The 70884-nt window shown below is 42.4% G+C and overlaps 4 protein-coding genes and 1 long non-coding RNA gene across 6 annotated transcripts; 1 reads left to right on the top strand and 4 right to left on the bottom strand.

Annotated features, from left to right (window-relative positions):
• Positions 1 to 5955: 5955 nt before the first annotated feature.
• Positions 5956 to 10273, bottom strand: dph3 (diphthamide biosynthesis 3). The gene is made up of 3 exons (XM_063466591.1): positions 10088 to 10273; positions 7222 to 7296; positions 5956 to 6756 (listed from the first exon to the last, which is right to left on the bottom strand). The coding sequence occupies exons 1-3, from the start codon at positions 10193 to 10195 to the stop codon at positions 6688 to 6690; spliced, it is 252 nt and encodes an 83-aa protein (XP_063322661.1). The 5' UTR covers positions 10196 to 10273; the 3' UTR covers positions 5956 to 6687.
• Positions 10274 to 19460: 9187 nt separating this feature from the next.
• On the bottom strand, positions 19461 to 27855 carry LOC134621238 (adhesion G-protein coupled receptor G7). The gene is made up of 15 exons (XM_065469771.1): positions 27696 to 27855; positions 27329 to 27433; positions 27124 to 27233; positions 26809 to 26949; positions 26644 to 26732; positions 26107 to 26255; positions 24873 to 24986; positions 24597 to 24787; positions 23863 to 23979; positions 23011 to 23163; positions 22775 to 22887; positions 21231 to 21565; positions 21056 to 21137; positions 20474 to 20762; positions 19461 to 19672 (listed from the first exon to the last, which is right to left on the bottom strand). Exons 1-15 carry the CDS (start codon positions 27850 to 27852, stop codon positions 19508 to 19510), a joined length of 2310 nt encoding a protein of 769 aa, XP_065325843.1. The 5' UTR covers positions 27853 to 27855; the 3' UTR covers positions 19461 to 19507.
• Positions 27856 to 38542: 10687 nt separating this feature from the next.
• Positions 38543 to 50455, bottom strand: LOC134620310 (uncharacterized). The gene is made up of 6 exons (XM_063466399.1): positions 44185 to 50455; positions 42212 to 43776; positions 41936 to 42109; positions 41589 to 41762; positions 40095 to 40141; positions 38543 to 39931 (listed from the first exon to the last, which is right to left on the bottom strand). Exon 1 carries the CDS (start codon positions 50451 to 50453, stop codon positions 44421 to 44423), a length of 6033 nt encoding a protein of 2010 aa, XP_063322469.1. The 5' UTR covers positions 50454 to 50455; the 3' UTR covers positions 38543 to 39931; positions 40095 to 40141; positions 41589 to 41762; positions 41936 to 42109; positions 42212 to 43776; positions 44185 to 44420.
• Positions 50456 to 50604: 149 nt separating this feature from the next.
• On the bottom strand, positions 50605 to 54615 carry LOC134620413 (NACHT, LRR and PYD domains-containing protein 3-like). The gene is made up of 4 exons (XM_063466579.2): positions 54589 to 54615; positions 51934 to 52153; positions 51122 to 51767; positions 50605 to 50713 (listed from the first exon to the last, which is right to left on the bottom strand). The coding sequence occupies exons 1-3, from the start codon at positions 54613 to 54615 to the stop codon at positions 51307 to 51309; spliced, it is 708 nt and encodes a 235-aa protein (XP_063322649.2). The 3' UTR covers positions 50605 to 50713; positions 51122 to 51306.
• A 187-nt stretch (positions 54616 to 54802) lies between these two features.
• On the top strand, positions 54803 to 59790 carry LOC134620429 (uncharacterized). Of its 2 annotated transcripts, none has more exons than XR_010092112.1 (7): positions 54803 to 55161; positions 57021 to 57202; positions 57301 to 57414; positions 57570 to 57775; positions 58486 to 58670; positions 58775 to 58876; positions 59019 to 59790. It is a non-coding gene; the product is annotated as an uncharacterized LOC134620429 (long non-coding RNA). The 2 variants fall into 2 exon arrangements; XR_010092111.1 differs by having other exon boundaries at positions 58481 to 58670.
• The last annotated feature ends 11094 nt before the right edge of the window (positions 59791 to 70884 follow it).

The following is a 70884-nucleotide window of genomic DNA, read 5'->3' as shown; positions in this document are numbered from 1 at the left end:
CAAGCTCTTGTAGGCGTCTTGGTGAGATGAGCTGAAGTGACATTACCTCGAAGTCGCGCCCCTCTTCCTTTAGAGGTTGATCACTGGCTTGTGCATGTCATAGTATTGAAGTACTGGTGGGCTGGTGAGGCACGCTTTAAGTTTGTTGAAAGCATCCTGCTGATGTTGAGTCCAGCTCCACACCACATCCTTGTGAAGCAGCTGACGAAGTGGTGCTGACAGTTCACTTAAGTTTGGGGTGAACTTGCCCAGGTAACTGATCATTCCCAGGAAACGTTGGAGAGACGTCTTGTCCTCTGGTGGTGGCATTTCATTGATCGCGGAGATTTTAGTTGGATCTGCTTTTAGTCCTTCGTCAGTGAATATGTGTCCCACGTAGCTCACTTCTTTAAGTCTGAACTTGCACTTTTTTGGATTCAGTTTGAGTTTTACTTGTCTGGCCCGCTCCAGAACTTTTTTCAAATTTCTGTCATGCTCCTCTATTCCTTTGCCTCCCACTAGGATGTCGTCCACAATCACTGCGCATGGATATCCCATGAATATCTGTTCCATGGCTCTCTGGAAGACTTCAGAAGCGGTGTTGATGCCAAAGGGCATCCTCAGGAATTTGAATCTGCCGAAAGGTGTTGCAAATGTGGTGAGAAGAGATGAGGCAGGATCTAGTTTGATTTGCCAGAAAGAGCTCTTTGCGTCCAGAACTGAGAAGATGGTTGCTCCAGACATCTGAGCAGCTACTTCCTCCACAGTTCGCATGGGATGGTGAGGTCGCATTAGTGCCTTGTTCAGATCCCTTGGATCAATGCAGATACGAACATCATCGGTATTCTTTTTGTGTGTTGCGACCATGTTGGATACCCATTCTGTGGGCTCCTCCACTGGTTCAATTACTCCCAAGGCCTGCATTCTTTGGAGTTCCTCTTTAACTCTTTTCTGCATGGGAACAGGAACGCGCCTTGGAGGGTTGACGACAGGTGACACGTTTGGAGTGAGTTTCATTGAGTAGGTTACAGGTAAGTCACCAACTTCATCTTTAAAAAGGTCTGCATATTCGTGAAACACTTTCTGTGCCAGTGTTCCGTCCTGATCTGTGTCAATATGGTAGACTTCCTTGCTGAAACTAACCAGTTTCATTCGCACGCTGTCCTTTAATCCGATGATGGGTTGCACATCGTGTTTTACAACTTGGAATTGCAGGTCATATAACTGTCCAGCTAGCTTGCACTTGAGAGTAACTGTGCCTGTGGACTTGATCTTCGTGCCTCCGAAAGCAACGAGATTTACCTGTTTTTGTGACTTGGGTAGGGTTTCGTTGTTGCCGATGTTTCTGTAAGTGTCTAGTGAGATTACGTTGCACTTTGCCCCAGTGTCTACTTTTAGTTTGAGGGCCTTATCAAAAACTTTGACTGTGCAGTATCCTTCTTTGTTGTGATTGTTCTTGCCCTCCATTGTTAGGTGCTCAATGCAAAATGTCTCATCACTGTCTGGGTCAGCATCCTCTGAAATTTGATTCACTTGTTTGCCTCTTTGACGTGGTTTTGCTGATCTGCAATGTTTTTTGTAATGATTGTATTTTTTGCAGACGTGACACTGTTGTCCGAAAGCAGGACATTGCTCCTGTTTGGCTGGATGCGAACCGCCACAGTTTCTGCAATCTTGAATGTTCGTTAGAGGTTTATTTGTTTTCCTTTTGAACTTGCCATGTTTAATCTGTACAGTGTCCACACTAGCAGATGTAATATGCTTTGGTGTAGAGAGGGCTTTGCTATGTTGATCTGTGAGCTCGCTTATTTGGCATATACGCACCGCCTTGGCAAGAGTGAGTTCCGTCTCTTTAAGCAGGGAACGTCTAACGCTGTCACTGGTTATGCCACATACTAATCTGTCTCTGATTAACTCGTCTTGTAGTGCACCAAAGCTGCAGGTTCTGGCCATGTTCTTTAACGTGCTCACATATGCTTCAATGGTTTCACCGGGTTTCTGTTGTCTTTTGTTAAAGTTATGCCTCTCCATTATGACATTGGTCTCTGGGTTGCAGATCTCCCTGAACTTTCTCTTTAGACATGCGGGGTCTTCCCTCGATTCCGCGGCGACTTCTACTATGCCTTCAGCTGATATGACTGCGGGGGCATACGTGAATGATTGCTCTCTTTCGATGGCCTCTGATCCCGTCAGATTGAGGAGTATATAGGCCTTAGTCATTTTTGTCACTGTGGGCAGCGGCGATAAAGATATCATATTCGCGCTCGAACTTACGCCAGTTTTCAGCGACATTGCCGTCAAAGATGAGAGGATCTGGGCGCCGGAATCCGTCCGCCATGTTGTGCGGAGATTGCTTTTTTCGTTGTCCTTACCGGCTCCCTTTTTCTTCTTGGACTGTGCAGGCTTTGTAGTAAATCCCACTTCTGACTCCATGTAGGTTCACTTGCAATAACCAGTCCACTGTAACTGTATGCCAGGCGTTTATTAACAGCCAACATGAACGCTCGTACATTCATAAAAGGAAGTACACATAACCAAGAGAGCACCACAGCGACACCTGCTGGAACTCTCCGTAACAGCAGCAACAGCAGGCAGTATGGACAAACATAACATTGCTGTTATCTACAATAATAAATTAATTAAAGCAACAAAACAACCTGAAGAGTCGGTTGGGAGCCGAAAGAGCTGGCTCTTTTTAGTGAGCCGAGCCGAAAGAGCCGGTTCTCTAAAAAGAGCCGGAATTCCCATCACTAATAATTCAAAAGAGTTCGGGGATTATTAGAATTGTTCTCAATAGTGTTTGTGAGAAACTTAGATTTTTCAGCTTTCACGATGTCCTGATATCTATATAGACTCTCTCTCAGCAGCAGAAAAGAAACTTGTAACCTGTCTTTTTTTCCATTTTCGTTCAGTCTTCCTGCACTGTCGTCTAGCTGATCGGGTCGTCTCGTTTATCCACGGGTCAGATTTAGTTGTCGGTCGCGCAAGTTTAAACGGGACAATCTCATCAAGAATAGCCTTGCATTTACTAGTGAAGTTCGATTCGATCTGCTCGGTGCCGTCGCCAAGGGAAGAACCCGGCCATTTTTGAAAGGCAATGGAGAACTGTTCTATAGCCGATGGTTTAAAAACGCGATAACGGCGTGTTTGGGATTGATTTAAAATGGCAGTGGAATAAAAGTATGTTAAACACTAATGGACAATGGTCAGAGAAAATTGCATCACATATTTCCAAGTTAGAAATAGGTAATCCAGAAGACAACACAAGGTCCAACGTATGGCCCTGTACATGTGTTGGATCCAATACATGCTGGGTGAGGCTGAAAGAGTCTATCACATTTAAAAAGTCTTTAGCCAGCAGCTTAGAGGAGCAGCATACATGGATATGAAAAATCCCCTACGATTAAGATTTGATCATAACTTGGGATGAGGTTTAGGTTTTGAATTAGTTGTCTTCTTTCTTTCTCATACTGAAAGTGTAATATAGCATGCTCTACTGTCTCATCATCCCCACAGTGCTCACATTTCCCATTACAGTCTTTCCTTTAAAATGAACTGTGTGCTGTTTAGACCAGTGTGCCCAAATCTGAGACGTAAAATGATTGTTTCTTCTCTCTTCCTCCTCCTGTCTCCTTTTCATTTCTCCAGTTTTCCTTTGGATTTTATAAAACTATTGTTTTTTTCTTTCTTTCTCCCATTGTTTTTGCCATCTTTCCTTCACTTTCTGTTTTAATATTTTATTTCTGTTTTACTAAAGCTGATCCTTAGCTCCACTAATCTTTTTCCAGGGGCCTCCTTTGCAGACTTATCTGCCATTTTCCCTTAACACCGTAATATGCTGGTACCCATAAAAAGTTAACCATTAGGCTACGTCCACGCTAGCCTGGATAGATTTGAAAACGGCGTTTTCATCTGAAAACGCTCCGCGTCCACACTATCGTTTTCAGTCGTTTTCACAGAGTTGTGCGTCCACATTGAAACAGCCGAAAACGCTTACGTTCCAGTACTGCACATGCGTGAAACACAAGAAGATTCGACCTGCCGCTTATTTACTTTCTGGCTCTTTGAAACATTGCGGCAAAATGTTGAGGAAAAGCACAGAGTTTTCTCAATGGACTAACAATGAGGTGGAGTTGTTGCTGCGAGTAACACAAAAGTACAAAGTTGCAAAAGCGAGTGAGAATTAAAGAATTTGAAGAAAAGCTATCTGGAGCATGTACAAACTGATATTAATCTTTAATAGGGCTGTCAAAATTGAGAGCAAACAAAACAACTGCTGTATAATGCCCTCCGCTATCTTAGTTTAATTGGTCACTTGACTGCATCATATGACTAAAATGTGTCATCGTTTTCAAAAAGTCTCAGTTTTCGCTGTCCACACTGCGACGTGAAAGCACCGTTTTCAAATGTATGTGTTTTCGAGAGCGTTTTCCTTCTGCGAAAACGCCGTCAGTGTGGACGGGAGGCCAAAACGGAGAGAAAACGATGCATTTTCAAATGAAAATGCATTACTGTGGAAGTAGCCTTAGTCCTAACCCTAACCCTAACTCCCATCATGTTTAGTCTGTATAGTGTTTGTTGCACAAACAAAAATTTTTGCAGCAGAAACGTTTGACATTACTTTTGTTGGATTTAAAGAAGGCGGGTCAGGGGGCAACTTCACTGTTAATTACCATGCTTCTCCCACATTCCCATGCCTTGTCAGGTTACTTACTGTTAATTTTTTGTGGTGTATGTCCTTGAGTTTTCCTGCGTTCCCTGGGAGCTATTATGTTGTTTGGCCTCCCATACTCCTCAGCAGATGTGGCACCAGGATTCGCATGCTGGATTGGACCACAGTAATTCGGACTGGGCCTTAAATTACTGACTTCATTTTTTAATACAATTGCTTCTATTTCTTAGAAGCAAGGGCACAGACAGTGTCTCGCTGTTATTGTTGCTGTGGATTGTGAAGACCAATATAGGCTATCCATCCATTTAAACATGGAGATTCAAAGAGCACTTAAATAAATGTTGGCCTATTCTTTGATGATTATAGACAAGAGAGAAACAGGCTGCTGGGTGTGCTACACTGACTCATATCAGCAGAGAGAGAACAGCCTTTGCGTTGTAAAAAGTTCAGCTCTAAATCCTGTCCCTTCTCTTTCTTTTTGCTACTTTCAACAGAAAATGCTATTTGCTGTATTAAATGACTCTATGCTCACTCTAACCTGTGATTTTGTGCTGGTATTTCATGTAGCCAGAAAATTCCAAGAAAACTTTGGAGGCAAGAATAAAAATGCGAAATAACCTGCATCCATTTTTACAGGTGACCTATTTGTTAACAACTCTCACAACAGATTAGCGTGCAAATGGAGATGGCTGTCAGATTATCTCAGAAACCTCGATGCAATTCCAACACAAATATTTAAAAATTTTCAGTGTCTCACACAGCCTCGTTTTGAGCATCACAACCTTTAGGGAACTTTGATGGAACGTTCCTTCATGGTTCCCTGAAGGTCACTGAATGCTGGGTTATGTAAATAAAACAGAGAGCTTAGATGTACTAGGAGCAGCTAATTGTTAGGGATTCTCTGCTCATGCTAGGAAGACAGAGAGCTGAAGTGTTGCTGCCCTCTGCTGGACTGTGTATTGTATTCAACAGTCTAAAAGTGTTTTCATTTTAAAGGGTGTGAAGAGTAAAAACGGTGTCTACTGATGCTGAAACAGCTTCCTGCTGTGAAAAGAACAACTCAGTCTCCGGGCAAGAAGACGTTTGACTCCAAGCTTACTGAAATCAAATTAAATTGATGAAATCAATAACTGAAATATCAATATAATTAATATTAACTTACTTTTATATTGTCTTTAAAAAAATAAAAAATAAAAGTCAGACCATCCTATCACAGATGTAATAAGAAAAGACCCAAGAATAGTTTTCATAAAAAATCTGGAGTTTGAAAATTTGAACGTTGCTTTTAATCAAACTCTCACCTGACGGAGGGGGGCGGGGCTTTATGGAAGATGCACACATGCTTTTTCTCTCAAAGTTTTCATGTTGTCGACTACAGAGTGAAACTTTTATTGTGCTAACAGAGACCTTTTAACTCTGGGTTCAAAGGTCATATTATCCATAAACAGACAAAGTTTAAGTAAAAACTTTATTGAAAACACAGACGCCATGGAGCCAATCAGCACACGTCAGCTGATCGATGGAAATATTACTGATTCAGTAATTGTGTCATCACACAGTTTGTCCTACAGAGGGTGCCTGGGCTCTCTGTATGTGGAGGTTTTGTATAAATATATATTAAAATATCTGAAAACTACAAAATAAAAGCTCTAAAGAAACCTGCCAGTCCTAACATGGAGCTTCCTTCGTCTTCCTGAGCTTTAAAGTGGAAGACTGAATGTGCATTAAGAGCGGCGAGGTCGAGGCAGGAACCAATGCTTTGTTTTCAAGCACAACCTTCATCTGTTCACAGCGAATGCCTCGGCTCCACGCTTGTCCTCCCACATAATCCGCAGGAAGTCCATCAAACACATGAACGCCGCAACCTCGCGTCTTCTGAAAGAGTTCATCTGGATCAAGTGTGATTTCATTCAAGATAAATCTGGAGGATATACAGGAGGCAGTGAAAGTCTGACGTTTCCCAGCACCACCTGAACACAGCGTGGAGACGGGAAATGGTTAAACCGGGGTCTCTGTGAGATCAAAGTTGAGAGGGTTCAGGATTGAGCGACCTCCAGTTTGGCGTGTGACGGCGCTTCGATGATTTCTCCAACCTGGAAAAGATCCTGAAACACACAAAAAAAAGCCTGTCATTCATTGACAGGCAGCGACGCCCCGTACTATCCGTCTGTCTGAAATTAAAAGTTGTACTTTTTACATGAACAATTCACCCATGATTTTCAGAATAAAAGCATGCCGGTTTAATGTCCCCAACACAAAAAAGTAATTACTTTTCAGAGGTTTTTGTGATGCTGCTTTGCATCTTTTCTTTTCTATCATCTTTTTTATTTTTAAGTTTTAACTGATCGATTTGAGACTGTGTCCTGATCAAATAATGAGAAATATTCTGGTGTTATCACAGGAAACATTTTAGATCAAATAAACACTGAAGGTACTTTAAATAAAACAAAGTGATTTCCAGCTTCTCTAAATTGAGAATTTGCTGCTTTTCGTCATTTTACAAGAAACCTTTTCAATAACGGATCGTTGAGGCCTTTATGGATGAATTTATAAGAGGAAGTCACAGATACCTTATCATAGATGACTTTAACGATGAGCGAGCAGCTCGGACACGTCGCCACCTCCTCCCCGTTCTCCAGGTCCTCCTTCAAAATAAAAACAAATAAAAATCTTCAGGTTTCTGTCAGCGTTTGAATGTTTTTGTCGTTTATTCTTCCTGCACCAAAACCTCTGTGGATGCTATAAAAGTTCAACATGAACAATACTTTAAATAAATAAATAAATGAATAAATAAAGTCAGGAAACCTGTCCAGACCTTGGACGTCGTCGCCATGGACTATTCTGATTTTATTACAAGTTGTTTTTGATTTTTGTTTTTAAAGTCGAGCTGACCAGAAAACCTGAAAGACAACCGAAACTTCCTCAAATATTTTCTACTCAAGTTGTACATGAATGATGGAGAAGTGAAGACTTAGAACACTTTTTAAACCAATTTTGGTGTCAAATCCTGATCACCCAAGTGACTGCAGGTGGAAAACATAGAGAGAAATAGCGAGCGAAACAGCGAAATGCTTGATAAAAACTTGAGATGTGCTGTAAACGGACGCATCACCTGATAAGAGCTCTGAAAGCTGACTTCAAACTAAAAGAAAAAAAAAAAGAAAGACATGTGCTTTGCGAGGTGGTAGCAGTATTGGAAACCTGATTAATCATCCGTCAGCTAAACAAATCCAAATCTGAGGTCCTTTTGTTCAGCCCTCAAACCGTGACCTGAAATCTGTGCACCTGTCACATAAAAGAAATCATCAAGATTGTACGGTCACTCTTTCTCCATTTACGACACGTTGCCATTTGTTTTCTGACACTTATCTGGGGCTGGGTCATGGGGGCAGCAGCCCTCTCTCAGCCACCTCCAATAGTTCTGGGTTCTCCCAGTAGGTCGTGATCTTAACACCTCAGCTGCCTCTTTCTAATGTGCAGGAGTAACATCTTTACCTGACACCCTCCAAACTGACTGGCCTTCTCACCCCATCTCTGAGGGAAAGGCCAGCCACCCTTTGGAGAAAACGCATTACCTGATCAAACAATTGCAGGATTAAAAGTACCACAGGCCACACAACACAAATGCTGCTGGGCGCCTTTAAGAACAAACTCTCCCCTGAGAGCACCACAGCAAAGCCGCCAGGTCTGAGGAACAGAGTTCATGCTGTTTCACGAGACAAAGTGTAGGCACAGTGAAAAAACAGCAATCCACTAACTGCGGTCAAAAGTTTGGGATTGTCAGAGTAAATTGTTAAATGTTGTCATTGTTGTACTTAAATTTGTAAACCGTGCCTTAAACTGCATGGTTAGATATTCTTCTGTTCCTCCCCTACACATCTATGATGCTGGGGGAAGTAATTAGCTGTAGCTGTTTAACTGCAGGCACATTCCATGTGAGATTCTGGTTTCCTTATCTTCTGAGGGATGTTCACCCCTGGCCATTTAGGGGCTCGCCTATGCTTGCATATGGTGAACCATTAAAGTTAAGCCGTAAACGGGTGTGGGGAGATGACCTTTGGATAACTAGGAAATGTGGTTAAACAGTTGTAAGCATATATTGTGTGGCAGGAAGTCATGTATACACACACACAGTGTTTTAACCCTTTGTGACCATATGGGTGTTACAATGGGCGGTGCTTGTATTCACTGAAGGCTGCAAGGAAGGCTGTTTATTTGAAGTTGGCTAGGAAACAGGTGAGGAGCGTTCAGCTCCAAGAGCCTGGTTCCGGCCAGCGTTCCCTTGCTAGCAAGTAAAAAAACGGTTAAGTTGTTGTCTTGCTTTCTTAGCGGGCCTGCTGAAGCGCAGACCCAACAGGGATCCTTCGTGAATCACAAATAAAGAACTCGTCATGAAGTCGGACTTTCCTGGATGAATCTTTGGATGGTACTGAGCAGGCAAACACTGTTAAAACTGATAAAGTCTGAGTTTCTTCTTATTCTGAGTATCCGTTCCAGTTCTAGAGTGTTCAGGTATGCCAGATGCATCCATGCGTGCATTTCTTCAAAACTGTTTTTTTGTTTCCAAAAGAAAAAAGAAAAAGAAACAGAGATCATCTCCATCAGTATATGACATATCACTAAAAACACCCAAACTCCATTAAAAAAAGTCCCTCCTGTACACCAGTGTATTCTACCTGCAAAGAAATGAGATATCCTTCAAATGTCAGATCTCAACACAGAAAGCCAACTCTTAGTCACTGAAGGCAGAGAGCCACAAATAAGCTGCAACTCACTGCAGTTTTAGGATTTCTTCAGCCCGCTAACATAAAGGAAGTCTAAATCTACTTACAATATCGTCTTTTCTACCTTAAACCGTGTAAAACAAAGTTTCATGATGTCACAAGAAATGACTGATAATTAGTCAGTAGGCTTTGATTTGTTTAAACGTTTTTACTCTCTTAAATTTGAAGGCTTTTAAACGGAGTATGGTTCCGTTCACTGATGTAGTTTCACTGCTGAGAATAAAGTACAGTGCTGGTTTATTATTTTCTATTCTTTTGTTTTTCTTAATTTTTGCTGCTCTTAACTTTGTACTGTCCACTTTTTGTCGTGACCAAACAAATTTCCCACGTGTGGGACTAATAAAGGTTTATCTTATCTTATCATATCTTATCTTAACACCAAACCAAACTTTAGTCAAATAATGAGAGATTTTACGTCCCACTTCTGCGGCAACTCCGACAGGAAGGTTGAAATACTTTTTAAAAAACTGACATATATCCACGTGCCATCAATAAATCCCTGCCGAATCCACCAGAAGACTGTATCGATGAAGGGAGGGGGGTTAAACTCTGTTCTGTCCTCCGTGTAAATCACCCATTATATGAAGATGTAAAAACAGGAGATTTTAAACTGGAGTTTGGTTTGTAGCTGTTAGCCGTGAGCTGAACTTACTTTGGTGATGGCGAAGCGGTCTCCGCAGGGACACGGGAAGTAATACGTCTCCGTATCCTCGTCGTATTCAAAGTCCTCGATCTCCACTTCGTCGTGAAACACCGACATTTTCCCCTAAACACACGCAAAGTCCACACAGAACAGCGCCAGATCAGCACCGGCAAAGCGTGCCCGCAGCGCGGTATGATGACGTACACAACCTCTGACTCAACGCTGTGACGCAACTCTCAAAACAATAACACAAACCAGTGTAAAATAAGGAAAACTGAAAAATAACAGCAGTAAAAGAACAACAGGATAAGTTATAGTGAAAATATTGAGTTTTAAAGAGCGAGAAATTTTTTTTATTGTGTTTTTGCCATCTTTTAACTACGACTGTAGCTTGTAGTTCCCACTCATGTCCACTATAAGGAGCCAATTAATCAGAAAACCCAGCTAATATAAGTTCAACCATTGTACCTTTATATTCATAATAAATACTAAATAAATAAATATGTAAAGGATTAATTAATACAACAAGTCAACCAGACAAATAATAATTATATTGTAACGGACTGGGTTACAAGTTAGTTGACTTTTGTGTTATCAGTGTTTTGTGTTCAGAATTACCAGTTACTTATGGCATAGTTGGACCACACCCGCAGCATGGTGATTTACTTAGTGTCCTTGAATGTGCAGTAGTCTAGAGGCCGGTTGGCCTGTCAATCAGATCAGCTACCAATGACAGAGAGTCTGGAGGAGAGCATGTGTGTGGTTGGCTGAGAGTGTTCGGGGGGCGGGGGTTAGAGAAGTGTGTGTGTGTGGTGGCGGAAAAAGGGGGAGGGAGGGGGATTGTTTTTGTTGCTGGAGAGCGCGCTTTTTTCTCTCTGTTGTTTTGGCGTTGGCTACGGCCCACAGTAGCCCGTGTTACTATTCTGAATAAACACCAGTAACCGGAACGCCGATCGTCTGTGTCTTCTGTCAGAAGTGAAAGTGAAGCTTCGCCTCCGGAGTTATCAGCGCTCGTGCCGCCCCGACTCACGGCATCGGCTGTGGACGCTGGAGATTTTTGCGGGACTTTGCGGAATGCTTCCGATGGATTACTCCAAGATCAAGCGGGAACCTACAGCAGAAGCTCACGGACACGACTACTCCGCCGGGGACCGGAGGTTCGCGGAACACAGAGAGCGGGTGAGACAAACGACCGCAGATATGGCGAGAGAAGCCGGCTTTGCATCCTCTCACCGTTCGGGTGGTCGACGGAGCTATTTGGGGACTTCTGCAGCGGCTGGGAGTGTGGAGAGAGACACGCCGACGCATAGAGGCACTTTCCACGCTTCCATGAAGACCCCCAGGTATGATGGCAAGGCTGACTGGGAAGCTTTTCATGCACAATTTGAACTGTTGGCCAGGGCTGGTGGGTGGTCTGCTGAAGAGAAATCCCTGCAGCTAGCTATGTGCCTTACTGGCGATGCCCTGTCTAGCTTGCTGCTTTTGAGCCCAGAGGGCAGGGGGGATTATGATGCTTTGGTCGGGGCTCTGAAGAGGCGGTTTGGTTCTTGCTCTGCTCCGAGCCTGCTGAGCTCCGAACTGTGCAGCCGCCGCCGCCGACCAGGAGAATCCATTAGGGACCTAGCTAATGACATTGAGGGGCTGGTCCACCGCACCTATGCCCACATGCCCCCCACCATCCAGAGCGAATTAGCTTGTGACCACTTCCTCCAGGCCCTGCTTCCTGATGGGCTGCGGATCCAGACACTGTTAGCTCACCCTAAATCCCTTCAGGAGGCCCTGGAGCTGGCTACGGAGAGAGAGTTACTGTGCGCTGGGGCTGCTAAACCCCTGACTGAGCTGACCAGGCCACCGCAGACGGGGGCTATAGGAGGGACTGCACCGGGCGCCACAGAACCCGCATGGGCGGAGGGATTGACCCAATTGGTGAGAGCTGTCACGCTACGTGGGGAACAAAGGCCGAGAAGAGGGCCGAGGGTCTGCTGGGGATGTGGACGGCCGGGTCACCTAGCCTGAGACTGTCCCCACGCCCACACGGATCAGGGAAACGACATGGGGTCTGCATAACCGGGACGATGCAGGACCCTGGGGCTGTGTCCCGACCTCCTGTTCCGGGAGGAACAACCCAGCTCAGGGCACACGTGGGTGCACAGCGGCCCTGCGGAGCTGTGGATGGACAGGTGGAGCGGCTTTGTTTTGTTGGGCAGGACTTGGGTTGGCAGCTGCTGGTATGCCCCATTAGTTGTGAATGGACTATGCTGCTCAGCCCTGGTGGATACCGGGTCTTCAGCGACAGTTTTAAGACCTGATGTGGTGGGAAGGGGGGATCGCATCCTCCCTACCATGGTGAAGCTGCAGACTGTGACGGGAGAGCGGGCCCCCATGCTAGGGGAAGCACTGCTCACCCTGAGTGTGGGGAGGAAGTCAGTCCGCTGCTCTGTATGGGTTGCAGACCTGGAAGACTGTATACTGGGGCTGGATGTACTCAGGGCACTGGACTGCGTTATTGACACAAGGGGGGGGACGCTCTCGTTCCCTGACGGTGGTGTTGTTCGGATGTTGAGGCGGCCACCCCAACCTGATCACCCTGCATCCCATGCCCTTTCTGAGCGGGCAGCCAACTCCTCCCCAGACCTGACTGGTAGTCCGGCTGCCCCCAAGGACCCACTTACACTGACCTCAACTGCACCCCATGCTGCTTCATGCCCTCCCCTTCTCCCTAAGGAACCGCCGGACAAGGGCGGGAGAGTTTCAGCTGTGAGGAGGGTGTGGAAGGAGAACTGCGATGGACTGACTGCTAGCGAGCAGGGCCTGCTCTGGCAGCTGCTGCTGGACTTCAAGGACTGCTTCTCCTTCTCAGAGGATGATATGGGCCGCACTGACCTCATCCAACATGACATCGATACTGGAGATGCACAGCCCATTCGGATGAGGCCTAGACGCCTCCCCCTGGCCAGACAGGCTGCAGCGGAGAGGGCTCTGCGAGAGATGCAGCGTGCTGGACTCATTGAACCATCCACCAGAAGGTGGATGGTTCAAAGTCTTCTTTGGATGGTTCCAAAGAAGGTGAAGGATGAATGGCGGTTCTGCGTAGATTTCTGGCCTCTGAATAAGGTGACAAAGAAGGACCCATATCCTTTACCGCGTGTAGATGAGACCCTTGACACTGTGGCGGGATCCTCATGGTTCTACGCAGCGGGTACTGGCAGGTACCCCTCGCACCAGATGCCAGACCAAAGACTGCATTTATTACCAGCGGAGGCTTATGGCAATTTAAAGTTCTTCCTTTCGGCCTCTGCAATGCCCCTGCCACATTTGAGAGACTCATGGATAAGGTGCTCACTGGTATTCCCCGCGGAGAATGTACGACATCTTGGTCCATGGTGCTTCTTTCCACGCTGCCCTTGGGGCCCTCAGACGGGTCCTGGAGAGGGTATTGGCTGCAGGGTTAAAACTCAACCCAAGGAAATGCTGCTTAATGCGACGTGAGGTTGCTTTCTTGGGCCACCGACTGGGGGCCGGGGGGGTTGGCACCATGGATGATAAGATCCAAGCTGTGAAGGACTGGCCCACCCCAAGATCTGTGCAGGAGTTAAAGAGCTTCCTGGGCTTGGCGTCGTACTACAGACGGTTTGTAAGGGATTTCTCCTGCATAGCCGCACCACTGTTCCACCTGCTCCAAAAGGGTGTGACCTTCCAGTGGACAGCAGGCTGCCAGGTAGCTTTCACCTCACTACAGGAAGCCCTAGTTGGGGCCCCAGTGCTCTCTCCGCCTGACCCCACTCTGCCCTTTGTCCTTGACACAGATGCCAGCAGTGTCGGATCTGGTGCAGTGCTAGCCCAGGTGACACCCGGCGGGGAGAAAGTGGTGGCATACCATAGTCGGGCCTTCAACAAAGCTGAACGCCGCTATTGTGTCACAAGGCGGGAGCTGCTCGCAGTGGTATGTGCCATACGCCACTTCAAGTACTACCTCGGGGGCCTCCACTTTACGGTCAGAATGGACCATACTGCCTTGCAGTGGCTCATGTCTTTTAAGGAGCCAGAGGGGCAGCTAGCATGCTGGATTGAGGAGCTGCAGGCTTATGATTTCGAGGTTGTGCACAGACCTGGGGCCCAGCACAGGAACGCAGATGCACTTTCCCGCAGACCCTGTGCCCAGGACGGATGCCACTACTGTGAGAGGAAGGAAGCTCGGGAGGAGGACCAATTGGTGCCCGATGTAAAGTGTGCTGTGACGGGGGTGGAGGAACGGCCATCCTGTCAGAGGCTGGTTGCTGTGGATGCAACGGAGTGGAGACATCAACAGGAGGAGGATGCTGACATCAAGCCAGTGCTTGGGTGGATATATACCAAGATGGGCTTATAAAATGGGGCCATTATAGAACCCGCGGACAATCCCACTTAAAACCCACTTTTTAGCCTTTGTGGTACCCACATGGTACCCACAAAAACTTGAAAGATGGGGCCCGGGTGGGTTTCTGTGTACTTTGCCCAGTTGGGGCCCATTTAGTTCCCAGATTTTACCAATATAACACCGAGATGGGCATATAAAATGGGGCCATTATGGAACCCGCGGACAATCCCACTTAAAACCCACTTTTTAACCTTTGTGGTACCCACATGGTACCCACAAAAACTTGAAAGATGGGGCCCGGGTGGGTTTCTGTGTACTTTGCCCAGTTGGGGCCCATTTAGTTCCCAGATTTTACCAATATAACACCTATATGGGCATTTAATATGGGGCCATTATGGAACCCGCGGACAATCCTATATGGGGCCCATTTTTCAGCCCATTTCCAAACCATATGGGCCCCACATATAAATGTTGGCTGGGATTGAGGAACAACGACAACCCCAATGGGAGGAAATTGCCATGTTGTCACGGGCCACAAAGGGACTCTGGTCCATGTTTAATGCCTTGCGGTGGCACGATGGAGTGCTGCAAAGGGGCTGGAAGGAACCGGCTACGGGCGAGATGAGGTGGCAGTTGGTTGTCCCGCGGGCCCTGCAGGAGATGGTGCTTCACGCAGTGCATGGGGCCCCAGGGTCTGGCCATTTTGGTGTCACCAAAACACTCCGCCGCCTCCGGCAGGGGTTCTATTGGGGCCGACATAGACGGGACGTAGAGGACTTTTGCCGCCGCTGTGACGGCTGTACAGCACGGAAGGGACCCACAGTCAAATCCCATGCCCAACTGCAACAGTTTCCGTCAGGGTACCCTATGGAGAGGGTGGGGATGGACATCCTGGGTCCTTTTCCCCGCACAGAAAGGGGAAACCGCTATATCCTCACAGCTATGGATTATTTCACAAAGTGGCCAGAGGCATACACTTTACCTGACCAAGAGGCCGAGACAATTGTGGATGCTCTGGTGGAGGGGATGTTCAGCAGATTTGGGGTGCCTGAAGTAATCCACACGGACCAGGGCAGGAACTTTGAGTCTCGTGTGTTCGCGGCCATGTGCGAGAAACTAGGCTCCCATAAGACCCGTACAACACCCCTCCACCCACAGAGTGATGGACTCGTTGAGAGATTTAACCGTACACTGGCAGAGCAACTGGCGCTAGTGACGGCTAAACACCAACGTGACTGGGACAATCATGTTCCCCTGGTCCTCATGGCATATCGTTCGGCGGTCCAAGACTCCACTTCGTGCTCCCCTGCCCTCTTGATGTTGGCCAGGGAGATCAGGACTCCAGCGGAGATGATGATGGGCCGACCCCCCGATGCTGATGGGGACCAACCAGGTCCTGACTATGTGAGGAAGCTCCAGGATCGCATGGAGTCTGCTCATGACTTTGCTAGGAGGAAGCTGGCAAGTGCGGGGGCGCGGCAGAAGAGGAACTACGACGTCCATTCCAGAGGCCGACATTTTAACGTGGGGGAACTGGTCTGGGTGTACAACCCCCAGAGGAAAAAGGGCAGATGCCCTAAGCTGAGCAGTGACTGGGTTGGACCCTGTAAGGTTCTGAAACGTCTGGGGGAAGTGGTGTATAGGGTACAACTGCCCCCAAGGGGACGGAGGGTCGCCCTGCACCGGGACAGACTGGCCCCCTATCGGGGTGCGGCCACTGCACTGACACAACAGGGTGGACCGCAGACAGACCTGGACTCCACCCCTGCAGACGCTGCCACCACCATTGTGACAGCCCCTACTGTGAGCCCTGGGCCCACAGCCACTTCGGACGTGGCCCCTCCCCCACCTCCATCCGGGCGCCTTCGCCCAAAGAGGCACCAGAGACCACCAGGCCATCTGAGAGACTTCATCCGCCCTCGTGGGCGAGGGACTTTGAGGGGTCGGGGTAGTGTAACGGACTGGGTTACAAGTTAGTTGACTTTTGTGTTATCAGTGTTTTGTGTTCAGAATTACCAGTTACTTATGGCATAGTTGGACCACACCCGCAGCATGGTGATTTACTTAGTGTCCTTGAATGTGCAGTAGTCTAGAGGCCGGTTGGCCTGTCAATCAGATCAGCTACCAATGACAGAGAGTCTGGAGGAGAGCATGTGTGTGGTTGGCTGAGAGTGTTCGGGGGGCGGGGGTTAGAGAAGTGTGTGTGTGGTGGCGGAAAAAGGGGGAGGGAGGGGGATTGTTTTTGTTGCTGGAGAGCACGCTTTTTTTCTCTGTTGTTTTGGCGTTGGCTACGGCCCACAGTAGCCCGTGTTACTATTCTGAATAAACACCAGTAACCGGAACGCCGATCGTCTGTGTCTTCTGTCGGAGGGACGCTACAGTATATATAAGAAGATGAAGAAGAAGAAAACGAAGACATTTAGATGATGTCAAGGATCAGTTTTAAAGGGCAAACTCAGGAAGCTTTTAGACTGTTTTTCAGTGGAGTTTGGTGTTGTGTGTGCTGGTGAGGCTCACCATCCAAAAATTGTTAAAATTTGAGTCCAACAGAAACTCTGCTGACATGATTTCAGTGTGATTTAAGACCAAGGCTGAGATTGTCAAGGCTAGGCTGTGTGGCGGGTCCAAACTCAGTTTTCATTGATGGTAATTCGCAGCAAACAAAGAAAAACGTACACGGAGCAGAGCAGGAGGAAAACAAACACACAACCTGAAAATCAACAGAACTCTGAGCAGCGTGACATGATGGATTGAAATGACCTGAAGATGATTTCTTAAAAATATTTTCATACTTTCTGGTGACACAGCTCAAGGTAGAAACACTGTCGACAAAATTCATTTTAATAAAGATTTTTTTTATTAAAAACATGAAAATAAAAGCCAACAAATAAAATGAAACCTCTCATATCATCACTGAAATCTTCTAACTGTTGCAAAATTAAATACAAAGGAAGATATTTTATATGTTTGGATCAGTGAAAAGTTATTAAAATGACATTTTCCCCCAAAGGCCTCAAACAGACTCAGAATCAGCCCTGATAACACCAAAGGCCCAGCCTACAGCCTGACGGTCCACAGGAAGCTCTCACTTCCTCCAATCACAAACAAGCTGAGTGCTGAAACTTTCTCTGCACATGCTCAGTAGAGGCGTGGCAGCAGAAGTTTGAACATAGAGCTGATATTACAGGTATGAAAGTTGGAAGATATTCAGATTTTTTCTTCTCCTGTTTATAAAGTTTAAAAGACTGAAAATTCAGACTGACATCAATTTAATCTGCAGGTTTTGTTTAAAATATTTTTTTGTGATTTCTTGTTTTTATTTTTTTAATCTTTTGATTTCTGTGTTTGTTGAATTTTTGGATTCTTGTTTTGATTTGTTTTGTTTAGCTCTTGTGATGATGACTCTTTGATTATTGTTCTTGGTTCTTGTAGTGATGACTTTCAGGTTTTCCATCCTGTGTTTCTGGTTTCAGGGTCTTGGATATTTTTATTAGTGGTAGGAGTTTTAGCTCCCGCTGTCTCTGTCCTCATGTGACAGGATGTGTTGATAAAAGCTACCCTGAAGACCTGTGATGGGAGTTTGTTTGAGATGGTTTTTAATCTGAGCAAATCGTTATGTTTGGAGCAGACAACCTACATGTATGGAGCCAGAGTCAATACATTAAACATTATTATAATATAAAAGGTAACATTCACATTTATTCATATAAATTAAGGCTGTTTTAAGCCAGACATTATTGCGCCTGTGTTGGAGGAAGGTGACACAGAGCACAACAAAAACCTGTTTTAAGGAAAAAACAACCTTTAAAGACGCGTAATGTCAAATTAAACACATTTTCAATCAAAACAAGTATTGAATTTAAATGAGTTAATATCATATTGAAACTTGCCAACTTGACAAGTTTTATTTTTGCTTTTTTCAGAAACTTTCTTAGATTACACAGTTTAAGATTTTATTTAATGTACTGAATCCGCCATCTGTAAGATGACATCAACCAAAGCAGCTGACAAAGGATTAAAAACAAAAACTTGTCAGATAATTAACAATTATTCCAGACCATTAAACAATTTTAATTAGAGCACAGACCATAAAATTTGTGTTTTTTGTAAATAATCATAATTTACTAAGAGTAAATTATTCCATTAAGCAATTTGATATTACTGACCATTTAAAACCAGTTTGTGCCTTTGAAAGACCAGTTCAGACCATTTAGACAAAATTTAGACCTAAAAATTCTGTTTTGTTTTTTGTTTTGTTTTTTGTGCTTTTTCTTCATATTATCGATACATAGCATAAAATCTCAGTTCAAAGTGTTATAAACATTTGATCTAAAATGACACAGCTGTCATCCTAAACACAAAGTAGCCTTTGGAACCATTATATTGACTCTGTTAGGAGTTCTTATCAGGCTCAGAAAAGCATTATTTTTAATGTTTTTACACATTTATTTGCACACACACACACACATACACATACAAATAACGGACCTGCTGAACTCGAGTCTGATGTCAGACCAGAATGTTCAGGAAGCAGGAATAGTTACTGGGTCACCTTTCTTTGTTACAAGGCCATTGTAGACACTTTTACCATCATGAATCACTTCAGACTGATACAAGATGCTACTTGGAGAGCAATGCTGATGCTTAAAATAACAATAAAAATCAGTCTTCAACCTGCAGTCTGTTCCTGAACACGTGACTGTCCTAGTGTTTGGTTTCTGTCCGGTCAAAGAAAGTCTGCCTGCAGCAAAGCAGCCCAAACATGCTGGAGGATCCTCTGTGCATCCTGGGAAATTGAGCTCCTTTAGCAGATCTGCTTTTCGTCCCTACCCAGAAGTATTTCAGGGAAAACTTGTTCATGAACAAAACAAACAAAATAGTCTAATTCTGCTTGTTCCACAGATTTGAATGAGTTTGAGGAGATTTCTGGAGGTTTATTGTTGATGTGATTATGACTGTGATTTTTGATTGACTGTGATGCAGTTATTTAGTTTATGTTCATTTTAAAAATAATTGAATGCAGACGCTTTTAAAATCATCCCCAAGTCATGGGTCAGCTGCTTGTTATGACCTCATCTTTCTTGGTATTTCTCTGAGTGGTTCTTGTGCCAGTTCTTCCACAGACGGTACTTCACATTGTTAAACGAGATGCTGACTGAGGAAAGGTACTGCACTGATCGGGACATGGCGGCTCTGAAGGTCGGCATTGTGGCTGTGATGATAAAAATCTGAAGACCCTGAAAACATGCAGGAAAATAAAAGTTCTTCACTTCATTTTACTTCCTTATTCTGACCGACAGAATTAACCTCAATGTTAGGAGTTCTTATACATATATATATATATATATATATATATATATGTATATATATATATATATATATATATATATATATATATATATATATATATATATATATACACCCAGCACGCCCCTACGGGCGGTTTATCCTTCAAGCTCGGGTCCTCTACCAGAGGCCTGGGAGCTTGAGGGTCCTGCGCAGTATCTTAGCTGTTCCCAGGACTGCGCTCTTCTGGACAGAGATCTCCGATGTTGTTCCCGGGATCTGCTGGAGCCACTCGCCTAGCTTGGGAGTCACCGCACCTAGTGCTCCGATTACCACGGGGACCACCGTTACCTTCACCCTCCACATCCTCCTTGGTATTTCTCCAGCTTCTCGTGTTCCATCTTCCTGATATTGCTGTCATTCGGAACCGCTACATCGATCACTACGGCCGATCGATGTATATATATATATATATATATATATATATATATATATATATATATATATATAACATGATTAAAATCAAGAATTTTCCTTGGAGTTGAAGCAAAACACAAACACATTCAGTGGACATAAAAAGTGCACACACCCCTGTAAAAATGCCGTGCTTTTGTGTTGTTAAAAATAAATCACTCCAAAACTTTTAATGTGATAAATAACAATAATAAAATAATACGATAAGCTGATTGTATAACCCCTGAAGAACCTTTTGATTTAATCTCTGAGTTGAAGTAGAGTAGGTAGAGTCTTACCTGTGTGGTTGTGCAGAGGCAGAACAAAATGCTGAAGACCAGGTTCATGGTTCCTGAAGTGACGAGGACCAGATACCCAAAAACCCAGGACACACCCAGTAACACAGCCAGAGTGAAGCATTCAAGGAAACTCTTCCTGAAGCAGGACTTCCTGGTTGCTTTAATGGAGACATAAACCAGCAGGACGATGTTGTAGATCAAGATCAGGCCGACTGGAAGGAGGAAACCCCAAAACAAAGGTTTCTCAAAGCTGAAGTGTTTGTTCTTATCCAGCGCTGCAAGCCAACAACTTCAGTGACATGAAAAAAAATGATACAAATAATATGAATAAATAACTTTGTCTAAACTTTGATCAAAACTAAGAAGAATTATAATAAAGTTTGTAAAGATAAAAAAATAAATTACAAAAGCTGTATAGGCGCATCAAAAAGAATAGTTGTATCAAACTGAATCTCTGTGAGTAGCATCATACAACAACAACAACAACAACAACACTGTAATATTGGTAAAAATGTGACTTTTGTTCATTTTGAAGTACAGGCCAGTCTAAAGTAGATAAATGTGGTTTGTGTGATTACCCACAATTCCTCCTGTCTGTATCCCAGAGGATTGTCCACCCTGTAGGTCACCCCCAGTGTGATGCCCATGAACAAGGCTGGCACTCCTAACACAATAATTCATTAATTGGGATGGATTGAAGGGGTTTCAAGCATAAACAGCTTGTCAGATTTCAGTCCTGACTTTATAAATGTCTTACCCCATCCCAGAGCCATGCTCAGCAGAGTCCAGTGAGGCGGTAGACTGCGGCGTATTTTCTGAATCAGGATCTGAGTACCGTTCACGCTGTTCCACATGAAGGTGGCCATCAGGAGGAAGTGCAGCAGAGCCGCTACAGCCGTACATGAGCCGCGGTCCGGTTCTACATGTTCATCTGAGACCAGGAGGTTGTTGGTCCGATCATCAGTCTGCACCTCAATGTCAATTTGTCTGCTGGAGTTTTGGACTCCAGAGACAAAGGTGATGATGAAGGCCAGCAGGCTGAGGTAGATGCACAGCCGAGATATCAGGTTTTTCTTCTGTTCATTCTGAAAACTACAGATGAAAATGAAAAAGTGACACATTATAATATGAAGTCTTACAGGAAAACTGTAAAAGAATAGAAATACACGTGAATGAAATTTTAAATATGAGATAAAAAAAAATTAATCAATTAATAAAAGGCTGAAAACAAGATTGTGATGTTGCAAAAATTAATTGCTATTTTTGTCATACAAAGCAAAAACTTTTCTCAAAACAATAAATTGCATTCATGTTATTTCTTTAATAAATGTTGTTGTTATTATTATTATTATTATTATTATTATTATTATTATTATAATTATTATTATTATTATTATTATTATTACCTTTTTTCTGTGTTTTCTTTCATTCCAAAATATCAAAATATTAATAAATATCTTTTTTTAAATTTGTTTTTATTTTATATATAATTCAGACCTCCTCCGTTTTGTTTGTTCGCACTTTTGGCGGCAGTTACAGTCTTGAGCTTGTTGGTTTAATTATGATGCCACAAGCTTTGCTCACGCGACTGAGAGATTTTCTGACATTCTTCTTTGCAAATACTCTCAAACTCACTCAGGGTTTTTTTTCCTTCTTAGATTTAAGTTAAAGAGGAGATATAATCCAAAGACATTTGGTCAGACCTTGGGTATCCTCTGGAACCTAGTGGTGATTGAATGATGGTGTTATTTTCCAATTATTTTTCACAGGGCAACAAACTGTGTTTGTTTCACACAGACGAGAACCCAGGAGCAATTTGTCCTTCTGTTTAACTTCAGCATCCAGACCAGAAATCTAATTTATCTACTTTGAGAAGGTAAGATTGGAAGATGCACACACGATCATTAGGGTGGTAGTGGAAGGATCTGAAAACTATTAAAATATTACATTGTAAAAATGTGGAGAAAAGTTCTAGAAATAATTTAAAAATATTAAGAACTAAAGGATTCATTTTCTGGATAAAAGCAAGAGGGTAATTACAATTTTCTCAATTGCAACAGAATTAAATAAAGTAAACAAAGCACTGAGAGAAGAGTAGGGAAGTCATTGAAATATCTGGATTTATGGCTCAGTTTTTGTCATACCAATTTTTTTGACCAATTTTGACTCTGTAGCTAACACTTCAGTTTCTAACATGTTTGCTGCATGTTAGTTGCAGTCAAATACATTTTAACCTGTTAGATAACTACACCTTTTTGTCAAATGACACATAAAAATGGAGGTGGGGTGGTCTAGTCTTACATTTCTTTAATGTTATAAATGATCGTCACAATCAAACCCAGAAAAGAAAGAGAGAGTCCCACGATGGAGATCGCACCCAGAGCTTCTGCATACTCGTAGTTCTCTCTGAATGACTGAAACACAGACATGATCAAAAGTCTCACTAAATATCTGTGATTTGCAATTGTTGATGACACAAGCCCAAGAATCAACAAGCTGTTGCTTCATCTTTCAGTCTGCAGTGTTGTGATACTCACCCAGAGGGCAGCAAAGTTGGTGGTGTGGTTACAGAAACATCTCATGAGTCCATCTGAAGTGTTTCCTTTAGAGCAGCCGCTGGTGCTCCAGTCCTTCTGACTGTAGTTCCAGAAAACGCAGGAGAAGTCGTACAGAGACGTCCCATTGATCAGCTGAAACAGCAGCGCACAGACAGCCCTTTAATTTAGATAATTTAGACTTAACACATATTTTTAGTGCAGTTTGTTTGCTTTTCTTTTGTTTTGTTAACACTATTGATATTTTTCTTACAGTATTTGTATTTGCTTTGAATCAATTTTGATATTGCATATTTGATATTAACATGACATCATTGTATTTTAACATACAGATTGTAAAAGGTAACACATCTACAACATATTGTTTTATAATAATATCCTGGCAAAGATTCTTCCACTTGATACAGAACTACAGCATAACATGCAAACTTTTTCTGCAGTACCTACAACTTAAAGCATTTCAGATTCAGAATCGGAATCAGAATACTTTATTGATCCCTAGGGGAAATTATTTTTTGTTACAGTGCTCCATTATAAACAAACATTAACAAAGACAGACAATACACTAACTAAGAATAGCACAATATATACAGGCATATATATATATACATAAAAGTCACTATATATACATAAAAGTCACTATACATAAAAGTCACTATTAATAAATAGCTGAAAAAGAACATGTGCAAGAAGGGTGTAGCTGTTGCAGTAAACAGTGTGTTAAGTGGATGAGTTGTACAGGGAGATTGCCACAGACAGAAATGATTTCCTGTGTCGTTCAGTGGTGCTTTTCGGTAATCTCAGTCTTTCACTGAACGTGCTCCTGTGACTGACCAGCATGTCATGGAGTGGGTGGGAGGTGTTATCCAACATTGTCTTTATCTTGGACAAGATCCGCCTCTCCAACACCACCTTGAGGGAGTCCAGCTCCATCCCCACAACATTACTGGCCTTACGGATCAGTTTATCGAGTCTGTTGGCATCTGCGACCCTCAGCCTGCTCCCCCAGCATGCAACAGCATAGAGGATCGCACTGGCCACAACAGACTCGTAGAAAATCCTGAGCATTTTCTGGCAGATGTTGAAGGACCTCAGTCGCCTCAAAAAATAGAGACGACTCTGGCCCTTTCTGTAAATTGCTGTGGTGTTTTTAGCCTAGTCCAGTTTATTGTCAATGTATACTCCAAGGTATTTATAGTCCTCCACAATGTCAACACTGACCCCTTGGATTGAAACAGGGGTCAAGTGTTTCCTGGTCTTCCTGAAGTCCACGATCAGTTCCTTGGTCTTTGCCACGTTGAGCTGCAGATGATTCTGCTCACACCACGTGACAAAGGAGTCGACCACAGCCCGGTAAATTTAAATCCATTCCTCACACGCAAACAAGAAAACAAAACCCATTCTCAAAAATATACAGAACAATAGAGTGACTGGACAAGTTAGCTTTTGTGACCAATTTTACCCCATTAGCAGCAGGAGGAACTGCAGCTGTGCTACAGATATTAAATTATAACCAGCAGACATCAGTCATTAGATTTATATATGAATGAAGATATTGGATTTCTTACTCTTGGTCTGAACATCATCTCCACATGTTGTGGGACCTTGTTGGGTTCCTGCCCTCTGACGCTTGCTGACAGGACCCTGATGGTGGCCCGTCGCCTCATGTAGAGTTTTGAACGAAAGAAACGATCGTTCTGATAGAGAACGAAACCCAGAGAGACGTTCAAGTCTGTCTGACGACTTCTGGCATCTTCGCCTAACATGAGAGAAAAGAATCTACTGCTATGAGTAAGAACTTGTTAAAATTAGAGGATTTTTCAGCTTTAAAAAGACTGACTCACCTGGCGGGAATCGTATGTAAATGAGGGCATCAGCTATGAAACTGTTTTCCATCACGACCTGTGTTGCATTTGTGTTCAGATGAATTCTGTTGGGCAAAAAATTCCCAGAAATCCCTGTAGTGACAAGATGACTGCATGTTAGTGAACACATCAAAAATGTACAAATTTACTGTCGGTTCTTCAATTTTAAAGTTAAAGTTCAAATTAAAATTAAAGTTAAGAACAAATTTAAGATAATTACTTTATAACACCATTTTTTGAAAACAAGATCATTTCATTTTATTTTATCTGACTGGAGAAAGTAACTTGCTTCTAGTATCTTTTTCTAACTTTGAAATAGTCTCGAAGAATTGAACTTCTAATCCTGATATTTGAAATGTTGAGCACTACTTTTAAATCTTGATGAATTTGACAATTTTATTGCTTTTTTTATTTTTCAGCAGAGCAATAAAGAACCACCAGCCAAGGACTTCAGCCATAAAAATATTCTTGGGAGCTGTCCCACGGAAGAGTTCAGACCATATTTATTCAATGGCAAATTAACTGGATCAAAGTGATACTAGTTGACAAAAGCAGACAGAATCTCAGGTAGATTCTTAACTTCATCTTTAGTTTCTGAGGACTTTATCAAGTTTTTTTTTTATTGTTGTTTTCTGTGTTTTGAGTCTGAAAAACTACATTATTACATGCAAATTTAGAGAGTGAGACCAAGTTATTCACATCATTAAGTTGAGTTCAGGTTTATTATCCTCCCACAAGTTTTGAGGTCTTAAAACTATTTTGTGTTTTCAGTCACGATAAACATGAGTCTATCACACATGTTGAAAATACAGCAGTAAAAAGACTTAACAGTGAACAGGACACAGAGCACAACAACAGCAGTCAGTTTCAATGGTAAAACCATCAAAGGACACAAACAAACTTGCTTTATACAGAAGATAAGGAATCACCACAGCTGGACTTTAGAGCCGTCAAATGGGCCAACTTGTCAACCTTGAGAGTTCACTCAAGAGTTCAACTGCTGAAAGCTTAAGTGAAGTAGAAATCATAACTTGGTTAATAAACTACAAAGTAGAAGCCAACATGTTCTCTCCGGTGTTCAAATCTTTGCTTTTAGATCTGTCAGTTACAATATTTGATTAAACCTGCAGGTATCTGCTTTAGAATGATTTATAATTTAATAAAAACCAGTCCACGGGATGATCACTGCTGTTCGACACAGTTTCTTACTGACCTCTGAGAGAGGTGAACTGGACTCCGTGAGTGTCTGCAGCAGGGATCTGTGCCGACTGGACCACCAGGTTCGGCTGAACCACTTGAGATTGAGATGTATTTTGACTGAGGCTGAGGTTCACTGAGAGCTGGTCCAGAGTCACCGTCAGCCTAGACATAAAAACAAACAAACAAACAAACAAACAAACAAAAAAACCCAAAACAAATAAAACAAACAAACATTGTTTGTCTTAATCATATTTGTAGTTTCTAATATTCAGCTGTACCAGTCCATTTTCGGCTTCAAATGAATTATCACTGAATATGAGTTAAATCTGGTTCACAGAACTTTAGGAGCATAGGTACAGCTGGTGTTAGCACTTTGGTCAAAGCTCCTTTGTATTTCAGTTTAACCTCATAGCACTGCAAGCATGGCTGTAGTTTCATGATGAATATTTTAATGATCTTTCCCATAGTGCCACCTTTACAGCAGTTTTAACAGTCTTAGCTTCACTGCTTATTTAGCTTATTTATTTGTTTATTTACATATTTAGTTTACCCCAGAGTTGCGTTGTTTTCCTTGGTGTCATCTGGCACAGTGGCGTTCAGCAGCTGACTGACTGTTGCTACTGCTGACACTCTGACACTCTGCACAGACACAAATATGAACTGAGATTAACATCTTACTTTCTTTTTTTTCTTAAGATTTGCTGAATGTTTGTACCTCTGTGGCATTTGCAGACAGCAGCAGTGTGTTGACTATCTCAGCCGCTGCTGTAACATTTTCAGCCGTCAGCTCTTCTGCTTTTGATGTCAGAATCTGAGTGCTGGTTGCTAGTGTCTCTAAATCAGCTGAACTTGTAAGCTGAGAGAAGAGAGACATGATTCATTCATCTGGTTCTTTACTGAATCTGGAATTCTCTGCATGGGACCTCAGAGCTTCATTTCTACAGGATCACCTCAAAGAGAAATACTCAAACTTCAGCCATATGACACTTTCAATCTTTCTTCAGAAGAAAAAAAAAACTGCTGTTCTTACATTTTTTTGTATGTCGCTGAGCAACAGGTTACACTGGAGGATCTGTGGAGGGCTGAAACCTGGTGATCCATTCACAGACAAACATCTGGTTGAAGCCCGAGGTTTACCAGCTGAGTGGAAATGGTGACAGAAACATAAACATTAATACACCAGAGTCTACCTGATGGAGTGATGTTGGACTGAGGGGAAGATGTGGATGACTTACCACCACTCATTCCTTCTTCACATTTTTCCTCAGAATACGCAAACCAGCCGATGGGTGTACGAGGGAACCTGAAGCCTCCTAGCTGCTGCTCTTCGCAGAAGTTTTCTAGGAAAAGTTTGTTAAAAAAGAAACATTGTTTTTATTTGTTTTTTTAGAATACTAGGAATTTTATTTATTTTTTTAATCACAAAAGAAAAAAAGACTTTTAAATAATGCATGCTGAACTTGATTTCAGGTTGTAAAAATCCTTACAGCTGGTACATTAGACGTTTTGAGCAAACTATGGTTTTTGGTCTCTGGCATTCTCTTATTCTCTCTAATCTGAATGTTTTTGACCCATCAGACTCTAGTCGGTAAACCTTCTTACCTTCTGAGCATGTTACTCCAGTCCATTCATCAGGACAGATGCAGACACCGTTCTCTGGCTCCCCTCCGTTATCACATTTCAGGACAGTGGTGGCAGGAGGGGTAACCGTAGTTGGGGATATAGTGGTGGTAGTAGTATTAGCAGTAGTAATAGGCATAGTAGTTGAATTATAATGAGTAGTGTTTGCTGAAGGAATTGTTGTAGGATTAGGAGGTAAAGTACTGTTAGTGTATGGGCTCGTAGCATTAGTGGCAATTGTAGTAGGAGTACTGTAAGTAGTAATATTTGCACCAGTAGTTGGGTAGAAAGTAGCAGTAGTGTTTGTGTAAGGAGTAGTTGTATTAGTATCACTTGTAATAGTAGTCATAGGAGAATAGTGAGCAGTACTCATTTGATCAGTCATAGGGTAGGAGGTAGTATCAGTTACAGTGGCTTGCAAAAGTATTCGGCCCCCTTGAACTTTTCCACATTTTGTCACATTACAGCCACAAACATGAATCAATTTTATTGGAATTCCACGTGAAAGACCAAAACAAAGTGGTGTACACGTGAGAAGTGGAACGAAAATCATACATGATTCCAAACATTTTTTACAAATAAATAACTGCAAAGTGGGGTGTGCGTAATTATTCAGCCCCCTTAATCAATACTTTGTAGAACCACCTTTTGCTGCAATTACAGCTGCCAGTCTTTTAGGGTATGTCTCTACCAGCTTTGCACATCTACAGACTGAAATTCTTGCCCATTCTTCTTTGCAAAACAGCTCCAGCTCAGTCAGATTAGATGGACAGCATTTGTGAACAGCAGTTTTCAGATCTTGCCACAGATTCTCGATTGGATTTAGATCTGGACTTTGACTGGGCCATTCTAACACATGGATATGTTTTGTTTTAAACCATTCCATTGTTGCCCTGGCTTTATGTTTAGGGTCGTTGTCCTGCTGGAAGGTGAACCTCCACCCCAGTCTCAAGTCTCTTGCAGACTCCAAGAGGTTTTCTTCCAAGATTGCCCTGTATTTGGCTCCATCCATCTTCCCATCAACTCTGACCAGCTTCCCTGTCCCTGCTGAAGAGAAGCACCCCCAGAGCATGATGCTGCCACCACCATATTTGACAGTGGGGATGGTGTGTTCAGAGTGATGTGCAGTGTTAGTTTTCCGCCACACACAGCGTTTTGCATTTTGGCCAAAAAGTTCCATTTTGGTCTCATCTGACCAGAGCACCTTCTTCCACATGTTTGCTGTGTCCCCCACATGGCTTGTGGCAAACTGCAAACGGGACTTCTTATGGTTTTCTGTTAACAATGGCTTTCTTCTTGCCACTCTTCCATAAAGGCCAACTTTGTGCAGTGCACGACTAATAGTTGTCCTATGGACAGATTTCCCCACCTGAGCTGTAGATCTCTGCAGCTCGTCCAGAGTCACCATGGGCCTCTTGGCTGCATTTCTGATCAGCGCTCTCCTTGTTCGGCCTGTGAGTTTAGGTGGACAGCCTTGTCTTGGTAGGTTTACAGTTGTGCCATACTCCTTCCATTTGTGAATGATCGCTTGAACAGTGCTCCGTGGGATGTTCAAGGCTTGGGAAATCTTTTGGTAGCCTAAGCCTGCTTTAAATTTCTCAATAACTTTATCCCTGACCTGTCTGGTGTGTTCTTTGGACTTCATGGTGTTGTTGCTCCCAATATTCTCTTAGACAACCTCTGAGGCCGTCACAGGGCAGGAGCTGTTTTGCAAAGAATGGGCAAGGATTTCAGTCTGTAGATGTGCAAAGCTGGTAGAGACATACCCTGAAAGACTGGCAGCTGTAATTGCAGCAAAAGGTGGTTCTACAAAGTATTGACTCAGGGGGCTGAATAATTACGCACACCCCACTTTGCAGTTATTTATTTGTAAAAAATGTTTGGAATCATGTATGATTTTCGTTCCACTTCTCACATGTACACCACTTTGTATTGGTCTTTCACGTGGAATTCCAATAAAATTGATTCATGTTTGTGGCTGTAATGTGACAAAATGTGGAACAGTTCAAGGGGGCCGAATACTTTTGCAAGCCACTGTATCTGACTAACAGTCGTATCAGGCCTGGTAAAATCTGTGGTTGTAAGAACAGGACTGGCACTAGTAGGAGGAGTTTCTGGATAATATGGTGTTTCCGGGTTAGTGGTTGGAACTGTATCTTGTGTTGTGGTACTCAAATTAGAAGTATTAGATGAAGTGGTATTGTTAGGAACTGTTGTTATAGTAGTGATATCCCCTGGAGTTACAGTAGTAATGCTTTGTTCAGTAGTTATATTTTCTGCAGTAGTAGAATCATCAGGAACATCAGTAGGAAGGAGTGCAGTAGCTCCAGTATCAGGGATGTCTGTTGTTGTAGTTAACTCTGCTCCAGCTGTGAAGGAGGCTAAAGGAACAGCTGTGGGAAACACATAAGAATGGCAATGATCCATTAGTTCATTAAAAGCACTATGAATGCTGATACTTAGCACGTATGGTTTTTATTATACCTGATCTTAGTATGTCATCATTAGTGTTGGGAAGGTTACTTTTAAAATGTATACCACTACAGATTACAGAATACATGCCCCAAAATGTATTTTGTAACATATTCCGTTACGTTACTCAATGAGAGTAACGTATTCTGAATACTTTGGAATACTTAATATATTGTCATGCTTTTTACAACTACATGAATGTACTATTGTTGTGTGATTTATTACTAATATTGAAGGTTACTCACCATACCAATACCGACTACATTTTTAAATCTTAACCTCCTAGGACCTGGTGTCCACATATGTGGACATCACATTTTCAGTTGTCTAGACCAAAATACAAAATTTTGCTCTACAAGGCCCGATATCCACTTACAAGGACATTATACTGCCACTGTTCTATCGAAATTTAAAACAAATGTCCTCATATGTGGATCTCATTTTTCTCAGAAACAAAAATCATGTAAAGAAAGGAAGAAAGAAAGAAAGAAAGAAAGAAAGAAAGAAAAAAGAAATCTGGAAATTCTTTGTTTTTACATTCATCAGGTCCCAATCAGCCCAAAAAGCAAAGAGAAATTAAAAATGCATGCCATGAAAGAGTTCGGGTCTTAGGAGGGTTAATATAAGGTGGACATTAGGTAAGGCTGTACTTTCTGCAGTGATCTCATATAGAAATCTATTCCATGCGTATATAAAACAGGTCCGTGGCTCCGAACCGTAGTAAAGGGACCTCTGGCTAATACGTCGGGTTCCGTGTTGGACTCGTAGCCGAAAACTAGCTTTACTTTGTTGCCTGGGTCAACTTTGCTAGCGAGAGACAGAGAGAGGCGTTGAAAGGCTGCTCCAACGAACTTACTGTTTCAGAGGAAAACACGAACACAGCTTACAGTCGAGTCTTAATATCTTACTTACAACTGGGCTCGTCAGGCACTCTTCTTGGCTGCAGTGGTTATTATTATGTTCACATGCTTCATACATGCTATGCCTGTAACACTCTGCCTATTGCCTTCATATTAAATAATTTTTTGAATAATAATTTTTAAAAATATTTCTTCACATCATTATGCGGCTGAAAGTAGGGGTGACGTGGGCCGCGAGATTGAGACCCAGGCATTAGAGCCTCTTATTGCGTGTTTTGTTTGGGTTTCCACCGGCGTGGAATTACCAAAAATAGAGAGGGCATAGCCTAACATATGAAACAGGAAAAGACCGCCGTCTAATCCTTTAATTTTAACAAACTAACCATATTCTAAATACCACCTTTTTAAACGGTAACTGTAACGGAATACAGTTACTCATATTTTGTATTTTAAATACGTAACGCCAGTACATGTATTCCGTTACTCCCCAACATTGGTCATCATAAGTATTAAACACAAACCCCAGATCCAGATAGTATCTAAGGTACTGTTGATAAAGATGTACATCGGAACCCTGTTATCACAATCCATCCAACCAGTTTTGAAAAAAAAAAAAAAATTCCAACAAACTATGAACAAAATGACTGATACTGTGATACTGTGGAAAAATACACTGACATAAGAGGAAAGCAATTATTACACAATACTGAAAGCCTCAAGATGCACCTATAGCATCAATTTAAAAATCCTAGGTGATATATTTCTACAGTTGCTATGTTCACAAACTTTCCTGGTCGCCCAGTGGGATTACGACAACATCCCATCACAACCATTATGACATATTAATGATAATAACAATCCGCAGCAGCAGCTGTGGCTGTCAGGCACAAACCTCCTCACCTGCAGCTGGAATAAAGCCTTCTCACTGAGTTCAGCTGAGACAGACTATAGAATAGTTATGACTGCAACCTTGTGATAATGCAGCTGTGACTCTGACTTTACAGTTACGTCTGTGACAGTAACAGTGCCTACTACAGCTGGACACACTGAACACACACAGTATAAGCTGATGTCCATACACTGACCACAGCTTCAAGAACAGCAGCTGTCAGAGGTCAATATTATTTCTGTATTACAGAAACAATAACAACACAGTAAAACGTCTCCAGACAGGAAGACAGTATCAGCAATGTGTGGACAGAGTTTACTGTTCACGTGGATCAGAAGAAATGTAAAATCAAAAAACAAAAAAATGAATAAATACCTGACCTTTCAGGGGCTCCGTATATTCTAACTAGTTTATAATACTCATTAATTTTGTATTCACAATGAACTTAGACATAACACATTATCAGTATTATTCTTTTACTTATTCTTATATGAAATCGATGCTTGTATTATGTCTGAGAAGAGCAACAAAAAGCAATGATAACTTTCATCCTAAGCTGTCTGTGTAACTTAATGGATCATACATATAAACTTTATTTGAACAGTCAAAATGACAGAGTTATTATGCAATTATGACCTCCTCACTCAACACACTAACGGCTCTGGAAGTGTCAGAAACCGAGAAGCTCAGTTTTTCTTACCCAGAGTGAAAACAAGCCAAACCCAGCCGTCCATGATGATGAGCAGCTGCAGATGAGGTTGACTGAGTCTTTACAGTCCAGTTTGTTAAAGGTTTTAACAATCCTGTTGCTGTGGGAGTCTGTGTGAAAACACTCAGTTTCAGTGCTTCAAAAAGAGCCACCGATAAAATAATAATGAACATCAAAGCAGCTCAAAGGTTCATTTTAACTGTTGTAGGCACCTTTCCAATGCCAAAGTTTATGGTTTCTTTGTTTTATCTGATGTTTATTTCAGTTTATATTCCTTGTTGGTTGCATTGTCTTTTTATTAATGACTCACTTGTAAAAGTTGGACTTTGAACTGCACTCAGCAGAAGAGCGCAGAGTTTTAACTGGAATGCTGAAAACACTGATGTGGTCTTATCAGCAGGACAATAGGATTCTTCTCTTAGTGCTCGGTGGAGCCCACAGTAGTCATGTCTGATACTTGGAGGTTGTAACTCAAGTTGTGAAACAACTTTAGCTTTCAGTCTTTGGATCAAAATGTTGCACATGTCTAGCTACAAGCTCAAGCACTTAAGAGTGTGAACTCCCTTCTGGAACAGGCAAGAATAAGCTGGGACTATTGGCATGTGAATCAAATACACAACTGTGTAATGACAGATACATAGATAAAGCATACAGAGAGTCAGAATCTGAGAGTCTGTGATTGAGAAAGCAAGTAAGAGGAAAGTTTCTTCCAGAAACTAGGATCAGCAAGCTGTAGCAGTGGATGGATGTAAGCAGATGGAAAAACAACCCCCCCCCCCCCCCCCCACAAAACAGGCGTGAAATTATTTCACAAGGAGTTACCCACTAAACTAGACTTGTTACCACAGTATCAGTTGTAACAGTTTGGCAACAGGTGAGTGGAGAACTGGTTCTCATACTCCAGGAGGTGATGAGTGGATGTTAAAACAGATGCGTCCACCTGCCCCTTGACACACATGAAGAAGACATACCTCCAGGCTAACCCATTAGGAAGTTTGCCTGCCATTTAAACTCACATGTACAAACCGGATTCCAAAAAAGTTGGGACACTAAACAAATTGTGAATAAAAACTGAATGCAATGATGTGGAGATAGCAAATGTCAATATTTTATTCAGAATAGAACATAAATCACGGAACAAAAGTTGAAACTGAGAAAATTTATCATCTGAAGGGAAAAATATGGTGATTCAAAATGTCATGGTGTCAACAAATCCCAAAAAAGTTGGGACAAGGTCATTTTCACCACTGTGTGGCATCTCCCCTTCTTCTTACAACACTCAACAGACGTCTGGGGACCGAGGAGACCAGTTTCTCAAGTTTAGCAATAGGAATGCTCTCCCATTCGTGTCTAATACAGGCCTTTAACTGTTCAATCGTCTTGGGCCTTCTTTGTCGCACCTTCCTCTTTATGATGCGCCAAATGTTCTCTATAGGTGAAAGATCTGGACTGCAGACTGGCCATTTCAGTACCCGGATCCTTCTCCTACGCAGCCATGATGTTGTGATTGATGCAGAATGTGGTCTGGCATTATCTTGTTGAAAAATGCAGGGTCTTCCCTGAAAGAGATGACGTCTGGATGGGAGCATATGTTGTTCTAGAACCTGAATATATTTTTCTGCATTGATGGTGCCTTTCCAGACATGCAAGCTGCCCATGCCACACGCACTCATGCAACCCCATACCATCAGAGACGCAGACTTCTGAACTGAGCGTTGATAACAACTTGGGTTGTCCTTGTCCTCTTTGGTCCGGATGACATGGTGTCCCACATTTCCAAAAAGAACTTCGAATCGTGACTCGTCTGACCACAGAACAGTCTTCCATTTTGCCACACTCCATTTTACATGATCCCTGGCCCAGTGAAAACGCCTGAACTTGTGGATCTTGCTTAGAAATGGCTTCTTCTTTGCACTGTAGAGTTTCAGCTGGCAACAGCGGATGGCACGGTGGATTGTGTTCACTGACAATGATTTCTGGAAGTATTCCTGAGCCCATTCTGTGATTTCCTTTACAGTAGCATTCCTGTTTGTGGTGCAGTGTCATTTAAGGGCCCGGAGATCACGGGCATCCAGTATGGGTTTACGCTTTTGACCCTTACGCACAGAGATTGTTCCAGATTCTCTGAATCTTCGGATGATGTTATGCACAGTTGATGGTGATAACTGCAAAGTCTTTGCAATTTTACGCTGGGTAACACCTTTCTGATATTGCTCCACTATCTTTCTGCGCAACATTGTGGGAATTGGTGATCCTCTACCCATCTTGGCTTCTGAGAGACACTGCCACTCTGAGAAGCTCTTTTTATACCCAGTCATGTTGCCAATTAACCTAATTAGTGTTAATTGGTCTTCCAGCTCTTGGTTATGCTCAAATTTACTTTTTCCAGCCTCTTATTGCTACTTGTCCCAACTTTTATGGGATTTGTTGACACCGTGAAATTTTGAATCAACATATTTTTCCTTTAAAATGATACATTTTCTCGGATTAAACTTTTGATCTGTCATCTACATTCTATTCTGAATGGAATATTGACATTTGCCATCTCCACATCATTGCATTCAGTTTTTATTCACAATTTGTTTAGTGTCCCAACTTTTTTGGAATCCGGTTTGTACAAGAAGAAAGGGAAAGAGGGACTGGATTACTGAGGCTATAACAATCACATTTATAGTGGTGTAGAGAGGAGGCTGAACAGTTCTGGAATCTTTTACGTCCCCTTTACAAGGACGAGCATGGATAACAATGCCACATGACTGACAGATAAGAAAACATGGTAGACGATCTGTTAAAAGACAAAAGACATCTCTCCTCAATGTGTGGCTCAGCAAGATGGGGAGTCATAGAGCTGTTGTCTCTGTCTATGTAGGTCAAGGAGCTAAGATTATACCACAGGAGTGGTCTTCAACTGTATCCATCTTCCCAGTGTAGAGAGAGAGTTTAATGTTTCACTAATGAGGGGTTGAGACGAGAGATCTAACTCCGCCTCCTGCAGGAGAGAACTAGCTATAGCATGGCATAGAGGCTGTAGTGATAAATTTGCTCAGCACACACTGAGATGCTCAAACTGGAACATGTTGTCTGGCTTGATTTCTCTAGTTTGGACAGAGATGCTGGAATGCTGTGCTGTTGTTGTTGTTGTTTTTAAGTAAAGGAGGACTTGAAATCAAAGTCTGACAGCTAGTCTATATTGCATTGAACACATGGCATTCATGTGTCAAACTAAAATTCCTTACAATTCCTGATTTGGTTCCCCTGATGAGTTAGCAGCAATAGCAGGCTTTTAAATACGACACTCAGAGTGCCTAAACACACAGTTACAACTAAAGTCTATCTGGTCACGTGTTCCTGCAGCAGATTAGTGGTGTTGATTTGTTTAAAAAGATTTTTTACCAATTTTCTGCAGAATTTACTAATGCACATTAATGAATGACTGCCAACATAGCCATCCTAACATAGCAGTTTCAATATAAATCTCAATATTATAAAGTAATGTTGCATTAATATGAAAATTGCCATTAAAGATGGAAGAATGATCCAATCATATTTAATCTCAGACTCAGGTTTTAAGCTCTGCTGTTCTGCCCTTTCATTTGCGTGAACCTTAAAATCAGCTGTCTGCTATATTGTACAGCATGATCCAGCAGCCAACACAGTGGGGTCGTTATTAGCACTGTTGCCTCACCGCAAGAAGGTCCTGAGTTTGATTCCACCTCTTAACCTCCTCCTTTCTGTGTGGAGTTTGCATGTTCTCTCTGGGTACTTCAGATTCCTCCAACAGTCCAAAGACATGCAGTTAGTGGGGTTAGGTTAACTGGTGATTGCCCATACTGCCCAAAGGACTGCCCATAGGTGTTAATGTTAATGGTTGTCTGTCTCTATGTGTTAGTCCTGTGACAAACTGGCAACCTCACCCTGACCTTTACTACAGAGCCCTCTCCCCACTCTCCTACCTCCTTCGCTTCCCCCCCTTCCTGACACTATGACACCCCCCTCCTCCAACCCCTCTCTCAACAGCAGGACATGAGCTGAATGACTTCCGACCGGTGGCACTGACGTCACATCTTATGAAGACTCTAGAGCGGCTCTTCCTCAACCTCCTCCGACCACAGGTACAACATGCCCAGGACCCACTACAGTTCGCATACAAGGCGGATGTCGGACTGGAGGATGCCATCCTGTACCTCCTACATAGAGCCCACTCACACCTGGACAAGGGAAAAGGCACGGTCAGGATCCTGTTTCTTGACTTTTCCAGTGCCTTTAATACCATCCGGCCCTGTATGCTCCAGGAAAAACTGAACAGGATGCAGGTGGACCCCTGCCTGGTCGCTTGGATCTCCGACTACCTCACTGACAGACCACAGTACGTCAGGCTGAAGGACATCATGTCTGACACTGTGGTCAGCAGCACAGGAGCACCACAGGGAACTGTGCTGTCCCCTCTTCTCTTCACCCTGTACACCTCTGACTTCTGCTACAACTCTGAATTATGCCATATTCAGAAGTTTGCAGATGACACAGCCATCATGGGGTGTATTTGGTATAATCAGGAAGAGGAGTACAGAAGTCTGGTGAGGAACTTTGTCACATGGAGTCACACAAACCACCTGCAACTCAACACCTCAAAGACTAAGCAACTGGTTGTGGACTTCGGGAGGTCCAGAGAAGGTCCACTGCCGGTTCAGATAGAGGGGGAGGAGGTGGTCAACAAGTACAAGTACCTCGGGCTGTGGGTGGACAACAAACTGGACTGGTCATGCAACACAGAGCACCTGTATAAAAAAGCCCAAAGCCCACTGTACTTCCTCAGGAGGCTGAGGTCTTTCAACATCTGCAGGAAGCTCCTGAGGATGTTTTACCAGTCGGTGGTTGCTGGAGTACTTTTCTATGCTGTGGTGTGCTGGGGGAGCAGCACAGCGAAGAAGGACTCATCCAGGCTGGAAAAACTGATCAGGAAGGCTGGCTCTGTGGTCGGCATGAAGCTGGACACTCTGGTGTCAGTGGCAGAGAAAAGGACACTGTCTTCTCCCAAAGACAAGAACCAACAGACTTAAAAACTCCTTTGTCCCACACGCCATCAAACTGTTTAACTCCTCTCTGGAGGGGAAACAGGAGGACAAAGGAGGGGGGAACAAATAAACTGTAGTGCCTCTTCACTTCACTGTGCAATACTTTTTGTGCAATACTTTTTGTTAATAGTCAACAGTGCAATAGACTTCAATACTTGAAATGTGCAATTCCCTTGTATTCTTATTCCTATTTATACTATTTATTTATCCCCTTCGTATATTTTATTTATATATGTCTCTGTATTTATATGTGTGTATATATATAATATTCTGCTCACGTTCTGTAACTTCTGTCGGTGCTGTGCTTTTGGAAACCGAATTTCCCAGAGGAACCCACCCGAGGGATTAATAAAGTTTTATCTTATCTTATCTCTTATCTTATCTCTTACCTGTCCAGGGTGTACCCCACCTTTCACCCTATGGTAGTTGGGATAGACTCCTGACAAGGATTGGAGAAAGAGAATGGATGGATGATCCAGCAGATACCCTGGATGCTCTTTATGTTCTCCAAAACCTTGACAGAACTGCTTCTAGCTCCACTGCACTGATGAAACGGACCAATTATGAGCTTCCTTCAAGCTGGAAGCCATCAGTTACCGATGTGTGAATGTTGGCACCCTCTGCTGTTCAGAGCAGAGACTGCAACACCATCTCTCCTCAAATGACGAGACAAAAAGTGACCTTCAGACCTTTTCTTCATTAAGAGTTTCCTCTGCACAGCTTTGTACCAAGCTGCTCACTCTTTAACAAAGCTGTTGCAGTTTTTGCCATTTACCTCTTGGAGAGTTAAAGATTAACTTCAGATTAAAACATTAGAACCATGTCAATGTAATTTAATTAGAGTTACTTTCATTTCAAAAAGTAATCTAGTAAAATGTTCTTGTTAGCAGGGACAGAGCGGACTTTCTGACAGGTACTACAAGTTGTCTGTAAGATGAAATGCTGAGCTTTTATTTTAGATTATATACACAGTTTTCTCAGCACAAAATCAAGTAACTGAACGTAAAATATAATTAAAACCATGCAAAAAAAGATTATTTTACACAATTATGAACAAAGTTAAAACAATAGAAGGTGCCCTGGCATTTAAAACTCAGAAATTAAATGATGAAATATTAAATTAGCTTTCAGATTGCGAAAGAATTTTTAATAACTTTCATTTGGTTTCTCCACGACCCTCTCACTGATGTTAAAGTGCTGGCTATGTTTGAGATTACACTGCAGGTCCTGAATCCAATGTGTTAAAATGACTATAAAAACCAATTAAGCAAGCTAACCCAGGGTCTGAACAATGTAACTGTTGGTATATTGTGCAATTATTTATAAGTTAGAAGATTACATACGTCAGAGTGGATCCAGGAGATGTCTGCAGTGTCAGCTTTAGTAAAAGTTGGCAACAAGACTGACAAAATATAACTATAGATTATTTTGATAGTGAGAAAGTCTAGTAGTCATTGTTGAGAGAATGATTACTGATTAAATAGTATATAATCGATACTGGAGGAAGGTTCAGGAGATCATACAGACAATCTGAATTAAATTTAAAAATGGTATACCTGTACAGCGTGACCTATAATGTAGTCCCTGAAGGGAACCTCTAATAACAAACAGCCTGTCTAAAAATACTGAAAACCTGACTTCTGAAGTGTTTCTCTAACAGGAGGACATTCTTTAGACTCAGCACAGAAAGACTGAAGAATTGGACCCAAAAACAAATCCTGGATAAAGAGGTTCAGTGAATGTGGTGTTGAAGGTGTGGAGGTGGATCAAAGTGTAAGAGGAGACTCTGTAGAAGGACAGAGTGCCAGCAGGACAGTCCACATACACTGCTACTCTGTTAGAGACAGAGGAAGAGGAGTAGGAGGAGGAGGAGATGGATGTTCTTGTCTTATTGTGCCAAACAGAATAAGGACCATGATCAAAGCAGCTCAGACTCCATGAATGTTCGTTAAATCCAAGTTCACAGTAATATCTGTCTCCTTTCCTCCTGATTCTTCTGTAAGTCACTGATATATCAACCATTCCTCTCCACTTGACCTCCCAGTAACAGCGACCAGTCAGACCATTTCTACACAGCAGCTGAGGATACTGATCAAATCTATCTGGATGATCAGGATATGACTGAACCTCCTCCACATGTGTCACCTTCCTGTTGTTTTCAGACAGTTTGAGGTTTCTGTTTATTGTGTTTGTGTCGACTGTGAGTTGACAGGAATCTGATGGAGAGAACAAACACAATCCAGTTGCAGTTATTGATCATTGATTGAAACTTTGATGATGTCTCCTGACATCAGAGATGTGAATGAGTGATGTGACAGTTTGAAGATGGTTGAATGTGTGCTGCTTTGTTTTCATGAATCACATTAAAAACACACTTACACTTCCTCAGACCTGGTCTCAACCATCGGACTCCAGCAGGCTCCACCCTGAAAGGAGGAGGGGGGGTCAGACCAGCACAGTCTCTTTCAGCATGCACACATGGACATTACATCGCTCTCATACACATAATGTTAGATACTGATAAAGGAACAGTCCAACATTTGTATTTATTATCTTCACTGATTTTTGCTACAAGAATAACAATAGAAAGACATGATTCAAAGGTCCCTCTACCAGACATCTTACAAACAGGACTCAGGAATCGTTATTATCAATATTTCTTTGGTTTTCAGAAAGTTTTCAGTATTCTCTACAGCGATCAACATCTGGAATGTGCTTTAGGTGATGTATTTCTGCAGCTATTTCTGTACTTTGGCTTTCTTCAGTACTCAGATTTATGCCCTCCAGAAAACTTCACATTTAAAAGGGTTGGACTAACATTTGTTTTGCAGCTTGTTACACTTCGAATATTTCCGTTTGCCTTCAGACATGCTAGCTGACAGGAAGAATGCATTTACAAAGTAAATATTTTCACATTACATATAGCAGCTAGCTTGAGTCAGCTTCCTTACTTGGTCTTATAATAATGAATTCCAAAGATGCAGCTTTAATTAAGCTGGAATAATCAACATGTATATAGGGCTTGTGTACTGCTCTCACTGAAAACACATTAAATAACCTGTCTCATGCTACATTTAGCTTCCATTGCTGTTACCATGACTGGTCAGTGTAAAAACGGAGTTACTTCTGCATCTGCTCCACTGTTCTGTTGTGTTTTCTGACAACGGAAAATGATTTTTAAAAAAATGTACTAGAGAACAGAGTTCTTGTAAATTTGGCTCTATTTAAATCTAGTATATAGGTTTGCAGACATGTGACCCCTTACCATGTGACAATAACAGTTTGGCCATTGTGGATGTGTAAACATAGTGAAAAACCTACTAAACATGATGTAGATGAGATAAACTATGGCAACTATGCGTAAACCAACAAGCATATGTAATCTCTCTGCCTCCCATTCCACTTTTAAATATCCTGGGAACCACAAGTAAGCCAGCCGTCTGAGAGGGAAGTGTTCCATTAAGGTGATATGGTACTATGACCATGTCACCCCAATAATAATAAATAATTTAATAAATAAAAACTTAAAGTGGAATGTGCTGCTTTGCAACAATCCTGGCAGTAAATTAAGTGTGCTGAGAATATTGCAGACCAAGACTACGACCAAAAACTGAAATCCACTACAGTGTAGTTAAACTTTCCAAAGATAACCCAGGGTGGGGTATGTGTGGGTGAAACACTTGTGCGTAATGCTTCAGGAAGGCTGCACTGTCACTGCTCATACAGCAGACGTCTTTATTTCTATCCACAACTATTCATGAAAATATTTATTTTTCAAAATGGTTAAGTAAGATTGATCCTACATACTTAAAATTTAAACTTAATGTGTGTTCTCTATCTATTCGTGTGTGGCTGCAACAAGCCTCTCAATACCTCAGATTTTCCAGTTTCCAGCATGGATCATTCAGTCCAGCTGACAACCGTTGCATCCCTAAGCCTCCTGAGTGATTGTAACTCAGATCCAGCTCTTTCAGATGGGAGGGGTTGGAGCTGATAGCTGATGCAAGAGAAGTACAACCTTCTTCTGTGATCAGACAGCCTGACAAACTAGAGACACACAAATCAACAGATTCACAGAACTGCTGTGTGCTGTCAAATATGATAAAATGTTTCTAAAGTTTCTTGAAAGAGTAAATATACAATAACTGAGTAAGAGAGTAAGTTATAACCATGTCTTTCCTATCTAAATTTTAATTTGTGCAAAAAGCTCTTGATCTGACCTGAGAGTTTCCAGTGTACAATGAAGACTTTCAAGTCCCACTGAGAGAAGCTTCACGCCTGAATCTTGCAGGTTGTTGTTACTCAGGTCCAGTTCTTTTAGACTACAGGACTGGGAACAGAGAACTGTGGAAAGAGCTTCACAGCTTCTTTCTGAAAGGTTGCAGCAACTTAGCCTGAAGAAACAATACAAAATACAAATGGGTTTTATTTTTTCTTTAGTTGTAAGCTACTTTGTATCGTTTTTATTCACAAATAAATGCTATCTGTGTACTTACAGAGCTTTGCTGGAAGCTCTGACCACTGGAAGCATTCTCAGAAGGACCTCCTCTGAAGCAGAGTATTTCTTCATGTCAAAAACATCCAGATCTTCTTCTGATGACAGTAAGATGAAGACCAGAGCTGACCACTGAGCAGGAGACAGTTGGTCTGTAGAGAGACTTCCTGAACTCAGAGACTGTTGGATCTCTTTCACTAGACAACGATCATTCAGTTCATTCAGACAGTGGAGCAGATTGATGCTTTTCTCTGCAGACAGATTCTCCTTGAGCTTCTCCTTGATGTACTGAATTGTTTCCTGATTGGTCTGTGAGCTACTTCCTGTCTGTGTCAGCAGACCTCGTAGGAGAGTCTGGCTGGTCTGCAGTGAAAGACCCAGGAGGAAGCGGAGGAACAAGTCCAGGTGTCCATTTGGACTCTGTAAGGCCTTGTCCACAGCACTTTGATAGAAGTGTGTCTCTGTAGATTTTCTTGGTTTTGACCTCTTGGAGGCTGTCTGTTGCTCTTAAAGCAGAGTGACTCCAGAGTTGATGAAGGTCAGATGGACATGAAGAGCAGCCAGAAACTCCTGAACACTCAGATGGATGAAGCAGAACACCTTGTCCTGGTACAGTCCTCTCTCCTCTTTAAAGATCTGTGTGAGCACTCCTGAGTACACTGAGGCTGCTCTGATATCGATGCCACACTCTGTCAGGTCTGATTCATAGAAGATCAGGTTTCCTTTCTGCAACTGATCAAAAGCCAGTTTTCCCAGAGACTCAATCATCTTCCTGCTCTCTGGAGTCCAGTGTGGATCTGTCTCAGCTCCTCCATCATACTTGACCTTCTTTACTTTGGCCTGAATCACCAGGAAGTGGATGTACATCTCAGTCAGGGTCTTGGGTAGTTGTCTTCCCTCTCTGGTTTTCAGCACATCCTCCAGAACTGTAGCAGTGATCCAGCTGAAGACTGGAATGTGGCACATGATGTGGAGGCTTCGTGATGTCTTGATGTGGGAGATGATCCTGCTGGCTTGTTCTTCATCTCTGAATCTCTTCCTGAAGTACTCCTCCTTCTGTGGGTCAGTGAACCCTCTGACATATGTGACCATGTCGATACAGTCAGGAGGGATCTGACTGGCTGCTGCAGGTCATGTGGTTATCCAGAGGCGAGCAGAGGGAAGCAAGTTCCCCTGATGAGGTTTATCAGCAGCACATCCACTGAAGTGGACACTGTAACATCAGTCAGGTTCTCAGTTTTGTGGAAGTCCAGAGGAAGTCGACACTCATCCAGACCATCAAAGATGAACACAACCTGGAAGTCTTCAAAGCTGCAGATTCCTGCTTCTTTGGTTTCAGTAAAGAAGTTGTAATATATGTTTGCACTGATTGCCGATCACGCTTCAACTGAGTCGTCCTCGGTCAGAAGGAATGGCACTCCACAGTGACGTAGTTCAAGTAACTTTAATAAGGAGGAGGCAGATGACATCAACAGGGTGCACAGCTTTGGTGGGGAGGCGATTGCATTACAGCATTCACATGCAGGTAAAGGGAGTGTGATAGTGTATATGAGTGTGTGTGGTCATCTGTAAACAGAAAGAACAAACATTTATGAATACCAGTGTACTGCTTCTGCAGTAGTGTGGGTTTCCAGCGGAATGTTATATAGTCTGCCATAACCCCATGGCCACTAGATGGCACCCTAAGACCATAAATGAATTTCTAATTAGTATATACATTGGCAAACAGGACCTCTACAGATTACAACGATTCAGGTAATAAACATAGTAAGTAGTTACATCCACCTACAACCACAATGCTGCACAGTAGGTCGTATATTAAATGAGGTATCAGCTGCAACCAAGGCTGCCTGTAGTAGGCCAACAACGTAGCTTAGCGATAGCAACGGGACTAGCTTCTTACGTAGCAAATTACACAGAGCAGATTACACAGATAGAGTCAAACAATCATCCCTCTCTTCTTATAATACTCACATGATAAGCACGCACACAGGGTCAACACACACAGGAATGCAAGGAAAAACGTTAATCCTCCGACTCCTCCGACACACCTCTCATCTGTGCAGAACTGCGCTGAACACGTTCCCAACCGGAAGTACAGATACCGAGGTGCATCATGGGTAACGTAGTCTAAACAGTTAAAGTGAACAAGCGGACTTTTAACAGCCGCCCCTGTATTTGTATGCAAATACACTCATGCTAAAGTCCTTCTATTTTGAGACAGTATCATCTGAGTCCTCAGGAACTTTGGGCAGTTCCACCAGCTTAGTCACCGGGCGAACGTAGGTACTGTCTTTAACCTTGACCTCAGCAGCTCGAATGATGCCATCAGTCCCTGGAAAAACTTGGGAAATGGTACCCACAGGCCAAAGGCCTCTAGGCAGATTAGAGTCCACAATCATAACAGCTTGTCCCACGGCCATGTTGTCAGTGGACTTCCTCCATTTCTGTCGGAGTTGCAGTCCTGGGAGGTAGTTCTGTATGAACCGCTTCCAGAAGTGGTCACTGATGACCTGACTGTGTCTCCATCTTCTGGTTGAAAGAGTGCCTGAGGGGCCGTAAACTGCCTGGGGCAGTGCTGAATCATGCCGCCCCATCAAGAGAAGATTTGGTGTGATGGGATCTGGGTCAGCTATGTCAGCCGATGCATAGCCAAGCGGTTTTGAGTTCAGAATGCCCTCAACCTCTATGAGAGCGGTAAGTAGGACTTCTTCAGCTACCACTTGGTCCTTCAGGACTACTTGCAGAGCTGACTTCACTGCTCTGATTTCCCTTTCCCAGGCTCCTCCGAAATGAGGAGAGTGTGGGGGATTGAAGCAGAAGTTGATAGTCTGCTTGGCTAGTTGCTGCTTGAGGTCAGGCTCCATGTTTTCAAACGCCGTTTGGAGTTCTCTGTGACCACCTCTGAAATTGGTCCCTCGATCAGACCACATCTCGTACGGCTTCCCTCGGCGTGCGATAAATCTCCGTAATGACATAAGGAAGGAATCGGTGTCGAGGCTAGGGAGGAGATCAAGGTGCAGGCATCTGGTTGTAAGACACTTGTAGATAATTCCCCAGCGTTTCTCTCTTCTACGACCTATCTTTATCGTGTACGGCCCAAAACAGTCTACGCCCGTTGACCAGAACGGGGGCTTATAGAGTCTCAGCCGTGATGAAGGTAAGTCAGCCATTTTGGGTGTAGAAGGTGAGGCGCGCCATCTCCTACAGTCCACACACTGGTGCTGGTGCTTCTTAATGGCTTGACGTCCTCTGAGAATCCAATAGGTGCGCCGTATTTCCGCAAACAGCCTCTCTGCACCTGGATGAAGGAGCTGGTCATCATAAGTTTTTATGATGAGCTTCGTCAGGGGATGTTCAGCTGCTAACACAATGGGATGAATACTGTCTGGATCTAAGTCGGCGGCTCGACGGAGACGGCCTCCGACTCTGATGAGACCGGTCAGACTTTCATATTCAGGGGACAGCACGCTAAGACGGCTGTCTGAGCGCACTGGGTGACCGATCTGGAGGGCTTTGGCGTCCTCTGCGAAGCTGTCAGTCTGAGCCGAGCGAAGCAGCATGGTCTTGGTTTCTAACTGCTCCGCTGCTGTAATAGGAGTGTCGGCCGCCCCGTGTAGGATCCGATGTGTAGCAGCAATCAGCTCATCTAGTGTGGCATACTGTGTTGGATCCGGTAAGGTCGGGGATACCGAGGCGTGCCCACAGAATGCAGTCTTCCTGAGCTCTGCCTCACTGCATGCCGGGAACTCTGTTGGCAACTTAGGCCAGGTGTCAGCAGTTTGTGACAGGAAGGGTGGACCATGTGACCAACGATTGGGGACTGTTAGGTCGGCGAGATGTTTCCCTCTGGTGATGTCATCAGCGGGATTGAGGTCAGAGGTCACATACCGCCACTGTTCAGGTGATGTCAGCTCCTGTATTTCACAAATTCTAGTCCCCACAAATACCTTATAGCGACAGGAACTAGACTGGATCCACTGCAGCACCGTTGTAGAGTCTGTCCACAGGTAGATCGACTGCAGGCGGATGGTGAGCTCTGTCTGGAGTACTCTGGCCAACTGGGCTCCTGTGAGTGCTGCGCAAAGCTCCAACCGGGGCATTGACACCTGTTTGCGTGGGGCCACTCTGGAACGAGCCAACAGGAATGATGTGGCGATGGGCAGTTGTTGCTCGATTACTCGAAGATAAGCCACAGCCCCATAAGCCTTTTCTGATGCGTCACAGAATATGTGAGCCTCGTATGTCACATTGCTGGAGTTGTGAGGAGGAGCATAGCAGCGGGGAATGGTGACATGCTGAAGGTGTGACAGCTCACCTTCCCACTCAAGCCAGGACTGTAGTAGATTCCCTTCGATGGGCTCATCCCATCCTCTCTCGGTGCTCCACAGGGCCTGTACAATCAGCTTGGCCCTTGTAGTGTAGGGACAAATGTAACCTAGGGGGTCATACTGGGTAGCTAGTACCTTGTACACATTGCGCAGCGTGACCGTGGAGTAGGTTATAGGGCGGTGCTTATATCCCAGGACATCTGTAGGGCAGTGCCAGCTGAGTCCTAATGTTGACTCTTGTGGGTCGAGACTTTTGAAGTTCAACCAAAGCTCGCAGCTCTCTGATCTAGCTGAAGCGGGCAGGTGAGCAACTACTTCGGGCACGTTGCTCGCCCACTGACGTATCTCGAATCCTCCTTGACTGAGTAAATCTCTCATTCGGTCGATGAGCTGCTTTGCCTCTTCTGGATTGGACAGGGACTGTAAACAGTTATCCACATAGAAGGCTGTGTGGACAGAGTCACAGATGTCCTTGTGGGTGTCTTCGTGCTCCCTTGCATGTCTCTGTAGGGCGAAAATAGCACAACAGGGGCTACATGTCGTGCCGAAGGGCAAAACTCTCCACTCATATACGTCTGGGGGCCGGTCAGTTTCACAATCCCTCCACAGAAACCGCAGTAGAGGACAATCCTCTGGGAGCAGCCGAATCTGATGAAACATGGCTTTGATATCTCCACTCACGGCCACAGGGTGTTGGCGGAAGCGGAGTAATACCCCCAGCAGAGTGGGCCCCAAGGGAGGTCCTGGTAAGAGGTAGTGGTTCAGGACGGTCCCCTGAAACTCAAATGAACAGTTGAAGACCACCCTAGCCTTATTGTTGTGATGCACCATGTGGTGGGGTACATACCATGACTCGGAAGAGCTATGTGTCTCTTCTGGGCTCAGCTTCACAACATAACCAGAATCCACTAACCTGTGGATCTCCTGGCTGTATGTGAGAGTCAGATCAGGATGCTTGGCCAGCTTACGTTCGGTAGATCTGAGGAGGCCTTTTACTGCTTCAGGAGAGACACTCATCCGTGGAAAGTCCCTTCTTCTCAGCAGCGGAGTGGCGTATCTCTCGACATCATCTACTGGGACTCTGATGGTCTTTGTTTCCAACATAGCTAACGCCTCTCTGTCCTCCTTTGACCGTGTGACCTCCTTCTCTGTCCTGTAGGGGGAAGCATCTAGTTGCCACAAACGCTTCACATCTTGATGCAAGGTCTCTGCAGGAGAAAGGCACATGTTCAGGCACTGCAGGTCCCCCTCAGATGTAGGCATACTACTGGCCGGCCCCTGGATGGCCCATCCGAGCTTGGTGCAGACGGCTACCGGCCCTTTGGACGACCCCCGAAGGACAGGACGGACAGGGGTGATGAGATGAGCGTTATCTGAGCCAATCAGCACCAAAGGTTGGACCTGGTTGAATCCTTCAATCTGGGCTTTCTGCAAGTGAAGATACTTCTTCTTCAGCTGGTCAGCTGGACATGACTGAGTAGCTAGACTCAGCTGGTCGGCTGTGAAGGCATGTGTTACTTTGTACCTCACTTTAGGCTTAGCCCTTGGTGACACCTGAAATGAGACAAAGCCTCCCTTCATCTGGATTACATCTCGACGGATAGTTCTTAGTGAGAGTGTTGCTTCCTGCTGTTCCAAACCTAGAGATTTAACTGCCGCAGGAAGCACAACAGTCTTCTCTGAGCCGTCATCAAGTACGGCGAATGTGTCCAGAGATTTGCCACCATGATGTAGTTGGATGGGCACTACCTTAAGCATAACACGACCTGAGTGACTTGAATAGTCTAGGTAGACCATACTAGTACTCACAGTTAGTATGTTAGGGTCCCGCTTCTTGGCCTCAACCAGGTCATGGAGCACCGACAAATGCTGGTCACCACAGGTGCTGCACGGCTTCTTCAGTGTACACTGCTCTGGAGAATGTTTACGGCCACAGCGCCAACATTTGGCCTTCCCTGTAATCCAGGTAGCCATAGCTTTGAGGTCTAGCCTCTTGAATCCATCACAGCCATTCAGATAATGCTCTGTCCCCTCGCAGTATGGACAATAAGGTTTGAACTTCTGTCTCTTCTTTGGTTGGACTGTTGGATCTGGAGCTGTAGATTCTACCTCCTGTCTTAGCTGGGCTTGAGGTGGATTTGGGCCGTAGTAGATGGAAGCAGATTTGTTGTGTGGCTTGAGCCCTGCTGAGGCTTTGAGTAGGTTCTTCTCTGGACGTGACCTGTCAGGGGGCATTTGGGAGGCTTGTCTGGACAGCTGAAGGACTTGGGATTTCCGTTCGAGCCATTCTGAGAAGTCGTACATATTGTATGTTCGGCTGCTCCCAGTGCGGATGATCCCCCGGGTGATACAGTACTCGATGAAGCTGTCTCTGTAGTTCAGGGGGAGCTTGGTAAGCAGTCTGTCCACATGTGAACCACAATGGAGCTCACTGGCTGCTACTTCATCCATGGTACTGAGAAGCCCGACCAGGCTGGACACAGACAGGGACAGGTCTTCAATAGCTTGAGAGTCTCCGGTTCTAATAGGGGGGCAGTTTAATATAGTGCTAAGCTCACTTTGGACTAACTGCCTTGGCTGTCCATACCTCTGCTCTAGCGCCCTCATTGCACTAGTGTAGGGAGTGCGGTCATGAATGTAGCGCTTGGCTACCTGTAGGGCGCTGGGATGCTCTAGATGATCTAGGAGGACCTGATACTTGTAATCTTCTCCCAGATGAGAATGTGGCCCTAAGGTGCTGTCCAGCCCTTTCTTTAATAAGGCGAAGTCACTCTCTCTGCCCGACCTGAAGATCACCAGCTTAGGCTTTGGAATGCCATATGAAGACGCCACCATCATCTCCATCAGGTTTGGTAGAGGTGTTCCTGCCGGGGAAGTTGTGGCCACCTGTGGATTATGGTGTTCAGCAGCGGAAGATGATGAATAGTTACTTCCTGAGGGATAAGGAACATAGTATTTGCCAGCTGGATCAGGCAAAGCTTCAGGATGCAGTATGCGGGGCACAGGGTGATGAGCTTCTGCCCACTGTGATGGCTGGGTCACAAGTTCTGGTGGACGTGAAGGTTGGTAGGTAGGATCAGCAGGATGTGGTGGTTGCTGCAAGTACACAGGATTAGCTGGATGTCTGGCTTGGAAGACGGGAGCAGCAGGATGTGACGTCTGCCACAGACTCACTGGGTCTACAGGCTGTGATAGCTGGTGTGCTGAAAGATGAGCACGTCGTAGTGGCTGATCAGCTGGGGCTGCAGGATGTAATAGCTGCATCCGGTCTGGCCTGCCCATAAGGAGATGATGTTCCGATTGCTGATATGAGAAGGGTTCAGCAGTGCATCGTTCAGGTCTCCTGAGTGGCGTCGATGCAGCTACATAAGTGGCAGGGTGCAGCACTGGCTGAGTGTGAAGGCTCACTTTACGAGGCGGTGATGGAGCAGACGTTGCCACTGGCGTCAGCATGTTCACAGGTGTTGTGGTGTCCTGCTCTGAGGGTACTACTGGCACAGTTAGTGGCTCTGTGGTCTCATGTAACACCTCACTGCTAGGTTGTAGCGGTGGAGCTTGTGTTATGGAGGAAATATGTTGGCGTTGTTCTAACGCTCCTGTTTCTGGGGGAAGAGGACTGCCAGGTTTGGAAGCCTGCTCCAAACGCTCCACCCGCTCCAGTAATGTACCACGAGTTTCCTCCATAGATACTTGCAGTTGAGTCATGTGTTGGAGGACACTGTTCCAGACTGATTCCATCTTCTGCCATCTCTCTTCCTCTTCATAGTCGGAGCTGCTTGAACTACTTGGAGCTCTAGATGACTTGGATGGCTCAGTTAGATTGTGCTCATAGTCCACCAGATGTCCCGGAAGTTTCTTCTCCCGCTTTGGACGTGGGCTACTCGATGCACCTCTATCCTGAGGGTTTGCCATCTCATTAACTCAGCCAAGGCAAATCCGGCTCGAAGGACCACTTGTAATATATGTTTGCACTGATTGCCGATCACGCTTCAACTGAGTCGTCCTCGGTCAGAAGGAATGGCACTCCACAGTGACGTAGTTCAAGTAACTTTAATAAGGAGGAGGCAGATGACATCAACAGGGTGCACAGCTTTGGTGGGGAGGCGATTGCATTACAGCATTCACATGCAGGTAAAGGGAGTGTGATAGTGTATATGAGTGTGTGTGGTCATCTGTAAACAGAAAGAACAAACATTTATGAATACCAGTGTACTGCTTCTGCAGTAGTGTGGGTTTCCAGCGGAATGTTATATAGTCTGCCATAACCCCATGGCCACTAGATGGCACCCTAAGACCATAAATGAATTTCTAATTAGTATATACATTGGCAAACAGGACCTCTACAGATTACAACGATTCAGGTAATAAACATAGTAAGTAGTTACATCCACCTACAACCACAATGCTGCACAGTAGGTCGTATATTAAATGAGGTATCAGCTGCAACCAAGGCTGCCTGTAGTAGGCCAACAACGTAGCTTAGCGATAGCAACAGGACTAGCTTCTTACGTAGCAAATTACACAGAGCAGATTACACAGATAGAGTCAAACAATCATCCCTCTCTTCTTATAATACTCACATGATAAGCACGCACACAGGGTCAACACACACAGGAATGCAAGGAAAAACGTTAATCCTCCGACTCCTCCGACACACCTCTCATCTGTGCAGAACTGCGCTGAACACGTTCCCAACCGGAAGTACAGATACCGAGGTGCATCATGGGTAACGTAGTCTAAACAGTTAAAGTGAACAAGCGGACTTTTAACAGAAGTGATGAACAAGTTCCACCAAGCTGAACTTTTCCTCTTTCAGCACATTCAGCTCTCTGAAAGTGAATGGAAATATGAACTGGACGTCCTGGTTGGCTTTGTCTTCAGCCCAGTCGAGGGTGTATTTCTCTGTTAAGACTGTTTTCCCAATGCCAGCCACTCCCTTTGTCAGGACTGTTCTGATTGGTTCATCTCTTCCTGGTGAGGCTTTAAAGATGTCCTCTTGTCTGATTGTTATTTCTGGTCTGTCTGGTTTCCTGGATACTGTTTCAATCTGTCTGACCTCATGTTCATCATTGACCTCTTCAGTCCCTCCCTCTGTGATGTAGAGCTCTGTGTAGATCTGATTCAGAAGGGTTGTGTTTCCTGCTTCAGCAATTCCCTCAAACACACGCTGGAACTTCTTCTTCAGCTTATATTTAAGGTTTTGCTGACGAACTCTGCTGGGAGTTCCTAAAAGAACAACAGACCAAAGATATAAACTAAGTATTTATAAAGTTCAGGCAATGATTTTATTGCCCTAAATCATTAGCATTTCAATACATGTCGGTCCATCTTTTGATATATTAGTAAATGTTTCATTTATTCAGCAAAAGAAAATCTTTAGAGAAATCCTTACTGCTCTGCACACGGTCAACCAGCTCCTCCTGCTTCATTCTTCTTAGGAAGTTTACTGTGATTTTCAGAACTGCCTCTCTGCTGCTCCTCCACTGCTCTTCATTTTCACAATGCAATACTGTTTCATCCTCCATCTCACTGTCTTTGTAATCTAGACTCAGAACCTTCTGGATCTTCTTCAGCTCGTTCTTCACAAAAGTGATGATGTTGTCCTCCAGCAGCTGGAACAGAATACTTTATGAATGACCCAATCAGACTGAAATCGTGGAGCCAAACATCAGATTCATGTTGGACACACTGACAATCCACTGGTCTACAAAGGGCAGCATGGAGATGACTGTGAACAGAATAGATGTGAAAGTAGTTGTTGTACATGTACAGACCATAAATATGGAGTCCAGGTGTGTTAGATGCTGCTGGTCAGACTGACCAGCAGTGATGGGAATAACGGCGTTACAAGTAACGGCGTTACTAATGGCGTTATTTTTTTCAGTAACGAGTAATCTAACTAATTACTATTCCTATCGTTACAACGCCGTTACAGTTACTAACAAGAAAATGCGGTCTGTTACTATTTTTCAACAAACAGACGGTTGAAGCTGTGTTCAGCTTACCGCATCTTATATCAGTTGCACGGAAGTAGCTGACTACGTAAGTAATCTGGATGCTACAGCTTTAAGCAGCTGCGCGCTCCCGCGGACGGCAATCACAATCACTGTCTAGCACAACACCTGGAGCTAAGGGGGCAAAACAATCGCATAAGTGCTGCTGTTTGACTGAGGAAGAATAAAGTAGTCGTGGTAAGCCAATCACATGACCACTTAAAGACAAAGCAACAAGGTGATATATACCAGTTTTTAAATTGTGTTGATAGGCCACGTAAAACCAGAGTCACGATAAACAATATATACGCGGCGTTTTTTCCTCAATAGTTTCGTCACGTTAGCGCTAGCAAGCAGTCTCTGCTTATGAGCAAAAAAAAAAAAACAGGGGAAGTTTTAGGAGTGACGGCGAGAGAGAGAGAGAGAAAGAGAGAGAGAGAAAGAGAGAGCAGAAAGAGAGAGATTTGTGACGTTTAGCGTGTTTGGAGTGTGTAGTTAATGTGTTGTCTTGTGTAGTTAGTGTGTAGTGTTGTGGATAGTTTTGTGTTGTGTGTCAGAACAATGAGGCGACTGCTGTCTCCAGGTAGAAACAGGAGTGATACACCTGCTGCTGTCAGACCTGCAGGTATCAGGCTGTGATGTTCTCCTTTATAGTGAACAAATTATTTTTTTGGAGTGGCACTAATAATTTGTGTGGCATCTTATTGAATGCAGAACAGTTGATTGTTCTGTAAATAGTTTGAAATGATTATTTTAAAAAAGGGTAAAAGGTAAATGGATGCAAATAACTTTGTTTGCAAAACTTGTGCATAGGATTTTAAAATTGACAATTTTATATTTGCATTTAAAGTTATGAAATATGATTCATTAAAGATGTTTGTGGTTGTTACAGTAAAAAATATAACTTTTTCTACTCTGATTTTATGGTTTTTGTCTAATTTTATATCAATTGTGTTAATACAGTATGTCAAAATGAAAACATGACTGTAAATTCAGACACGTGAGGTTGTGCTGAAAAGGATGATACCAAACAAGGCAAAGTAAATAGTTTTTAAAGGTAAAATGTGGAGGGAAAATCAAAAGTAGTTAAAAATGGGCAATTATACCCTGGACCCCAGAGGGTTAAATGTTTTTTTTAAAGTAATGCAATAGTTACTTTTCAAGTAATTAATTACTTTTAGAATATTGTAACTCAGTTACTTTTTTGAAGAAGTAACTAGTACCTATAATTGAATTACTTTTTCAAAGTAACTTGCCCAACACTGCTGACCAGTGGGAACCTCTGAGCTCTCCTGGTCCACTCTGTGGAGGAATCATAAAGAATTAGATTGCACTATCTCTGTCCAGATACCCATCCAGCCACGTAAAATGGTCACCTGGTTCTGAATGTGCCATTTACACTTTCCAAATAAATTAACAGTCATAACTGCAAAGATCACAGTCATGCCTGCTTACTCAAGTTGCCGCAAATCTTAGTTTAACACTTTTGTGATTCATTTAAATTAAAACATTTTGCAGTTTGAAATGGATAGTCCAAATGTAAATACAGACACTTGTCTCATGTGCAGTATTTATTTAGTTACCTAGTTAAGCAATTTTAAGTGCAAAAGGACAGAATCAACCTGGTCTAAATGAGTGACTACGCAAACAGCACTACCTGCACCTACAAACTACAATTTTTTTATAATATGCAATTAGATTAGTCACAGCTGATATATTTTTTATATTTTATATACTGTTTCGTGGGATTGTGCAATCAAAGCAACAACATCATCACCTCTCAACCTGAATGTAGGGAATAAACCACACCTTATTTATGTGAAGCTGCAGTGTGTTATTTTCATAGTCTCTTGTTTCTTGTGCATTATGTTCAGTTTTCTTCCCCTCTTGCTTGTTAGTTGATTCCATTCACCTGCCCCTTGTTTCACCAGCTGTGTCTCTTTCTCTAATTATCTGTGTGTATTCAAACCCTCATTTTTCTCATTTCCTTGCGCTGTTTTACTGTTTCTCTGTCTGAGTCTCACATGCTACCTGCTTGAGCAACACGTTCTCACTCCCAACTCGTCAAATGTGTGACGCATGGTCAGGCTCCCTCTGCTTCACTTATCGACGCGCAGGGTACCCCCCTGGCGTCGAGAATTGACGTGCAGGGTCCTGCTATTGAATACTATACTGATCCCTAATCGTTGTTTACTGATGACAAGAAATTTCCGCAGAAGAGCCTGTTGTTCGTACATTTATACATTTCTGAAATCACATTGTAGTGACGTGTACTGAACACAATATATTATATAATGTAAACAACTACCTGAGAAACAGCAGATACAGCAGATAAATTAATTATAGGCCATTACTTTTGTATCGTTTATTGCATTTATGGAGGGAGAGGTGTATGCTGGGTAATGGCACAGCTAGCGACCGGGTGACTTTATTCACCCGCTTCGGCTGTTATCAGTCCATACAATGGGCGTTATTAGCAGAAATCAGTCCCATAGATATGGACCATCCACCTGCTAGATTGTTCAGAAGGTTGTTATCATCCATCCAGATGGAGGATCACTGACAGGAGCGTGGAAGACTCCAGAATCCACTCTGGCTGGAATCCGGTGGATACAGCAGTGTTACAGGTAAGACCATTTAACCGGACAGCATTTATAGAATGACTATTAAAAGTCAGCGAGTGTCAATAATGTTAATGTGGTTATGTTAGTAATACACGGAGTGCTGATATAACAGCTTTAAGATGCATTTGTAGATATTATTACGTGTTTTACCGTCTTTATGGTGCTAGCTTAAAGTTACGGTGTAAACGTTAGCTTATATTGTAGTAAAGCTGTTACTGTTTAAACGATGTTAGGACAGAAATATTAGCTTCTGTCATGACTGATGAAGTTACTAGTTAATAAAGTTTCCAGTAAAACGATTAATTGCAGCCACAGATTGACAGTAAATATCCAGATTAGCTTCAATCCATCTGTAATGAATATGTGCGGGTTTCAGTGCTTCGTTTAAACTGTATGATACTTATACTGACCCAGGGTCAGTGTAAAATACAATCCTAGCTGTGTGAACAAAGCCTGGCTCCTTTAATCCTGCATGACAAACCTCAGGATGCAGGTTATTATTACTCTTTCCTGCTGGCACACCTGTCACACCTGAGAGTCAGCTAGAAACTTACAGTGACGTGGACATCATGCAAAGACTGCCAGACTCTGTAATACTGTAAATGATCAGTGACTCAAGTTAACACTAAACTTTAAACAGTACCTCTGTGTCTCTGTGTGTGCTGAACATCTGGAATCAGATTAAGTCAGGCTGCATCAGCTGAATCTGTTATTTGTAAATATCAATATTTTTTATTCAGGTGTGGGGATAATATGTAAGACTGCAGTGAAGCGATGTACCAGATTAATCCCTGGCCAAAGGTATCGTACTTAAATCAGACTACTGATCCAGCCACATCAGCCTTTTGTGAGGTCTGTTTAAAGTAGACTAAAAATGAACTGCAGGTTCCTGAGAGGTGGACTGAGAGCACAGAAACACATGTTCACACATACAGCTGCAGCAAGCTTACATTAATTTTAAATAGATTTGTTACTCTGAAGTCTGTCTCTCTGTTAGTCCTCTGACAGACTGGTACCTGTCCAGGTGTGCTCTGCCTGTGACTACTGGGACAGGCTCTGGCTCCTGTAATAGAAATTTTCTATTATTCTCATTTAAAGTATTTAAGTGCTTATGCATATGCTTATTTGTGACACTGTTATAGACTGTTCAGTGAAAGTTTCTAAAACTAGATGAACTTACTTCAGCATCAGCAGTTTGAGAAAACAACTCCCTTTACAGGTGCTGATAAGGCCAAGGGCACAAAACAGCGTAACCATTGATCCGTTAGGTTTCATAGCGAGGCGCGGGAAGTGTGGTAGGATCAGTTTGTAACTTCCTCCCTCTTCCTTGGAGTGCATAAAGGAGTAGGAGCACGACTTCTGTGGCAGAGCTGACATGATTGTGAACTGTGATGTTTGATGTGTGTTGGCTCTCCTGCGCGCAGTAATAAATAGCTTGATCACAGCTCTTTCTGTGTTGCAGACTTTATTTACAAACTTCCACGATACCCCCCACCCTCCCACTGTGAACATGAATTGAATATTCAGAAGAAAATGAATGGATAGACTGACATTTGTTTAAATACTTCTAGAAATCTGAGCTGTTGGTGTGGTAATAATATTAGAGCTAGCAATCTTTCTTACTGAATCTCTACTGTGAGTCACGTTACCTGAGATTAATTCTATGTTTACCTGACAGCCTGGAGAAATGCGCTGTGTGAAGGATGTAAATCAAATCAAATTTTAACTACTTACAGTTAAAGAACTTGTTCATATTTAATTGTAACATGAACCAATGATTTTCTGATTGCTGATTCTAAGATAGTCTTTGTGGAAATCCTGTTTGACTTTTTGTCATTTTAATTCTCTTTTCCATTTTCCAGAACAGTTCTCCACAGTCGCTGTCCACATGGGTCAGTGGGACCAAGCAGCACTCTGCTAATGTGAGACTCTGATCAGCAACATCCAGCAAGACCCAGGCAGCGTTTTCTATCTCCCAGCTGGAGTTTTTTGTTTGTCTGTGACTGGAGAGTCAGATTTTTGTTGAAGCTGGAGGAACAGAGAGGTAAGTCAGTTTGTAGAGATCCCTCCCACCCTGGCTTTTATGTGGCAGATTTCTTACCTGAAACAGTAATATTTCAGTGACTGCTGCTTATACCACAGGTTAATACACGCTACTGATCCCTGATGGGAGAATCTTCACCTCTGCCAACAAAGAAGCCTGGTGGATGTTTGTTTACAGACTGATGATGGGACATCATGCTCTGCATCTTCACAGTTTGTCTCTTGATTATTATTCATACACAGTAATGTGAAGTATGCTTATATCTAGTATAACTGGACCAACGTGGTGCTCTTCATTTATGGAGGCTGTTTGAGTCTGAATGTTGAATGTTGTGTATCTCGTGTTCTCTGGGCTTTGTTGTCCTCAGTCTTTTTGCAGGATCAGAAAACAAAACCAGGATGACCGTAAATGTTTCTTCTCCAATTGGATGATGATAAGACTGTGACACGGTATGCCACCTTTAGTCTTGTGATGAAGCAAAGCTCAGGATGAAGTGTGATTAAATGGTACCCACATGTGTGCTGCTGAGAAGGATGTACAGGGGCACCTGCAGCCAAATCCAAGCCTCCTCAGGTTAGTTGTAGTTGCAGAATGCCATAGGACTGAGACAGCTGAGGCATCAAATGTTTGATTAAACGGATGAAAAGGTTTCTTCCCTGTAATTATCACTTTTTAAAATCTTTGGCAACTTCAAGTCTGTCAGCGTGCTGAGGTCACAGAAACAAGAAAAGAAGCTTGACTTCAGAGTGTTATTTACAGTTTTCTGTCATCATGATCTCCCCTGAAGTTTATCACTATTAGGCAAGCAGTAAGTCCACAGTACTGTAATGATGATTCTGACTTTGGTCACAGTTGCATAATATTTTAATAATATACAATTATTTTTTGTAATTCATATTTTTTCTGTTAATCAAAAATTTACTTTGTGAAATTTGTATTTGAGAATGCAGAATGTGACAATATATTTTTGTTCAATATTTAATTTCTTTCAGTTGCAATTGTTAAATCAAAAATAAATAAAAATATATTCTAATTTAGCAAACTAATTTATCAAAAATATATATATACATATATCTGTATTAGTTTTTATACATTAATTTGACACCTGTATTGAAAATACTATATTGTATTCATACGGAATCAGTATGGTATCATTGTTTGTCTGATTGCTGAAACTAAGAGCAAGTTTGATCTGTTTAAATCTAAAGTATCCAAAGTTGAGCTCTAATGTTTCTTCACCCTTGTGTGTGTGATATGTGATTTCCTACATGCTGGCAGAGCAGAGCGGCCGTTTATGCTCACAGATGGAGACGGTGTGAAGAGACGGTGGTGTTTCCTCAGAAGAACTAGCAGAGTCACCAAGGGCACCAGTCCATCTCACCACCTTGACTTGCTGATCAGTGGATACACTTGTCTCCCCTTTAAAGGAGATACTCTTAGAGAGCAACGATCTGAGTCATCCCTAAATGTTAGTGCTTTCAAATACACAAACATTTTTAAAGGACAAAAACGAACATCCAACTTTGACTGTAATACAATTAAATCTTTGCATGTGTGTTTTCAAATTCTCAGATGGGCAGGATATCAGTCTTGGACTGTCTAACCTGCCGGAGCAGCACTGAATGACCACCACACATGAGCATGTTCCTGCAACATTCAGCAGCTTTGCTTTTGGTAAGTAGAGTTACCTAACTACAGTAACTATAAACACATGATATCCATTTCTAACAGCCTGGTTACTTCCTGTCAGTTATTTTAGAAACCATGTGGTCACCTGACCTAACACTGTTTCTTCTTCTTCCCCTTAATGTTGAAGTGTCAAATGTCCAACAGCTGGAGAGGAAACTAAACCAGTACTGGGCTGTTTCACCAACACGTGCCAGATGCTGTCCTTCATGGTGACATCACCAGAGACAGCCCCGCCCACCTCAGGACCTCGCCATTGATCATGATGATTATAATGATGACAGCGAGCGGAACTAAGACTGTAAAAATCAGAATGTTTAGATGCTTTCTAATTATTAATGAATACTGAGAGCCTCTTTCTGTGTTTTGTCTGTTTGGGTTTTTTTTTTTTTTTACCTCATTTGTTACTAACAAAGTTCACCAAACCCACACATTTACATTCTGTATGTTTCCATCTTTACCAGCCACACTCTGCCTGCATTTAGAAAACAAACCTTAGAAATCGTCGTTTTTCTCTTTTGTAATTTTGTAATTCAGTGAATATACTGCACTGTTTCCTTTTATTGCGTCACACATGGCTTTAAGTTTTTTCAGTGTCCAGTTATTTTTTACTGCTGTTTGAATTCTCTGTATGTTTGACCCTGTAGACAGTTTGATGGACTGCTTGTCTTCCTGTTTGTAACCGCCGCCTGTTTTTGACTAAAGATTTGGATTTCTGACTTTAACACAGCCTCTGCGTGTCCTCCCTTTGTGTCCTCTTCCTCTGTGAATGTGTTGCATGTGTCACAGATTCATTTTATTAACAGCTTTCCCACAGTGAGTTGCATCAGCATTCATTCACAGCACATTTCAGAAGGATTCAGATTAATACAGTGATCTTATAGTCAGAATTATCCTGACAGACTGCCACTGTAAATTATCTTTCATCAGGTCAATTTTAAAGCTCAGTATTTCAAAGCAGGAGTTATGAAGAATCATATTGGCATTAGGACTGTAACAATATGTACTAACAAAGTCAAAGTTTTTTTTAATTATGCTAGAATATTGGAAGACAATCAACTTTTAGTGTTTTCTGCATATTAATTATACTGAAATAGAGATGGTGACCCTAACTGTACAGAAGCACTAAGCAACTGACAATCTAACAAACATTATTGGCCTGAGCCGTCATGCACAGTGAGTCTGATCCTGTGCTGTGAGAGTCTGACAAGCATGTTTCTGGTTAGTTTGGAAGAAATAATATCACAATGTAGATCGTTTTTTCAGTATTCCTTCTCTTTTACAACATGAACTGTGATCAAAGCTACTTATGTTCACAGCATGTAATAATAGTGACAGTCCAGGGCATTGTGGTCTGTTGAGCTAGGGTTAGGGTTAGCAATTCTGACATATGTAATCAATCTCTTGCTGGATATAACAAACACCTAGGAATTCATATTATAATTTGATTTTTATGAAATATTCATATTCGGTATCAGTCATTTTATATTATAACTGCGTATCCACCCAGGCTCATGGTGGGGCAGGGCTCTGTCCTGGGATGCTTGAGTGAAAGGTAATGTACACCCTGACCAGGTATCCAGTCTGTCACAGTTGTTTTCAATTCTTGGTTCTAAAATATGAGTGAAAACAAAAATCCAACTAGGATTCTTGCATATGATGAATGAAAGCTGTCTCTGACTGTATTGTCCAGCTGATCCATCAAACCCCCAGCAGGTAAACCTTATCATGACATAACACAGTAACAATGTAAAAAATTAAACAGCAACAGTCTAAATTTAAAGTGCATTCTAAACTCCTCTTCAATAAATTATTTGGATGTGCAGTGAGTCATTCAGGACTGTAAAACGTGAACTACAGAACCCAGAGTCTTCATCATTAAATCTCTGGTTGCTTCATTTTTCTATCCTATATCAGATACTTTAAAGGTTTTAGTAAAGTTGCATTCTCATGGTGAGGCAAAGTGCTTTATGTGTGTGTGCGTGTGTGTCATGAACGGCTGTAAAAGCCCTTTAATTAAAGAACAAAGCGGGTTTGAGTTCGAGTTACGGCAGACTGTCGCTACTTCTAAACGGAACGCAGCCTTCCTACGGCGGACAGCTAATAACAGGAATCGGACGCGCGGCCCACCCTAGTCCACAGCAATCACCATAGCAACAGCCTAGCATGACTTTAAAAACATATTCTGTCTTCATAACTATCAAAAACGTGAAATGATTTGCAAAGCGTGAAAGTGTTACAGCTGCAGAGAGCTATGGCGGTATCTTTGGAAGCTGTTTACATAGCTAATAATACACGATGTAACCATGGAGACAGTCAGTCACGTGAGCTAGCGGTGCATGTTTACTACAGTGAATAAGGTGATTGTGTGCACAGCGTCCACACGCTGCACAGGGTAAAGACATTACTTCAGTATTGTTTTATATTTATATATATTTGTCTTGTGTTGACCATCACCTCAGGTTCACCATTACAGTTTCAGCATACAGATGCACACTGTCTAAATATGAACACATTCAAAAAAATCATATCTCAGAAATAACCACAGCTGTTCATGTTTGTCATAATTTTATTTGTAAGAAAATTGTGAACTTCATATTGTGTATCAAATAAAAGAACATTTGACAAGTCTGAGTCATTGCTTTGCCCTATGAGAGCTGGAATAAATATATATCCTGACAATTACAGTTGAAACAGTAGAGACAGGTAGAAATGGGATCAGATTAATCTTTGCTTAGTCAGACACGTCCTGTGTTGGCCTTAACCCAAATTTCCCTCGGGGTCAACCTTCAGGATCAATAAAGTTTTATTGAATTGAATTGAATTGAATCATATTAAATAACAAACAATAGCACGATTTTGCATCCATTTCCAAATTGTAGTCAAGCAGCCCAGTCTCATAAATAAGTAACAGAAATGTCTCTAATGTAGACGTGTACAGTCTAGTGTAAGCATTAAAAGACCATAAAGGAAACACTAACATTTATGTGAAACTAATTGTAATAAAAAATGAACAGGTGCTTTGCAGATTTAAAAGAAAGAATCTGAAAACAACACTTTTTTGGTCTAAGTGGTCAAAGTAGAAAACAGAACTGATGTTCAAGAACAAACCGTAGCTGCACTGATATTACACATCTCGACTGTTGTGGTGAACAGACATGTTGCTTTTAAAACCACATGCAGTGTGTGACCATGACTGTCCACTGAGACCATGAACGCCACTTCGCTGAAGCATTCTTCTTCTTCTTCTTGCCATGAAAATGGAAGCAGAAAGAGCACGAGCTGCTTTGATCTACAGAAAGGAAAAAGCAGAACATATGAGCTGAAACCATTAAGATAGAAACAATCGTTCAATGCAGTGTCTCACGTAGCTTAGCCTGTTACAACTGTTGATACAAGCTCAGTACAGTTAACACAGTGTCAGGGAACTCCAGTGTGGGAACTAGTGGCTTTAGGTTTGTAGTCATTTAACTTTCATCCATTCATTCATTTAATTCAGGAGGAAGAAATGTTGGGTTGGTGCAGGCTCGTTACATGCATTTGGTCCCATGCTGTCTTTAACCAAATGACTTGGTTCACTTTATGGCTGGGCTGTATGTGGGGTTATATCATGTTATTTGGGCAGGAGTACCTGTCCTCTGTTAGACTTAGAAAGTTTCTCCATAAGCAGAGCTTTTAACTCTTATAGCTTTTAGCACATCTGTAGCTGTGCAGACTGACAGGTTTTTGGTGGCTCTTTTTACCCCACACTGGTTGTGAGTGTGTAAATAGCCCCACTAGTTCTTTTGGGTTTCCAGTTAACTTGGGAGGAAGGGGTGGGTCTGCCAGGACTAGATGAATAAAAATGATCTGGGATACATAAATTTCATAATGCATGCATATATCTCTATTAATTAAACCTGGCCTGAGGGCTGCCATTTGTACATTTAGTTGTTTCTCTTAGAAATGCTGGATCTAAATAATGAATGTGTTACAGTCAAACTGACACTGGTCAGTGTAAATGGCTCATTGGGACATAGAAACCTTTAAATTAAATACCATCACCTGATATCGAGTGTCAAACAATATCAAAGCTGTAAAAGCTGTTTACAGTCAGAATTTACAAAAACTATGATTGTAAATAAAATCAAACAAGTGAGCTTTTCTCTTTGTGTTGAATATCAACACTGTGATTTCTCAGACTGTAAGATAGAATTTACTAAATGGTTGAAAACATGAAAAATATGTCCATAATCACAAATGACCATGAGAGCCAGTAGAATTAATTCAACTGGACACTCAAAAGACGTCCTTAAATGCTCTTTAATTGGCAGAACAAATGAACAAACAGTTAATCGCTTACTTGAGATGAAATCTGCTCAGCTACTTTGAAAACAGCTTCTAACTGGTTCCTCCTTTAACAGGACGACTGCTCAGGGGTAAGGCCATCATGCAGTCCAGCAACCTTTATGGTTCTGCTTTGATTCACCAGGAACTATTAGGGAAACCTTTCAGCGCCTCCTGTGAAAGACACAGGCATAAACACACAAACATTTATGAACATGTTCCACAGTCTTCCAGTTCGATTTTCTCATCCTGTGGACAACAACGTACAGAGATGCAGGTTTATGTTAACTTTTGTAAGGTTTCTTTACTGAACATATCCAGCTGCAGCTCCACTGTGATCCTGAACTGGATAAGCGCTTAAGAAAATATGTCAATAAATGGACAAACATCAGCTTACTATATTTATCCAAACAGACGGGACCAATAATGCTTCACTGAGTTAGAGACTTTAACAGTCTCTTCTATGTAAGAATGTCTCGTGCTGATGGACCTGCAAACTTGACAACAAAGGTTTTTCAGACTACATGTAGCTGTTCTCTATGTCAGCTAACACATTTACATTCATGTCACACTTATTTCTGCTTTCCCATTTTTAACATTATTACTTACATTTTGATTGGATACCTTGAGTTTGTAAATGATCAGATTACATAATTGGAATACAATTCAATATAATTCATGTATCCAATTCAAGGTCGCGGGAGGATGAAGCCTATCCCAGCTGATACAGGACAAAGACAGGCTGCCAGTTATTGCAGGGCTACAACAATAAGTGTAACAGAAAATCCACTTAAATGTTTGATATTTCTAATAATAATCATAATTATGACTATTATTTGAAATATTATTTAAAGGTTTCTTTATAAATACATTTCAATTTTTTTATAACCCCGAGAATATAAACCTGAGCTGTTTCAGATTCTGACCTCTGACCTCAGTGACAAGGCTGTGTCCTCACTGCAGCTCCCTCTTGGAAGTACGTCTGCTTCTTGTCTTCCCCCAGTGATGACCGCCTGCCCTTAATATCACGTACTGTACCTGAGGAACAAAAAAGGACAAACACTTGCCTTCATTTAAGAAGTACATTCATACAGAGGTAATCTATGGAAACACACTAGTTCACCCTTTGGGAGGAATCAGTTCCTGTGAAACATTTCTGTAAATCAACATTGTGGAGAATGAAATGAGTTCTTCAGGTGACTCAGCAGATCCACACTGACAAATGAAACTTCTGTGGAAGAAGAATCAGGATTTTTTTGATTTCCAATCAGGTTAAACTATTAAGGATGAAGTAGGAGTCCTCATCTTTGCTCTTCTGAAATCTTTGTTAAACAACAACAAACATAAATTAGTAACAAAAATACAGCTGAGTAGAGGCTTTACAAACCACCAGCAGCCATAATGCTAAATTTTAATCTTCAAATGTTTCTAAGACGTCTTCAACCTGTTTTTAACACAGAAAAGTCCCACAGTCAATGCAGCCTGACTCAATCTGATTCCAGATGTTCAGCACACACAGAGACACAGAGGGACTGTTTAAAGTTTAGTGTTAACCTGAGTCACTGATCATTTACAGTATTACAGAGTCTGTCAGTCTTTGCATGATGTCCACGTCACTGTAAGTTTCTAGCTGACTCTCAGGTGTGACAGGTGTGCCAGCAGGAAAGAGTAATAAGAACCTGCATCCTGAGGTTTGTCATGCAGGATTAAAGGAGCCAGGCTTTGTTCACACAGCTAGGATTGTATTTTACACTGACCCTGGGTCAGTATAAGTATCATACAGTTTAAACGAAGCACTGAAACCCGCACATATTCATTACAGATGGATTGAAGCTAATCTGGATATTTACTGTCAATCTGTGGCTGCAATTAATCGTTTTACTGGCAACTTTATTAACTAGTAACTTCATCAGTCATGACAGAAGCTAATATTTCTGTGCTAACATCGTTTAAACAGTAACAGCTTTACTACAATATAAGCTAACGTTTCCACCGTAACTTTAAGCTAGCACCATAAAGACGGTAAAACACGTAATAATATCTACAAATGCATCTTAAAGCTGTTATATCAGCACTCCGTGTATTACTAACATAACCACATTAACATTATTGACACTCGCTGACTTTTAATAGTCATTCTATAAATGCTGTCCGTTTAAATGGTCTTACCTGTAACACTGCTGTATCCACCGGATTCCAGCCAGAGTGGATTCTGGAGTCTTCCACGCTCCTGTCAGTGATCCTCCATCTGGATGGATGATAACAACCTTCTGAACAATCTAGCAGGTGGATGGCCCATATCTATGGGACTGATTTCTGCTAATAACGCCCATTGTATGGACTGATAACAGCCGAAGCGGGTGAATAAAGTCACCCGGTCGCTAGCTGTGCCATTACCCAGCATACACCTCTCCCTCCATAAATGCAATAAACGATACAAAAGTAATGGCCTATAATTAATTTATCTGCGGTATCTGCTGTTTCTCAGGTAGTTGTTTACATTATATAATATATTGTGTTCAGTATACGTCACTACAATGTGATTTCGGAAATGTATAAATGTACGAACAACAGGCTCTTCCGCGGAAATCTCTTGTCGTCAATAAACAACGATTAGGGATCAGTATAGTATTCAATAGCAGGACCCTGCACGTCAATTCTCGACGCCAGGGGGGTACCCTGCGCGTCGATAAGTGAAGCAGAGGGAGCCTGACCATGCGTCACACATTTGACGAGTTGGGAGTGAGAACGTGTTGGCTTGAGACCAGTTTTGAACCCTGTCTTTTCCAGCCACCTGGACTTGGTGCTGACCTAAATAAAGGTTCTTTTTTGTTTTCCTTAAAACTTGTCCTGGAGTCTGCATTCTGGGTCAGAATTTCCCTAAACCAGGACAAATGAAAATAGCTCTTTGATGCCCCCAAAGAAGGAAAATGGCCTCGAAACCCCAGCACACATATCACTCCTGCCTGTGATTTAAACACACGTAAACAGTAACACACAGTAAAAGAACACTGTTATAAAAATCCTCTTCTTTGTATTTTCATGAACTTTATGCTTTTGCTTTTCTGATTTCAATGCTTGTTGTTCAGCTGCCATGCTTTATTTGCATTACATTTGCAGTATTATCAACTCTTAATGATCATAGATCCTTCCTTCTACACACAGGCCTCCCATTTCTGCCTGTCTGTGAAGCTTCCTGAGTGAATGCCATTGATGTGTTTTGTCCTTTTATAAAATTAATCACAAAAGATTTTTCAGATTTTTAGATAACTTTTTTAATCTAGTTTTTAGAAGTGTGCAGCCCAGAGTATGTTACTAAAACTGGTGTTAAAGGCATCTGCAAACTCTTCTATATTACTACTAATAGTAGTACTTCTACTATTATAGTATTCAGCTGTCAGCCGGCTGAGAGCAGCGGTTCTAAGTGGCTGTATCTGTAAATACAAACAGCAGCTAAAGGTTTCATTTAAAACTGAGAAGCCTATCAGGGGTTTTAGAGATCTTGTTCTCTGCATGAAAAATTTTACTCAGCTAATTATCACTGTATGTTTAATGGTTGTAAATGCTCCATCTGTACTAATATATTCGTGCTTTACAGATCTTGTGACAGAAGATCATATAATGGCTACCATGTCGACTTTTCATAGGTTATATCTGAGTTTTATGAACCTGTGTGTAATGTTTTGGTATCTAAAGAACAAACTTGTGACTGTGTTGCTCAAACTGGAGTTTGAATCGGACATTTAAAAAAATCGGACCCGATTTTATGTCCCGCCGTTATGTGAAATAACACATGCACTAACACTGTTCCTCAGATTATTCTTTACACTGAGCTGTTTTCTAGTATAGATGCCTGCTTACAGAGCAAACAGCCACTTAATGAGACAGTACTCCTTCCACTCTCGCGGGCATTTCAGGAAAACGTACCTCCTTCGCTTCCTTGGTCTTAAAGTTATAAAGTCTTTCTTGAAAAACAGAGGTGGCTCCATGGAGGCATCACTCTTCACAGACTCACAGCTACGTGTCCATTTGGAGACCGTTCTTTGACAGGTCCTGGTAAACAAAGAATGAACCATCCAAGAGAAAATTAGATGATAAATGTATACAGTTTAAAAATTAATAACAATTAAATGTTAAAAACAATCCAAAACCCTGATAGTAGACAGAGATGCATAACCTGTAGTTCCACTCCAAAATATTTTTTCAAAATCCACTAGATGAACTCATCTGCTGCCATGATTATTGAAAGTCCTGCCTCAGAGCTTTAAACACCTGAGCAGTGTTTTGTTGTCTAAAGAACAAACCTATGAGTCTGTTACTTAAACCGGACTTCCAAAATCTGATTTCAGGTCTCACTGCTACGTTAAGTTGCACGTCCCACTAACACTGCTACTCAGATTAATCTTTACAACCGTTTTAGGTCTAAATACCAGCTTAAACCTGAGTACAGGGGAACCAGTTATTTATAGAGACAGAACTAATGGACATTTCAGGAGATCTCACCTCTTTTGTTTTCCTGATCTAAAGGTTGATGTCGGTTTCTTGAAGAATAGCGGTGGCTCCATGGAGGCGTCACTCTTCATAGACACACAGCTGTGATCACATCCACAGCAGCCTGGTCTTTCATGTCTGGCAGATACAGAATTAGACCACCAAGAACAAGTTTATTAATTCATTCAGAAGACACATAATAACAGAAATGTTAATCATACATGAAAATGTCTTCTGCTGTTTCTACTGGACTGAACTAAAATGCCACATGACTTCTCAAACAACCCGTTCTCACTCCCAAATCGTAACATTTTACGCTAGGTGACAAATCGTCAACATATTACGTTTTCGGGCACCCAAGGCGTTCCTACGTCACGACATCGGAAAACTGCGGACACATGAGAACCGTTTGGACTCAATCTACACATCTTCGCTTTTTCCCTTAAAATCGCTTTAGAAAACACTATTTCACCTCATTAAACTGCTGGTTAAGGTTAGGAATAAGGTTATGGTTAGGTTTAGTGATAAGGTTAGGTTTAGGCTTAGGTATACGGTTATGGTTAGGTTTAGGCATAAGGTTATGGTTAGGTTTAGGGATAAGGTTAGGTTTAGGCGTAGGGATACGGTTATGGTTAAGGTTAGGAATAAGGTTATGGTTAGGCATAAGGTTATGGTTAAGGTTAGGCATAAGGTTATGGTTAGGCTTAGTGATAAGGTTAAGTTTAGGGCTGCAGTACAGGGCTGGAAACCGCCGCGTACCATAACAACGTGGAAGGTCACCTTTCGCGTTCCTCAGGAACGCCGCAGGACGTGACAAAACGTCGGGATGTTACGCCTCGGGAGTGAGAACGGGCTCTCTCAAATGAATCTGAAGATGAGGACACATGAAGAAGAAGATGAACTGATGTTTACTTACACCGTCTTTGAAATAATCTATTTGAAGAACAGTGGTGGCTCCATGGAATGATTACTCTTTAAGGACACACAGCAGGGATCAGGTTCAGGATAGTGGCAGATCCATGTGTTAAAAAAATGCAGAAAAATAAGCAACCACATTATAAAAAACAAAAATTCTGAATGATTTAAAAAAAAATTGAATCATTTCTTCATTACTCTGTTATTTGCAGGTACAGAAACTCATCCTTCTCTTTTCTGACAACTGAACTATGAACCATGACGCTGCCCTACAGATGGACCGTCACATCATTTTCATTGTCCTCTCCAAAGTCTCCGAAAATATAATACTCATATTTTCTGCTAAACTGTGTAAATTATGTCCATTTTGCATACATGGAGATGAATTTCCTCCTGCTGAACTTCTTCTCAAATTATCTCCCATAAATACAAACAGAGTTAGTTGTTTTCTTCTGTAATTCTCCTGCAGCCTGATTTAAACGCTTCATCCTGTAACTCTTTGCTGTCAGTCAGACTGATGAAGAACGTTTTTCCTACAAGTGTCTCATGATCACACTGAGATGTTAAACAACTGTAGTGATTATATTTCTTATTTTGTTCACACATTTATCTGCAGTCTGAAGCTGCTGACTGATTCTGATGCACAGATTTATGTTTATGTAAGAACACTGAAAGCTGACATGCTGTAGGCACACAAACCTCATGAAAAGTAACACTGAACACATAAATGGGGCATTAAGGACTCAGTTACAGCTTACATGTCTGGAGCAAAGAACGGTGGAGGCTCTATGGACTAATTACTCCTCAGAGACACACAGCTGGGCTCTGGGTCAGAAAACCTCTGGAAGACGTGAGGAGGAGGAGCAAAGACATGCCACCAGGTACTCCCACTGATTCTGACAGACACACAGAGAAAATCATTTTAAGTCACTGTTCACAGAAGATTTTCTCTCCACTTTCCCCACAGATTGGTTCAGTTAGAGGTCTCTTCATGTTAAAAGGGAGTTCTTTCTCCCTACTGTCACCAAGAGCTGCAAATATAGTAAAAGTAAATATACATTTATTTCATTCTAAAAACTAATTTGTGTTCTGATTAATGTAAAATTTATATTTTTTGTAATGATAGAACAACTTGCTTTTTAAGCCACTTGTGTGGTCAACTTCATTAGACTTTTAATGTATTTTTTAATGTTTGATGCTAGAAATATAACCATGTTAGAGTAAAGGGATTCATTATTTACAGCTTTTGTTTGTGGTTTAATGATTTATGTCACAAACCTCTAAGCTATCCTCTCATGTTCTTGTGGGAACCTGATTGTATTTATCATATCCTACATCTTTTGCTGTGTTATGAGAACTTGCTGGAAATAAACTGGTTATATGTTCCTATTACAATATAAACTCAATTAAAATTAATTTAATCTTACAATCTTATCCAGCATGTATTTGTTGGAGTTTTGAGTGTGAACATGTGAGTGCTGAGCTGTGACATGGAAAAGAGTCATGGACAGTTAGAGATGCTCATCATCTCTGCACGATCACGCACACACATGCGTTTAAAGGCAACACATTTACAACAGCCACACAGCGCACACAGATATAGGACACACACGCACACATTTGCTCATATTAGTTATTATGCACACACATAGTCAGACCTATGGAGCTTCTCGCTGCGCATTTTCTTCTCTTTATTTACAAAAAAAAATGATGCGTTTCCATTTTCCTCACCCGTCTAAGCAAGACACAAGCAAGTATGTCATTAGCCACAAACACACAACTATGGGCACGCTAAGGTTTGTCTCATGGAATGTGCATGGAGCTGGCTCTAGGCTCTAGGTTAAAAATACTTAACCAACTTAAAAAACTACAGGCAGACGTTGTTTTATTACAGGAGACCCACATACCTGTCACAGGTTTGAATAACCTTAAAACACCTGAGTTTCCTAATGTGTTCTCAGCTTGTTATAATTCTAGACAAAGAGGAGTAGCAATTTTAATACATAAAAATATTAATTTCACAATATTCGACACAGTTATAGATCCAGAGGGCAGATTCCCAATCGTTAAACTATCTATACTTAACCAAAAGCTATGCATTGTAAGTATATATGGTCCAAATATTGATGACCCCTCATTCTTCCACGGTTTTTTTAGTACACTCTCCGAACACCTAGATTGCACACTTATTCTTGGAGGCGACCTCAACCTGGGACTAAATGAAGAAATGGATAGGCTCAATACAGCAGGAACTCAGCGTAATT

This window comes from Pelmatolapia mariae, linkage group LG23 (genome assembly GCF_036321145.2).
Source record: "Pelmatolapia mariae isolate MD_Pm_ZW linkage group LG23, Pm_UMD_F_2, whole genome shotgun sequence".
NCBI classification, from domain to species: domain Eukaryota; kingdom Metazoa; phylum Chordata; class Actinopteri; order Cichliformes; family Cichlidae; genus Pelmatolapia; species Pelmatolapia mariae.
Note: the sequence above shows the minus strand (reverse complement) of the source record. Positions and strands in the feature narration are given on the sequence as shown.

What these genes read in the sequence shown, in the direction of transcription:
- dph3 (XM_063466591.1), bottom strand. Translation starts at nt 10,195, where the DNA reads ATGTCGGTGTTTCACGACGAAGTGGAGATCGAGGACTTTGAATACGAC. An exon ending in ACCGCTTCGCCATCACCAAA is followed by an intron (nt 7,297 to 10,087) that starts GTAAGTTCAGCT and finishes TTTATTTTGAAG; the next exon opens with GAGGACCTGGAGAACGGGGA. An exon ending in TTAAAGTCATCTATGATAAG is followed by an intron (nt 6,757 to 7,221) that starts GTATCTGTGACT and finishes TGTGTGTTTCAG; the next exon opens with GATCTTTTCCAGGTTGGAGA.
- LOC134620413 (XM_063466579.2), bottom strand. Translation starts at nt 54,615, where the DNA reads ATGCGTCACACATTTGACGAGTTGGGA. An exon ending in ACACATTTGACGAGTTGGGA is followed by an intron (nt 52,154 to 54,588) that starts GTGAGAACGTGT and finishes ATTCTGTTCCAG; the next exon opens with CTGCTGGAGGACAACATCAT. An exon ending in GGTTGACCGTGTGCAGAGCA is followed by an intron (nt 51,768 to 51,933) that starts GTAAGGATTTCT and finishes TTGTTCTTTTAG; the next exon opens with GAACTCCCAGCAGAGTTCGT.
- LOC134620310 (XM_063466399.1), bottom strand. Translation starts at nt 50,453, where the DNA reads ATGGCAAACCCTCAGGATAGAGGTGCATCGAGTAGCCCACGTCCAAAG.
- LOC134621238 (XM_065469771.1), bottom strand. Translation starts at nt 27,852, where the DNA reads ATGCCTATTACTACTGCTAATACTACTACCACCACTATATCCCCAACT. An exon ending in TCAGCGACATACAAAAAAAT is followed by an intron (nt 26,950 to 27,123) that starts GTAAGAACAGCA and finishes CTCTTCTCTCAG; the next exon opens with CTTACAAGTTCAGCTGATTT. An exon ending in CCAACTTTGCTGCCCTCTGG is followed by an intron (nt 22,888 to 23,010) that starts GTGAGTATCACA and finishes TCTGTGTTTCAG; the next exon opens with TCATTCAGAGAGAACTACGA.